We start from the raw sequence: 72,089 nt of genomic DNA, 5'->3' as shown, positions 1-72,089 counted from the left end.
TTCTGGGTATTCCCCACATGTCTGTTTTCATCGTGAAATCTGCTTTTCCTGACGATAGAGAATGAGGTGCTTGTGAGAAACAAAAATTCAAACGTATATACATTTTGTTCATAGGGATAAAACTGAGTTTGGACCCAGAGCTTATAATATAGATACACAGCTGGACTGATATCAAAATTTTGTCATGTACAACAGAAACTCAGTAATGTATTCAGTTTTGTTTTGTATCAAAATCTATTAGATATTTCATTACTGTGTCCCTAACACATTTTAGGAGATCCTTAACATTGTTAGACATAGATATAAAACTTGAGAACAGCCAATTTCAGATGTGAGATTGAGGCGACTCTGGGACCATATAGATAATTCCTGGGCTAAAATGAGTTCCTCCTTGAAAACAAAACAAAATAAAAACCCAAAGATGTGAAGGTATGCACATGCATAATCATCTTTGTGGCTGAATAGAAGAGAGACACACAAAGAAACATGACGACATCCACTCTGAAAATTCATGTGACACATGGTACCTTCAAGGGCATGTTCTCAGCATCAACCATGGTGCAGAGCTGCAGCCAGCAGCAGAATCTTCATCTTCCTGCTTCTCATCTTGCCTCCTCTGCAGTAGTTCAGGGTAGCTCTCTTTCTGCAGAGAATCTGGGAGAAAGACACAGTTGAATCCCATCTCTGAGATGTGGAAGGATCCCATTGGTCATGGTGAGTGTTTGATTTTCTCTGGCTGAGAGATACTGTTAGGTATATTTCAGTTGCATTTATTTCCCTAATTGAATTAGTAATAAATCAAGAACAAAATGAGCTGAACCCCTACCTTGATCGGCACGGTAAGTCCACATAAAATGTCAATGACAGCAACAATTCCTCACTCTTTTGTCCTGAGTTACATAATGGAGAATGTATTACAAGCTGCTCGCTTCAATTACTGAATACTTGTAAATATTTTATATTGATTTTTTTTTCTGAGAGAAACAGAGAACATTTAGCAGATAGAAAGAAAGACAGGGCACACCAGGGCCTCCAACCACTGCAAACGAACTCCAGAAGCATGTGCCACACTGCATCTCACTTGCATGGGTGTTGGAGAACTGAAATGGGTACATAGGCTTCACAGGCAGGGGCCCTAAGTGCTAAGCCATCTCTCCAGCCCTGCTTCCTCCAATTACTACATAACTTCTTTAACTGAGAGTTCCAAAACTCAGTTTGAACATTCATGCCCTTGCTCAAAGAGTGATCTGATATCCTTTCCACAGATCAACAACATGGACATGCACCACAAAAGACGTCAAACTCTGCCACCTTAATGATCTGCACTAAAGGGAGCAGGTGACTGCAAAGGGTGCCTGCAGGGACACCAATGTCTATGTCAGTACATGGACGTAGGAGCAGAGGCTCCAGTGTCCTGTTGTCCTCTTCACAGTGTCCATCGTACTGGGACTATAGGCTTGAGTCGGATGATGGTGGTTACAAGTGTCGTGGAGGGATGGCAAAAAGTCCAAGTATGGGACATGCAGGCACACTGGCGCCTAATGGATGTATCAAGCTCTATGCTGGAGCTGTGTTTGGAGGAAATGTACTGATTTTATGGAGTGGTTACAGATATGGAGGGGCTTTAGGGGTTATGGGGGGTCTGTGGTTCTGCGAGGAATAATATTGGATGCTGGAGAAGGAAATTATTAATTTTCCAAGGTAAATGGGCCTATAATGAATTATGAGCTCTTCTAGCTCTGGGATTTTTAGGGATGCTGGGGATGTCCTAAACTCAATTTCCAAGATCCTGGAGATATATGAAGCTGGAGGAGATACTGCTACTACCAGTGTTTGTGTTGGGCAACATACTGAGTGGAATGGGATATAGGGTCATATTGAAGATCCTACAGGGTAAGGGCACTGATCCCAACCTGGTGTCACTCCAGCTGAAAAAGACAACCATTACTGTGGCCCAGGACAAGAACCTCCTTATAACACACCACTACAACCACAGAAATACATGCTCCTCTAGAATGACAGACTGCAACACCAGCCACTATGTTCTCATCCAATACCAACCTCTGACCCCTGACCCAAAGGACCAACACAGAGCCACGTTTCACTCTGTTCTACACCACATTTATGGTGTTTTATAAAAGCTTGTGGAGCTAGTTTGAACTCAAAATGAATACTGTTAGGCCAGGGAGAGAGTAATTGTTTTTCCCCACATCCTCCTGAGTTTGAGCCATATCCCACTGCTGGCTTCAGACAATTGATGTAAAAGGAAATCTTTATGTTAGTGTCATAAATCATACCCAGAATCTCACCACAGAGATTTCCATTTTCATACTTTGTAGAAGATGAAACAGGAAATTCTCCCCCCCCACACACTCTTTTTTTGTTGTTATTCAGAGCAACTTTGAAGTGGATATATTTCAGGGTATAAGTATTTCTTTTCCTAACACCTGATTCTTTGGTCCATTTTTCTGTCATATCCAAAATCATAATATAGAGTCCCAAAAATTCTCTGTTTGTGTGATATGGAATGAGCTCATTCTTCCTGTCCAAGGTTTACACAAGTTTTCTCTGACCTGTGAGTCAGACACTGCTGAGCTGTTTGGCATGGCTGCATTCCACTAACGAGATGATGTTAAGTGAGGCATGAGATAAGTTGGAAACTTGACTTTGTTCACATGAGTGAGCACAATCCAGGTTCAATGGAAAAAAAAAATAGCCATCCTTCCCCTGGCTCCCACTGTGTAGTACCAGATGGTGAAGCACAAGGCATGTGCCCCAGTGGATATTTTACTCCATTCACTGATTCTTTCTAAAGTTGCCCTGCAAGTTTAAGGCTGTTCTTCCTATGCAAGCCAAGCATAATTTCATTATTAACAGCAGAAAGTTCAATTATCTATGTCCATTACAAATGAGCTGATATTTGTATCTGACAAACATCAAAGTAAGAACAGGACCACCTACATTACTATAATTATAGATATTTCACTAGGCAGGAACTCTGTTGACAAGTCACCATGTGTATAGAGTGAGTCAGGGTGAGTGTTCAGTGTAATCTTTGCCCCATGTGTAATTTGGTCTTGTGTGTTGTTGCTTGTGTTAACTTGCAAATTAACAACTCCAGTCAATTTTGTCTGGAATAGCTTTATGCAAACATTCTCCAAGTCATTCTCACAATCCTGACTATACCAAGGATAACTGTCCATGTGTAGGACAGTACTGGGACAAGTGTAGAAAATAAGAGAAAAACTTAGAAGAAAATAGCAGTGAATATATGCAGACAGCATATATAAAATGATGAACTGTATCTACTTCTAGGAATTAATACTGTGCCATAAGGGCAGGTGCAGAGAGGGTTAAATATTCAACTTTGAATCTCATCATGTAGGTTTTGTTATTAGTTAATGAAGTAGATTCATGATGAGTGACAATTTCCATCTAGAAACATAAAGCAAATAATTAAGACCGTGTGTGTGTGTGTGTGTGTGTGTGTGTGTGTGTGTGTGTGTGTGTGTGTGTTTTATTAATGGGCATGCCAGGGCCTCCAGCCAATGCAAAGACTCCAGATGCATGTGTCACATGTGCAACTGGCTTACATGGGTCCTGGAAAGTTGAGCCTCAAACTGGGTCTTTAGGCTTCACAAGCAAGCGCTTAGCCACTAAGTCATCTCTCTAGACCAAAGTAAACTTTTTAAGGTGAAAAATTTGTACACTTGCTCAATAGAGTCTATGTACTAAGTATATTTCTCAATGATGATGATTCCTACATAAAATTTTTTTTAATGCTGTACTATGTCAATTTCAGGGTGCCTGGCAAAACATATTAAAAGCCTTATTATTTGTATATTTATGTGCAGACAGAGAGACAAAGACAGAAAGTGGGCAGAACAAAACCCTCCTGCTGCAATATACAAACTCCAAATATGCTTAGCACTCTGCATCTTTCTGGCTTTAGTGGGGTACAAGGGAGTCTAAAGTGAGCCTTTAGGCTTTTCAACAAAGTGTCTTATTCCCTGAGAGTCATTAAGATTTGATTTCTTTGAAAAAATATTTTATTTATTTATTAGAGAAGGAAAGAGGTAGGGAGAATGACCCTCCCACACACAGATTTATATATGTAGATAGACAGATATAGACTAGATATAGATAAAGATTTCCAGAGAAAGAGAGAATAGCTGTTCCATGGCCTCTAGTCACTGCAATCAAAATCCAGATGCATGAACGATCCTGTGCATGTGGCTTACATGAGTACTGTGGATTTGAACCTTTGTGTTAGGATTCACAGAAAAGCACCTTAACTGCTGAACCATCTTTCCATCCATATCCAGGCTTTTCTTAATGATGTAATTCTGACACTTGAAGTTCAGATTACAGCAAACCAGACAGGCTTCTCTTCAGATGGCGATGTTTTAGTGCTCTACATTCCATTGTTCTGCCGCTTCTTCTCAGCACTATGTTGCCTTTGGGGTCATCCCGGTGGTCATCACCATCTGAAAAGAGAAGCTTCTCTAACCATAAGTAAGAGTAGCATTGATATATCAGTATGAACAATAAATGTAGTGCTTTCAGGGCAATTTGGTTAGAGTAATATATTCATTTATCCAGAGAAGAGCAGGCTTTATACCCCTAAGACTCATGACCTCCATGCCATAGGCTTTTGATCAGGTTTTCATCACCAGGCATGTATTCCCTCCCAAAGAGTGGGCCTTCAGTCCAATTAGAGAGCAGTTGGTTTCCCCCAGAACAGACAAGCCTCTATTGCACTCATTCAGTCATTTGGTCTGTATGGCCAAACTTGAGCAGTTATTCTGATGGGCTTCTCTTTGTAGGTGACTTGCTTCTCTCTAAGTGTTTTCAATATATTTTCTTTGGTTTCTGTGCTTAGTAGCTTAATTATAACATGGCATGGAGAGATTTTTTTCCAGATTTTGTCTGTTTGGTGTTCTAAAAACTTCTCGTATCTGTGTTGGCATCTCTTTCCCAATTTGAGGAAAATTTCAGTCTATGCTTTTGTTGAAAACACCTACTAAGCCTCTGGATTGGAATTCTTCTCCTTCTGTTCTACAATGAATTCTTATGTTTGATCTTTTCATAGTGTCCCAGATATCTTGAAATTCCCATTTATTCTTTGCTATTAGTTTATATTTCTCTTTGTTGGACTGTATTAGATCTGCCACCTGGTCTTCTATTTTAGATATTCTGTTCTCGCCTTCATCCATTCTAACAGAGAGACTTTCCACTGAGATGTTTATCTGATTGACTGTATTCTTCAGAGTCAGGATTTCGGCCTGGTTTTTCTTCAGTATTTCTACTACCTTATTCATGTCTCATAATAACCTCTTTATTTAATTAAACTGATTTCCTGTGTTCTCTTTCAGAAGTTTGTTTTCTTTAATTCTTTTGTTTTCTACTTTGCTTCCCTTCATTTCTTCTCTGATTTCTTTGAGCATACATACCATCATCTTCTTGAAATCTTTTTCAGGCATTTCATCTAAAACAGTCTCATTGGTGATCATTTCTGATGGATTGATTGTTTTGGGTGGGATTGTATTGTCTTGATTCTTTGAGTTTCTTCTACCATATTGTGGCAACTTTTGCATCCTGAATTGATTTTGTGTTTGTGTTCTACTTATTTGATTATGTGGGATGGGAGAGTTCAGAGTTCTGGAGTTTCTTGAACTTTCAGTAGCACTTTAGTTGATCTCAGATCTCTTTCCTTCAGATTCCTTAACTTTGCAAGAAAGCTGATGGAGTTGAAAAATCTGTTGCTTGGTCTCTGCAGTTGCTAATGCTGCATGACACACCAGGAATGTACCACGATTGCCTCAGGGTGTCTCTGGCCATTTTCCTCCTTTATTGTGGGTCATGGTGTCTCTGGCTTCTCCGCTGTGTCTGAGAATAACTTATACTCCTTCTCTGTTCAGAGGAAGGTTGTATTTTGGTGGGGTTTTGCTTAAATCCATCCTTAGGCTGATTTGGTGTGGTTCCTCAGCTGCCATCTTACCTAGAAGCAGTCCTAAATTCTTATTTTTGATGGTCATTGTTTAATAAGTCTGTGACTCTATGAGGGTCATTCATACACTTTTTATTTTTATTTTTAGTCTACTATGGATATTCCTGAGTGCAAGTGATTCATACACCTGCTGGTCATTGAATACAGAGATTAACTACTTTGGCAATTGCTACAATTGCCTTTACAGTCAAATAACACCATTTCTGAATGATGACAATATCAAAACTTTCTCACCACTCGATGAAATGGATTTCTCCTGCTGTGTACTTGTTCTTGTTAGTCATGGATAACTAAGTTTACACCTAAATGATGGACATTCTTTTGATTTCTGCTCAAAGTCTATTAAGGCTATTTTTCAATGAAAATTATGTACTTGCTCTTAATATACACTGGATATTTGCTCAATTAGGGCCATTTATACACATGCTGGTAGAATCTAAATAATTAATTATCAGGCTGAAGAGATAGCTTAGCACTTTAAATACTTCACTGCAAAGCATAAGGGTACATTTGACTCTTCAGATTCCAACTAACCAGCCACACGAGGTGATGCATGAGCACAAGATCTCACCTGCCACCAAGGTGGCATATTTATCTGGAATAAAATGCCTGAATCCTTGGTATGCCAATTATGTCTCATGCTTTCTCTCACTCTCTCACATAAAAAGTGTGCAGAGATTATCTCAAAATAAAAACAAGAAAGAAAAAAATTTAACTGTTTTTTAATTTTTTTCTCAATTTTTATTAACATTTTCCATGATTATAAAAAATATTATATGGTAATACCCTTCCCCCCTCCCCCGGCTTTCCCCTTTAAAATTCCATTCTCCATTATATCCCCACACCATCTCAAACATTCTACTTACATATATTCAATACCAACGTATCAAGTATCCTCCTCCCTTCCTTTCTCTTCCCTTTATGTCTCCTTTTTACACATACTGGCCTCTGCTACTGAGTTTTTTCCTTCTCACACAGAAGCCCAATCATCTGTAGCTAGGATCCACATATGAGGGAGAACAGGTGGCGCTCTTGGCTTTCTGGGCCTGGGTTACCTCACTTAGTATAATACTTTCCAGGTCCTTCCATTTTTCTGCAAATTTCATAACTTCATTTTTCTTTACCACTGAGTAGAACTCCATTGTATAAATGTGCCACATCTTCATTATCCACTCATCTGTTGAGGGACATCTAGGCTGGTTCCATTTCCCAGCTATTACGAATTGAGCAGCAATAAACATGGTTGAGCACGTACTTGTAAGGAAATGAGATGAGTCCTTTGGATGTATGCCTAGGAGTGCTATAGCTGGGTCATATGGTAGATCAATCTCTAGCTGCTTTAGGAACCTCCACACTGTTTTCCACAATGGCTGGACCAGATTGCATTCCCACCAGCAGTGCAGAAGGGTTCCTTTTTTTCCACATCCCCGCCAACATTTATGATCATTTGTTTTCATGATGGTGGCCAATCTGACAGGAGTGAGATGGAATCTCAATGTAGTTTTAATCTGCATTTCCCTGATGACTAGTGACGTAGAACATTTTTTTAGATGCTTATATGCCATTCGTATTTCTTCCTTTGAGAATGCTCTATTTAGCTCCATAGTCCATTTTTGATTGGCTTGTTTGATTTCTTATTATTTAGCTTTTTGAGTTCTTTGTATATCCTAGATATTAATCCTCTATCAGATATATAGCTGGCGAAGATTTTTTCCCATTCTGTAGGTTGCCTCTTTGCTTTTTTCAGTGTGTCCTTTGCAGTGCAAAATCTTTGTAATTTCATGAGGTCCCAGTGGTTAATCTGTGGTTTTAGTGCCTGAGCAATTGGGGTTGTATTCAGGAAGTCTTTGCCAAGACCAGTATGTTGAAGGGTTTCCCCTACTTTTTCCTCTAGCAGTCTTAGAGTTTCCAGTCTGATGTTAAGGTCTTTAATCCATTTGGACGTAATTCTTGTTCATGGAGAGATAGAAGGATGTATTTTCATCTTTCTACAGAAACATATCCAGTTTTCCCAACACCATTTGCTAAAGAGGCTGTCTTTTCTCCAATTTGTATTTTTGTCATTTTTATCAAATATCAGGTGGCTATAGCTACCTGGGCTTACATACGGGTCCTCTATTCTGTTCCATTGATCTAAATGTCTGCTTTTGTGCCAGTACCACGCTGTTTTTGTTACTATGGCTCTGTAGTATAGGTTAAAATAAGGTATGGTGATACCACCAGCCTTATTTTTGTTGCTCAGTATGATTTTAGATATTCAAGGTTTTTTGTGATTCCAAATGAAATTTTGGATTGTTTTTTCTATTTCCATGAAGAATGCCATTGGGATTTTGATGGGGATTGCATTAAATGTGTAGATTGCTTTTGGTAAGATTGTCATTTTCACAATATTGATGCTTCCAATCCAGGAACAAAGGATGTTTTTCCACTTCCTAGTGTCTTCTGCAATTTATTGCTTCACTGTTTTAAAGTTCTCATTGTAGAGATACTTTATTTCCTTGGCTAGGTTCATTCCAAGGTGCTTTATTTTTTGGGGGGGTGCAATTGTGAATGGGAGTGATTCTCTGATTTCCTGCTCTCTGTGTTTGTTGTTAGCATATATGAAGGCTACTGATTTCTGTGTATTTATTTTGTATCCTGCTACATGGCTGTACGTTTTTATCAGCTCTAACAGTTTGCTAGTAGAGTTTTTAGGGTCCTTTATGTATAGAATGATGTCATCTGCAAATAATGATAACTTGATCTCTTCCTTTCCAATTTGTATCCCTTATATGTGTGTCTCTTGTCTTATTGCTATGGCTAAGACTTCCATAACGATATTAAATAAAAGTCAGGACAGTGGACACCCTTGTCTTCTTCCTGATTTTAGTTGAAAAGCTTCCAGTTTTTCCTCATTAAGTAATATGTTGGCTGTAGGCTTGTCATAAATAGCCTTCATTATATTGAGATGTGTTCCTTCTATTCCCAGTCTCTGTAGGACTTTTATCATGAAGGGATGTTGGATTTTGTCAAACTCTTTCTCTGCCTCTAATGAGATGATCATGTGATTTTTGTCCTTCAACCCGTTTATGTAATGTATTACATTTATAGATTTGTGTATATTGAACCATCCCTGCAACTCTGGGATAAAGCCTACTAGGTCAGAGTGAATGATCTTTCTGATGTATTCTTGTATTCTGTTTCCCAATATTTTGTTGAGAATTTTTCCATCTATGTTTATGAGGGATATTTGTCTGTAATTTTCTTTTTTTTTCTGTCTTTGCCTGGTTTTGGTATCAGGGTGATGCTAGCTTCATAGAAGGAGTTTGGTAGAATTCCTTCTTTTTCTATTTCCTGGAAAAGCTTAAGAAGCAATGGTGTTAGCTCTTCCTTGAAGGTCTGGTAAAATTCAGCAGTGAATCCATCTGGGCCTGGGCATTTTTTAGTTGGGAGACTTTTGATAACTGTTCGTATCCCCATACATCTTATAGGTCTATTTAGGTGATTAATCTCATCTTGATTTAATTTGGCAGGTCATATAAATCAAGGAACTCATCCATTACTTTCTGGTTTTCATACTTTGTGGAGTATAGGCTTTTATAGTATGTACCTCTGATTTTTTTTTTTTTAATTTGTCTGGCGTCTGTTGTGATGTTACCTTTTTCATCTCTAATTTTATTAATTTGTGTCTCTCTTTCTTTTGGTCAGCTTTGCTAAGGGTTTATCAATCTTGTTTATCCTTTCAAATCACCACCACTTTGTTTCATTAATTCTTTGGATTGTTTTTGTTGTTGTTGTTTCTATTTCATTAATTTCTGCCCTAATCTTTATTATTTCTTCCTGTCTACTGATTTTTGGTTTGCCTTGTTCTTCTTTTTCCAAGGCTTTAAGGTGAAGCATTAGGTCGTTTACTTGTGACCTTTCTAATTTCTAAATATAGGCACTTAAAGCTATAATATTACCTCTTAGGACTGCCTTCATTGTGTCCCAGAGATTTTTGTATGTTGTGTTCTCATTATCTTTTGACCCTGTAAATTTTTTTGATTTCTTCATTGAACCATTCATCATTTTGTAGTGTATTGTTTAGTTTCCATGATTTTGTGTAAGCTCTATAGCCTTTCTTGCTATTGATTTGTAGTTTCAATCCACTGTGGTCAGATAGAGTGTAAAGAATTATTTCGGGCTGGAGAGATGGCTTAGCGGTTAAGCACTTGCCTGTGAAGCCTAAGGACCCCGGTTCGAGGCTCGGCTCCCCAGGTCCCACGTTAGCCAGATGCACAAGGGGGCGCACGCGTCTGGAGTTCGTTTGCAGAGGCTGGAAGCCCTGGCGCGCCCATTCTCTCTCTCCCTCTATCTGTCTTTCTCTCTGTGTCTGTTGCTCTCAAATAAATAAATAAATAAATAAATAAATAAATAAATAAATAAATAAAAGAATTATTTCAATTTTCCTATATTTGTTAATATTTGCTTTGTGTCCTAATATATGGTCTATTTTTCTTTTTTCTTTTTCTTTTTTGGTTTTTTGAGGTAGGGTCTCACTCTAGCTCAGGCTGACTTGGAATTCACTCTGTAGTCTCAATGTGGCCTCAAACTCTCTGAGATCCTACCTCTGCCTCCCGAGTGCTGCAATTAAAGTCGTGCACCACCACACCTGGCAATATGGTCTATTTTAGAGAATGTTCCATGTGCTGCTGTAAAGAATGTATATTCTGCAGCATTTCATGAAATGTCCTGTATATATGTTAGGTCCTTTCCTACTATGACCTCGTTTAGTCCAGATGCCTCTCTGTTTATTTTCTCCTTGGATGACCTGTCAATTAATGAGAATGGGTTGTTGAAGTCACCCACTACCACTGTGTTTGGTGTTATCTGTGACCTTAGTTCTAATAATGTTTGTTTGATGAATTTGGGTGCCGGCGTGTTAGGTGCATATATGTTTAGGATTGTAATATCCTCCGGTTGGAGTGTGCCCTTAATCAGTATAAAGTGATCGTCCTTATCTTTCTTGACTAACGTTGGACTGAAGTCTGACTTGTCAGATATTAGGATAGCAACCCCTGCTTGTTTCCTAGGCCCATTTGCTTGAAACACTGTTTTCCAACTTTTCACCCTAAGATAATGTCTATCCTTTCTAGAAAGGTGAGTTTCTTGGAGACAACAAATTGTAGGATCCTCCTTTTTACCCAGTCTGCAAACCTATGTCTTTTGGTTGGGGCCTTGAGGCAATTGATATTAAGTGATATTGTTGAAAGGTATGTATTTATGTTTGCCATTTTTTTTGTGGTTCCGGTTCGACCTTTGTTCTCTTGTGTTAATTAGTATTTGAGTATTGCTTGTTTTTCCTAGGTTGCTTATATATGTGCTTTTCCTTCTCTTCGGCATGGTGGATTCTTTCAAGTATTTTCTGTAGAGCTGGTTTTGTCTTCAAATACTCCTTTAACCTGCTTTTGTCATGGAATGTCCTTATTTCTCCATCTATTTGAATGGATAACTTTGCAGGATAAAGTAACCGTGGTTGACAGTTGTTATCTTTCAGAACTTGGAATACATCACTCCAAGCCCTTCTGTCTTTTAAAGTTTGTGTTGAATAATCTGCTGTAGTCATGATGGGCTTGCCTTTGTAGGTAACTTGATTTTTCTCTCTATCTGCTTTCAATATTTTTCTTTGGATTGTGTGTTTGGTAGTTTGATTATAATATGTCAAGTAAAGCTTCTTTCCAAGTTTTCTCTGGTGTTCTAATAGCTTCCTATATCTGCACTGACACCTGTTTCCCAATTTGGGGGAAGTTTTCTTCTATGATTTTGTTGAGGATGCCTACTATGCCTTTGGAGTGAGATTCTTCTCCTTCTACTATGCCCTGAATTCTTATGTTTGATCTTTTCATAGTGTCCTGAATATCTTGAAATTCCCACTCATACTTTTCTATTAGTTTGTCTTTCTTTTTGTTGGACTGCATCAGATCTGCCACCTGGTCTTCTAGCTTAGATATTCTATCCTGTCCTTCATCCATTCTACTGGTGACATATTCTACAGAGATTTTTATTTCATTAACTCTGTTCTTCATTGCTAGTAATTCTGACTGGTTTTTCTTTGTTATTACTATTTCCTTAATTATGTCTTGTATTGCCTTCTTTATTTCATTAACTTGGTGTCCTGAATCTTCTTTGATTCCTCTGATTTCCTCTTTCATTCCTTTGATTTGTTCTTTGACTTCTTTGAACATATTTTCAATACTTTTTTTGAAATCTTTCTTTTCTGCTGCTGATGCCAAGGAGCCACTGCCAGAGCTGCTTCGGCCTGCTTGCGTGGGTTCTGGATGCTCTGGGACACTCCTACTTCTCTGCTGCCATTTTAATTTCTCATACACCTCACTTTTTAGTAAATGTGTGTATTTTGCTCGGTTTTCTTTGGCCTTTTCTTCCCTAGGCTGCTTTTGTGTGGCTGCTATGCTGCCAACTTAACTGGAAGCTAAAAATCTAATTCTTAATGGTAGCATTTCTATTGTTGCATTTTTGAGTTACAAAGTCTGTCTCTCAATGAGGGTAATCTGTACACGTCTTTATCAAGATTTTTGTTAAGGCTATTAATTACAGAGGGTACTTCCAGGAGTTACTGTTCATAGACTACTATACTAGTTTCTAAATGAAAAGCATACATTCCCTTTCTCTTCAGAGTCTACTAAGGATATTTCCCACTGAATCAAATACTCCACTTGCTACTGAAATTAAGCTAAAAAGTGTTCATTGAGTTCTCATTATTCATTTATGTTCATCAATGTTATTGACATACAGATTTCTTTTTTTACATTTTCTTCTTCCTGATATTTGCGTCATAAAAATGATAACTAGTTTAAAAGACATTACACAGTTTGTATCTTTTTTATGTCATTTAGAGTAAATGACAAAAATAACCACTTTTTAAATGATTTTTTTTGAAAGAGAGCCAGAGAAAGGCAAAAAGAGAGTAATAGAGGGTTGGAATGGACACACCAGGGCCCTCACCTCCTGCTAACGACCTCAAGACATGTGTGGTGTGTTGTGGTGCATGATCAAGATTGCATGCTTGCATCACTGTGCATCTGGGTACATGGGACCTGGAGATTCAAGTAGTGGTTCTTAGGCTTCACAGAGAGCGCCTTAAATACAAAGCCATCTCTTCAGCCTGAAAATAATTTTTTGATAGAATTTTCTATATTTCAGCACTGAAGGAAACTCTTTCTTACCTTTGCTTTAAAAAAGATTTTCTTTAGCCAATTCAGTCTTGGTAACATTTAAAAATCTACAGTTTTCTAATACTTCCTTATCCCTGATAAGCTTTAAGTGCTCATAAGTTTGTGTTTATTGGTTGTGTACACTGAATTATTTTTCTTATACAGACTAACAGTTTGTTAAATAGCTCTTTTTATTAATAAAGATCTCATGTTTACATGTTGTTTATCACAAGGAAGTTCTAATTACATCATTTATTTTTGTCTCCTCATTTTCAGAGCTAGTCATTTTTTGTTTTGAATATGTTATATGAGAATAATGCATGCTTCATATTTAGGACCATTTGTTAATTTCTACAATGATCTCTATCTCTGTCTAAGTACTGTATTTGTGTTCATTGTTCACTTTTTCAGAATCAATGGAATTGAGAGCTAGGGAAGCTTGTTAGAGAAGAACTTGTATTTGTGTGTACTATTGGCGTACATGCATTGTTTTTTCATGTATGTGATTGTAATAGAGCAAACTAGGACTATTTTAAGAAGCAATCTAGTGTTTTGCTTGGTTTTAGACAAAGGGTCTGTCCCTGTGGTAGTGAAATATACAGTTAGGTAGCTGGCCTCTCTGAGTTCCAGAATTCCTCTTACATCCGTACCACCAGCAGTGGGAAAACCAAGATATGTGGACCCACATGGTTTTTACACATATGCAGATGATTAAGTTTTTATTCTTTTAATCTCATGAATTACACACTATCTAATGGATTTCTACACTTTTAAGAATGTTTATTTCTTTCATAAGTACTTCACTACAAATTTTCCTGGACCTAATTCTTATTGGTTGGCTTTAAAAAAAATTTTTTTTGGTACAAAATAGCATGGTTTTCATAAATTAAACTTTTGTAAATTTCTGCTTCCATTTTTCTTTGTGTCTTAATATTGCTAGTAAATCTGATGTCAATGCTTAAAAAAAATCCTGTGTAATCATGATATGTAAAGAAACCAATGTAGATATGTACATCCTCAAGTTTATGATGAGTGGTAAGACATTGGCAACTTTTCGTTTGTCTCTCAGGAATATTTTACATTTTGCTGTAGAGAATGAAGTGAATATATGTGAAATCTGAGGTAGAAGTTCAATCCTCCTTGGTGAGTTGTCTCTAGTTGGTTGCTGTAGTTGGTGGTGGTGGTTTTTGAGGTAGTGACTCACTGTATTGTAGACTGACATGGAATTCACTATGTACTCTCAGCCTGGCCTTGCACTCATGGCACTCCTCCGCCCTCTGCAACCCAAGTGCTGGGACTAGAGGCATGGACAACAATTACCAGATCTCAGCTCACTTTTCAGGATTCAGTAACATGCTAACTATTAACCTCTTTGTCATATAATCCATATACTTCCTGATTTTTCAATAATAAATGTGACAAAACACAGGCAATACTATTTATTCAAAATTTTGCACATTTTTTCTACTTCAAATTGACTTGATTTTACCTCTTATTTCTCCACCACCAAATGTGGCTTTTCTAAAATGAAAAAGACAAAAGAAATGTATCCAGAGTGTTAAGGACTATGAGGTGGGGCCAGATCATCTAAGTTCCAGTAATAAACTTTTTATTCAGCGTGCATTGACAGTTATAAGAAATCAATTCATTTAATCTCAGAGGGAGCTACTAATACTAAAATCAGCAATGGGAGATACATGGACAGGGCAGACTGGGTGAAGGATCAGAAATACTCAAACATGAGTACAATCTGGAATGAAAGATGATTACAAGTCTGTAGTTTTTTTTATTATTTATTTATTTGAGAGCGACAGACACAGAGAGAAAGACAGATAGAGGGAGAGAGAGAGAATGGGCGCGCCAGGGCTTCCAGCCTCTGCAAACGAACTCCAGACGCGTGCGCCCCTTGTGCATCTGGCTAACGTGGGACCTGGGGAACCGAGCCTCGAACTGGGGTCCTTAGGCTTCACAGGCAAGCGCTTAACCACTAAGCCATCTCTCCAGCCCAAGTCTGTAGTTTTTGATTCTGCTTCCATAGAGACCTACTTGCTGCAAGCAATATGAATCTTCTTATAACCTGGGGAATTATAAGTGATGGTTATTTACATGGATGTGAGGGGATATTGAGAACATCATCAGTGTCAGGGTATAAAGAAAATCATATGGGTGTTGTTTGAACATGGGCAATATGAATGAATGTATTCTCATGAATAAAAACTAACACCAAAGGGCACTGTCTTTGGGTTATCAAGTACGTTTATGCTGGCACATTTTCCAGGGTCTACTACTTCACATGACTTTTCTTGTCATGATAGAAGTGTGAGATTCTGTGTATATAGTGATGTCCAAGTCACACCTCTAGGCCATGCATGGCGATGATGAGCCTCATTGAATTATTGTAAATATGCTGTCAATGTGATGTCTACATTCAAAGGAGTATTAAAATGCCTAATAATCATTTCAGATTTCATTTTTATTAAATTAATTAATTTTTTCTTCATTTGATGAAAATCACTATTTAAACAGGACTAATTTCACATTACATTAATTATAAATATTTCACTAATGCACCATTTATTTCATGTTTTTGTATTAATAATTTTTTAAATTATTTTTATTTATTTATTTGAGAGCGACAGACAGAGAAAGAGTAAGATAGAGAGAATGGGCGTGTCAGGGCCTCCAGCCATTGCAAACGAATTCCAGATCTTTTTCGCCCCCTTGTGCATCTGGTTAACATGGGTCCTGGGGAATCGAGCCTCAAACCTGGGTTCTTAGACTTCACAGGGAAGTGCTTAACTGCTAAGCCATCTCTCCAGCCCTGTATTAATAGGTTTTGTTTTTAGGATTGAATTGACTTCAAATGCTATTTAGCTTGAACATTTGAATAGTTGTGAGAGCCATGTTTCTACTTACACAGTCAATATCTCCATTTTGGACATGTGTCTGTAAAATACAAAAAAGAGGATAAAGTGGTATTACATTCACTTCATAAATGAGAAATCTTTAATCATAAGTATTCTGAATGAGAAATGGCCATCAGAGGATGACAGAGATTCTTTAATCTTTATTTTCCCATGATAGCCCAAGAGTGATTCACCTGTCTTGGTGACATCCAGGATATTTTGAGTTGCAATTTGCTTGTCACTAATAATCTTGTTATACTCTTTCTGTGTCTCTTCACTGATAATGTGGCATTTTGCTGAATTTTATGGAATAGAAGTCAGAAAATATGGCTATTAGATTCCTTTCTAAACACAAAACCCATCCTACTTTATAAACCATAGGTTGATCAAGCTTTATTTTCCCAATGGCACATCATGCTTTCTGTTCATTATCCCCTTTATGTTGGTAATGTAACCCAGCAAGGACAACTTAATTGGAGATCAATTCATACATTCAGGTTTATGTCATTTTTCTAGATTTTGGAAAAATGGCATGAAAGTAATTTTGTCTCTCATATTTTTACTTCAAAAGGTAAGGAACGCTGTAAAGCACATTTGGAAATTTGTGATGATTGGATCTGAGTGTGTCAATGACACTGTTTCTGTTGTGTCCCAGTCTATGTTATGGAATCTACTCTCTACTCTTTATGTAACAAAATAAATGAAAGGGGAAATCACTAAAGAGCTCACATAGTCCATGGGTTATAATATAGAGTTTCTAAAAGTTTTATAGTCAATTTCCACACATACACATAATATTCCCTGGCATTATCCCCCTTGCTCTCCCTCCTCTTAAATCTCCCTATTTTCTGAATCTCTTCTTGTGAACAACAACAAGCAAAAGAAAATACAAAGTGAAAAACTTAACATCAAGTTTGACAGAATAAAATTTAGTTCCATTATAGAAGAGATGTGATGTTCACATCAGAAAACATAAAATGATGCCACTATTTTTTTCTTGTAGAGATAGCCCCAGTCCAACATCCTTTCCTATGTTAGGTGATAATATTGAAGGCCTCCATCATACAGTGCTCAATCATGACCTCACACATCGTCCTGATCTTCAGTGTGAGAATGAGTTTTGGACATTGTTATATTCATGGTGTGTGTGTGTGTGTGTGTGTAAATATGTATGTGGAGTATTCTGAGTCTTACTTGGGGGTGAGATCCTTCAATCTTTATGTGGATGTCTGTACAAGAAGAGTGGCTATAATTTTGTTTCAGCATGATTCACATAATTATGAGTTACAGAGAGGCACTGATGCAAAAATACACAGAAAGTAACCAATGAAACAGAGAATTACCTATGCTTTATAAAGTTGTGGTAAGGTTTTCTCTTCTTTTTGTTTTGTTTGTTTTTGAACTTAAGAACCCTTTCTAATCCAGGCACACCTGAAATTCAATATGTAGTCTCAGGGTGCCTAGAACTCAGTACCTCTGCCTCCAGAGTGCTGGGATTAAAGGTGTGTGCCACAATGCCCACCTCAAGTTATGGTAAGGTTTTAAGACACATGTGAACACATTCCTATACCAGGTTAGATCATGAAAAAATGCATACACATCTCATAACTCATCTCCAAAGTACCAAAACATCCCCAAAACATAATCAAACTGAATACTTACACAAAACTACAAACACATCTTGATGGTTATATTGATCATAAAAATAGTGAAAATGTAATATCATTGAATTGGTTGAGACAAAATCCACTGAGAAGCAATTCACCTTTGGGACTGAGAAGAAATATGTTTTCAAGATTAGCCAACAGTACCATATCTTCTACTAATTTGGTATGTCTATTTTTTTATTTAAAATGTGAGACACATGAGTAGAAAAGATGGCTTAGTGGTAAAGACATTCATCTGCAAAGCCAAAGAACAGTGGTTTGATTTCCTAGGATACACTTAGGCCAAATGAAAAAGCTGGCACATGTATTTGGACTTTGCAGTAGTTGGAGTCCCTGGGATGCTAATTCTCTCTCTCTCTCGCTCTCTCTTTCTCCTCTTTCTCTCTCAAATGAATAAAAAAATTAAGTAAAATATGGACCGCTTCAAGAGTTTGTTTGCCACTCTTAAACAGGGGCCATGGTGATCTAATCTGTATCATTCCAATTTTAGTAAATTTACCACTTCAACCACCTCATCGTAAATAAAAACTGTCTCTAATTCAACATACACCAAATATCCTACTTACAAAAGTTATGAAGATTAATAATTGTAGGATGTATTGAGGTAATTTTAAGTCCAGGTGGTTAATTCCAGACACATGAGCAATTATTTGGTTGCATCACATTCAAATTAAGGTCATTTAAAATCTAACTAATGGGCAGAAGAGATGGCTTAGTGGTTAACACACTTGCCTTTGAGACCTGAGTACTCAGGTTCTATTCCCCAGTACCCTCATCAGAGAGGTGTAGAAATTGGTGCATACATCTGGAGTTTCTTTGGAGTGACTAGAGATGGTGGAGTTGCCATATTATCTTTCCCTCTTTAGTAAATAAATTAAAAAATAATAAAAGTCTTAATTGCTGAGTGCCTAAGAACAGCAGTGATATGAATGAAAGTTGGGATGACCTTACTGGAATAGATTAACTACATTAGTCATTTAATAAGGGTCTGGGTAGAACATAGTCTTCATATAATAATATTTTTTAAAAAATTATATGCAGATTAAGCTTTGATAAAAACATAGTAGATATATCCAGAAAAGGAAATATGTGGCCATTTTGTTTGTTTGCCTTAAAAATCCTATACTGGAACTGCATTAACTAATGACCCAAACTTGAAAAACTATGGCTAGATAGTGTATACTTAAAAATATATTTGTTTATATATTTTAGCAGAGTGGGTGAAAGAGATAGAGAGAGGGATGAAAGGAGAGAGAGTGAGAGAGAGAGTGATTGAGAATGGTCAAGCTAGGTCTTCCAACCATTGCAAATGAGATCCAGATGTACCCTCTGAATACACTCTGAATCTGGCTTTGAGTGGGCACTGAGTAATTAAACTTTGGTCCTTGGGCTTTGAAGTTCCTTAACCTCTGATCCATCTCACCAGCTCTCTTTTAAAATATTTATTTACTTATTTAAAAATATTTATTTATTTGGCTGGGCATGGTAGTGCATGCCTTTAATTCCAACACTCAGGAGGAAGAAATAGGAGGACTGTTGTGAGTTAAAGGCTGTACTGAGAGTACATAGTGAATTCAAGATCAGCCCCTATTTCAAAACACTTCTCCAAAAAAAAATGATTGATTCATTCATTCATTCATTTCAGAATGAAATATTGAGAAGGAAACAGTTAGAGAGAATTTTGTTGGACAATATTAACTCTAAATACTGACATTTTATATGAATGATCAAAGTACCTATGGGTACATTGTCAATACTGAATAAAATTGCAGTCATTTCATCAGTCCATGGATTTCCCACAAATTGTAATCAAGAACATGCAACAGCTTGAAATCATGGAGGACATAAACTGTCATGTATTGATCACATCAAATCCCATAGGACAACCTTACAATGTGATGTAAATCATAAATCCTGGGGTCTCTGTATGAGTTTGCATTAGGAGGACTTTGCCTTGCTTTTACAACTGTGAGTGAAAACAGTGTTAGTTTTTATGTCATTTGTGTTTTTATCCACTATAGTAGAGTGGAAACACACCAATGTCACTATTTAAATTCTATATTACTTAAAGAATAATTGCCAATATTCATTGTAAACTAAAATTTGTAAGGTCATAGTTGATGTCAACGGGCTCTAATATGTTTCCTACATCTGAAAGTAAATGTCTATGCCTTTTGGCCATGCAATAATTGGGTAATCCCACAATGAGAACCATGTGAGAAAAGGGTTTTCCCAAACTCCATAGGCAAAATATAATCCACTTTTTCGGAGCATTTTACAAGTAGAATTCGTAACAAGTAGCAGAATTTTTTGTTGACCTCAGAAATCCATTCATGTGAAATTGAGAGCTAAACACCATTTTATATTTTGAATGTGTTATGTTCCTCATTTCTTTGCACAGAACGTTTTAAGAATGTCAAGTGGTGTAATGGTCTGTGTAAGAATATAGGTGAGCATCTTGGCTCATATGAAAAGACAATACCAACAGATCTTTGAAACCCATTATACCTACTTCTGTAATCCCCACCAAGATGACGGAACCAGACTCTTGGGGAGGTATGATATGGGTCATGGAAGGTCCACAAGTCAGTGGCATTAAAAACAATAACCTCTTCTGATTTCGGCCATATTTGAAGTGGATGACCTGGAAGTGTGAGAAACAATAAAATTCTCATGTGGTAAGATGCTTCTGTTCAACACTGGCTCAGATCAAGAGACAGTAAACAACATGGCCATGAGGCTGAAGGCACTCTAGAGTTGGTTTTACATAGTCACCCACGAAGATCTGATACTCACTAAAATTGCTAAATAGATATATTAAATTCAGTGCTTTGAGTCTGTATCGATGGCACTCTCCATCTTGCCTATAGGGAAATTATAAGAAATACATTAGGCATCCAAAATATACAACATACTACTGAATGAGTAAAAAAGGATTATACACAGTTCATATGCTGAGAGCAAAACTCGCTCTGATTGCCCTGTGCATTGTCTTCATTTACTTGACAGAGTTCTTATGCAATTATTCTGTACATTTGAATTTGTGTCAGCATGGTTAACTTTGGGGGAGCAGATTGTGTGTGAAACACATCTAGCAGAGAGGAGTGTCTGTATCCCATGATGGCCTGAAGCCTTGCCCTTTAATGGAGACAGCCAAACCTTGCCTCATACATTGGATTCTAGGTGCAGGTGCATTGGGGAATGACAGCCACACTCCTCATGCTGAGGATCAGACTGGAATTTTTTTGATGTATTATTTATTTGTTTCTTCAGGAGACAAGAAGAGGCAGATAGAGAGAAAGAGAGAATAGGCATGCCAGGGCCTCCAACCACTGCAAGGGAACTCTAGACGCAAATGCCCCCTTGTGCATCTGACTTAGAGGGGTCCTGGGGAAATGTACTGCGGTCCTTAGGTTTCACACGCAAATGACTTCACTGGTAAGCCATTTCTCCAGCCCAAGACTGCAATATTGACATCTGTAAATTCACACTTTAGTTTTCTGTCTGCCAGTACTGTTTCTATGTCTTTATGGATTTATTCAGAAATTGTATGATAAGTATGTCTCTGGTGAAATGTTTTTTGTTTGCAATTCTAACTGTATCTTGAATGTATATACTTAGAACACAGTGTTAAGATCTGTAATGTATGAAATGTACAGGCCAGGAAAGTGAAAATAGCATGTTACCAACCCTGATTCCATATGTAACATTCTATTGCTGTGTTCTGTCTCTCTCTTTCTCTATCTATCTATCTATCTATCTATCTATCTATCTATCTATCTATCTATAATCTAACTATCCTTCACATTTCCTAACATACTAATTTGTGAGAAAAAAAAAACAAAGTGAAACATTTTTTTTCTTTCTGGGTTCCAATCATATTACTTTATTATAACAGACAGAAAAAAATTAAAAATGAACATTCTCAACCAATATTTTTTATAAGAAATAGAAGCATACCTCATATTCGCTTGTAAGCAAACTCATAGAAAATAGTACCATCCATTCATATTAAGAACAATGTTTTATTTTTCTCATTTCCTAATTATACTTATCCACTGCATACTGCAAGTACCCGTACATTTATGCCATCCTTCATCTTTGGTTCATCTTGTTCTCATACTTTCTCACCTGATAACGACACCTTCCAAAAATTTACATATCAGTGTTAATGCATTGGATTTCACTTGAATATTGAGCAACTATCTTGGTTTACGTTAAACCCTAATACAAGAGAGGAGAGTAGTCTTTGAATTTTTTTCTTTTCCCCTTCTATTTTTTTTATTAGTTTTCTATTCAGCAAATGCAGGCAGTTTAGTACCATTATTAGGCTCATCCATGACCTACCCCCTCCCCATTGGCCCCTCCTTGTTGAGGTATATGGGTCATGCCTTGTGGAGTTAGCCCACAGTTATTGCGATAAATGTCTCTGCATATCACGACCCAACATGTGGCTCTGACATTCTTTCCCCCCTCTCTTCTGCAAAATATCCCTGAGCCAATTTCAAACAATTGAAATTCTGCTCACAAGGGTTCTTTCCAGTGTGGTCCTGATATTGTCAATTTCTTTCTTCAGGTGTATGTATCATGCACATGCATACTTTTAAGAATATCGATTTAATTATGGGTCGTGCAATGGTGAGCCTGCTGTCAATATTGTTTGTGTTTTTCATTGACCTATTTCTCATGCTGAGTTTTTTCTTGCTGAACCTGGATCTCACTGAATCTTTCAGGGAAATAATAGGCACGTCTTTGTGGTCAACATTTCTCTGCTTCCCTAACACTGGACTTTCAGAACTATGGATTTTTATATTCTAACAAGCTAAACTAAGCTCCTCAGGCTTGAAAGTTAAACAAATTTATCCACAGAACCATCTCCACAACTTATAGACTTTTTGAATTGGGAAGCAAAGAGGTCAGATTCCTGGTATCTTTCAAATTTCTATGTAATCAAAAATAGTTGGGGAAATTTTCTTATTTCTAGAGTTAATGATTTTGCAGTAAGACACTGTCCCTACTGTCATGAACATATTAACAATTTCAATCACTTTATGGAAGGTCATTATTAGGTAAGTGTGTGCCATGCAATGGTGAGGTGTAGTTTCCTTGCTTCTAATGTCCTTCAAATTTAAGCACGTGATTATTTTGAGTGTTGGAGGAAGTTCTTGGAGATGGAGTGTTTCCTTTTCACACTGGATTTGCTTAAAGTCAATGTATAAATAATTCTGCTAACAAAAATTGTGAATAAATTCACGTATATGTACCTGATTGTAAGGTCTATGAAAGTAACCCAGAATTTATGACACTAAAGAATTTTAGCAGATAATTAATTCATGACTTATCCAATCCAATTGCATGTGGTGGCATATGCCTATTATCACACTACCTGAGAGTGTTAGGCAAGAGTTTCAAGAATGCGAAGTCATTTTCAAAGTCATGGATTAATTTTGGAGAAGAAAATAGTATGCTTTCTCTGCTAAGTATTGAAAAACTCCCAAGCAAAGCCACTGGATCTTCTAGAGTTTATCATGTTATGGGCATGACAGGTAGCATATTTTTTCTTAGCACGTTCAAAAAGTTAATATAAATCATTAACATCAGCTAGAGCTGTGCATCTCTGGTCATTTAAGATTTATCCATTGGAATTTTAACTGGCTCCTGGCAGGGACTGAAATGTAGCATGAGCAAACACCTCATGGTTCTCTCAAGAATGGACAGCAACTCAATTTTTCATAGCAGTTCTCTGTGTCCCACCGGAAATTTGTCACCTTTGTAGCAGCCAGAATGCCACATTTGGTTTCTTGCACACAAGAAAAATCTTTCTTACCTCAAATCAAAAGTGAGGAACATTTCCTTATAAGCATCATAAAATTCCACCTCACGTATGTAAATCCTTAACAGGCCATTCTCTACTATTGCGATTAACCTGTGTGAAGCTATGGACACCGTGCGATATTTCCCTGAAAACTAAAAGGGAATGTTCAATTAGAAGCATCAGCCATTCCTCTAACTTTTCTCATCAATATCTATTGTGACCATGGCACCTGATTTTACTCTTAAAAATATAAGCATCAAATCCTTGTGGGTGGAGATGTAGTTTCAAATTCATGCACATTGTCATAATTTCCCTTGAAAATATGGTTAAGTCCAAGGGATATACTGCAGTATTTGCACCTTATGAAAATGTATGTAATTTTTTGGCCAATCATAATGATTAACCTTAGCTATTTATTTATTTAAGTTGTGCTTGAAATTTTTCCTTAATATTTTATTTTATTGTCTATTCGCAGTCTTCTTGAAATACTAAAAATGCGTTAGGACATGAAAAAGGAATTTAAGGAAAGTCAACTCTATTTATGAGTGCTCATCCATTCTATGGTATCATTTTAAAAGTGGTGCTAACTTGCTCTCCCTTGGAGAATCTGCTTCTCTTTTTCAGATATATGTAGATCCTAAGGAGAGAGCCACCCCATCACACCTCAAAATGCCCCTGGCTGAATGTAAGAAAAATTGGCGAAACAAACAAGGGTGCTGTTTTCCTGATGAACCTGATAACAGCAAAAGGGGAAAGGAGACCAACATAGAGAAAGATCAACTCCTACCAAATCAGAGAGCCAGAGCCTCAGAGGCCCCCAACACCTCAGCACTGAAGCAGACCAAAAATTAACCCAACATGGTTTCAGGGAAATTCAACAAGGAGGGTCCAATGGGGAGGCGGTAGGTCATGGATGAGCCTAATAATGGTACCAAACTGACTGTATTTGCTGAATACAAAACTAATTAATAAAAATAAATAAATAAAAGTGAAAAGAGCAAGGTATTCCATGGCAAGTTATAGAAAACCTTACCAAAATAAAATATGGAAGGAATCACATTTATAGCATAAATTTTAAATGATTTCTAAGATATAATCTCTGACAATTCTTTTTTTTTAGTAGGGTTTCAGTCTCTTCCAGGCTGACCTGGAATCTACTACATAGAACACAGTATTTTATTCTTCACACCTTCATATCAAGTAAAACCTAATTTAATAATATTAAGAGAATCATTACTGGGCTATGAAAACACAGGCAGAAGGGTGAGCTCTATTGAATCAGATTCATGCCCTTGTAGAAGGGACATTCACCTGAGATCATGATCACCTGCCCTCTGTCAGTTCATGGTAGCCACAGTACCTTCAGAGGTTTCTTCTCAGCACACACCAAGCAGCAGAGAGCCACAGCTAGCAATGGAATCCTCATGGTCTTAATATCTGTCTCCTCTCTTCCTGAGAAGCTCAGGGCAGCTTTCTCACTCTGCAGACATATGGTAGGATGCTGTAGATAAAGTACATATCTGCAGGATGTGGAAGGATCCAATTGGTAATCACAAGAGTCTGAAAGTTTTTTTTTTCTTTCTTCTTCCTTTCTATTGCTTTCTTTCTTTCTTTTCTTTTTTCTTTTTTTTTTTTTTTGGCACATCCTGATTCAAGGTGGTTTGTGTCTGCGTTTGGCATTGCTTTATTTTGATAATGAGATTAGTAATAAGTGATTGCAGAACTGAACTGGAAAATTGACATTATACACCTGAAAGTGCACCATCTATAAGAAATGTTTTAAGAACAAAAAGTCCTTTTATACTCTGTTATATAATGGAGGAGAATGGAAGACAGGGAATCAGGAGTTCTGAGAACATGGGCAGAATCTGGGTTGGGTCTTGAGCTTCCCTTTGGCACTAGATGATTGCTGGTGTGGTTACTCAGTTTCATGAGGGCAGCAAGGGATTTGGTATGGCCTTGGAATAGTATGAGGCTATGAGATACTGGAGGGACATGATGGCAGCCATCATTAGAATGGAGAGAAGAATGTTGAGAACCTCAGTCCATTGTGGTATTTGAGCACAGAATTTACTGTGACTGCTACGGAGCTTCAATTGTTGTGTAGGGATAGGCTGTGGGCTGGCATGCTTTTGAGAGATTTAAAAACTAGGTCTCAAAATGCTTCTTTGAGTTATTGAACTAGGATATAACTTAAACACTGCAGATTTCTGGAAATTAAATGAGCTATGAGAGAGGCATAGCTTCTTGGAATACATTGACACATGACACTGGGGTTCTGCTTTGTTCTTGAAAGAGAAGTGGGATACGTGTGGTGATGCACACCTTTAATCACAGCAAAGAGGTAGGAGGATCACTGACATTGAGGCCATTCTGAGATTACCTAGTGAATTCTACATCAAAATGTACTAGAGTGAGACCATAGTTCGAAAGGGGAGAGAGGGAGAGAGAAAACCGGTGTGACAGAACCATAACTCCCTGTGTGCCATGTTCAGTAAGGCAAGATGTTCACTCTATGGGAAGGGTAGATATTACGCTTATGGGGAATCTGCTTGGGGAAAGTAGACACTATACTAAATGCTGATGCAGTGTGAGACAGGTTACTGGGAGAACAGTGACAAAACTGAGGGAATCAAAGTTCATATGAGGACGTGGTGGGGAATCAGAATAAAATATAGGCACTCCCAGGGGCATCAGGCTCTGTGCACATGGAAGTAGTGGGCCCCAAGGAGCTATCAAGAACCTTTCCAGGTATTGTAACTGGCCAAACCTGCTATCATCTGAGTCCTCCAGTATAATCAAGGGCTAAGACTATAACACAGCACACTAACCTAGATTCCAGGGTTTCCATAGTTCTCCAGGCACCATCATAAAAAATGCATATTCCCCACCTCTGAGGTCTAATGGAAGGCTATCACATGGTGAAATTGAAAACCACCTTCCTAAAGTACCCCAGGTGGAGGGACAGTTCCGCCTCCAGGAGCTTCCCACAGTGTGATTCCACTCCCAAATACAGTTGGAGAAAAATTTATACAAATGAATGTCTTTATGGTAACAGTGTAATCATGATTCAGAAACAAGACAGAGAGTTATTGTTTCACCAGTTTTGACAGGGTAGTATTATGCTTTTATGTCTGAGAAGTATTGCATTGTCTATGTGTTAATTGTTTTCACCAATTTCTTAGTTCTTTCATAAATAGGTTGTTTCCAGGTACCAATTTTGGGATGGATATGGTTAAGGTCAGAAGAGTTGAACTCTGCCAATAACTAAATCCCCACAATACATTTTTCCTCCCATGAAAAACCTCAATTTATACTTGACATTTCTTTGTTTAAATCATGTGTGATGAACTCATTGGTCATCCTGAAATTTGACATTTTCTCAGTCCATCCTGATACACCAAACAGTGTGGAGCTATGTTTGATATTTATATTTCTAACAGGATTGCTCCAAAGGGAAGTTTAGGGTGAGCAGGAAATTCGGCTTCTTGCACATGAGTGAATAAGCACAATCCCTATGTGATTGTATAAGAACAGCAACACAAGCTGTGATGAGCTCCGTTATGTAATGAAGTATCAGGTCTGCACCCAAATACAATGCTTCTATAGTACATGATCTTTTATAACTTTTCATTACAAATTCAAGACTGTTCATACACGTGTTCAATTTTATTCCCATATAACACCCTAACTATCCTTTTAACCTTTTATCCCACAAAAGTCTATATTCAATTTTAGCAACGCATTAAAACAATGAAATTTTTGTCTCTTATACTCAGTTGTCTTTCACGTATTATGTGCTTTATACAAGACTGTATATCTTCCATAGGCAATGGAGAAGTTTTATACCTACATTACAAATCCAGTCATCCATAGAGCCCATAACGGATTCTACGTTCAACTGTGCTAAAAAGGAAGTTTAATGTATGTAAAACAAATTAAAAAGCTATCCCTAGGCAGACACTCTGGTACAATTCACCATCCCTTGCTGTAAAGACCCAAACAAAAACATTGCTCTATGGGTACAATTCTTACACTTACTCTTGGGGTCAGCTAATGCTATTTTTAAATGCAGGCAATTCCTAAACGTTCCTGTCACAGTCTACTGAGGCAATTTCTCAATAATAAAATTCCTACATTTACTGGTAAGTGTATATGAAAAGTCTTTCTCAACAAACACAGCGTATACCCTGGGTAGCGAGAATCTACTAAGGCTGCTTCTCAATGACGACAATTAATCCAGTGGATGTTCAGAGAGTATTAAATCTCTTTCACAATGAGGTTTGTTGATACACTTGAATGTCTGATTATATCAAGGCTAGTTCAAATGAGTGAAATTTCCACACTCGCTAGCCAGAGTATATGAAGTAATTTTTTAATGATGGCCATTCCTACCCTTGCATGTACCATGTATTTAGATTGATTCATAATGAGAGAATTCCTACACTTGCTAGTTAGGTAATACCAAGCATGTTTCTCATTTAGGCAATTCCTGGTCTTAGTTTTCAGAATATAAAGGCTATTTTTCAAAGATGTTATATTATCCATTTTCAGATCAAAGTCTAGTAAGGCTTTTTGACAGTTAGGTCCATTGCTACACATGGTGATCAGAGGTTATAAAGCTATTTCTCAGTGTGGGCAATTCTTGCACGTGCTGGTCAGAGTCTTGTCAAGCCATGCCTTAAGGAGTGCCATTTTCTTCAGTTGTGGATAGGTGCACTAAGCCTATTTATCAAGGAGTTCCTTTACAACAATTGATAGTCAGAGTAAATTAAGAGTATTTGAAAACAACAGCAATTTCTAATTTTGCTTATCTAAGTCTACAATGCCTATTTCTCAACAACAGTATATGCTACCCGTGCTTTCCATAGCAATATGCAAATAATTTGAAAAAAATATTTTCTTATTTATGTATGAAGAGAGGAAGAGAGAGAATAAGAGATAGGGAGAAAGAAAGAAGGATATGCCAGGGCTTCTTTCTCCTGCAAATGTCCTCTAGATGCATGGACCACTTTGTTCTTCTGTCTTATATGTGTGCAGAGGAATTAGATTAAGGCCATTAAGCTTTCTAGGAAGCACCTGGCCCTGTAACACAAAACCATTACTTTAGCCCAGCTGTATTTCTTATTGTTTTCAATCGATATTTTAAAAAACCTGTAATGAATGAATCTCTGTCTGCATGTGATGCAGTTACTATTCCCTCAGTTCTGGCTGTACCAGTGACTAAGTGCCACAATTTTAAATGAATTCTACAAGACACAAAAGGACCTGGATATCCTTGACCTAGCAGTGCCTGGCACTACCTATGCAAGACAATCATCATGGGAGGTAATGATGATGACATCAAAATAAAAGACTATTTGAGCAGGTGAGTGAATATGATGGAGAGTGGAATTGTAAAGGGGAATGTGACAGGGGAAGGAATTATCATTCTTTATTTTTCATAATTATGTGAATAACAGAAAATGTTGTCTCCATTTCTGGTGAAATAAATTGGCTATCAGGTCATGTTTGTTTCTGCTCTGGTGTAAAGCCTTAACCTCACATGGGGAATGAGAGCCTTGGCTGAACTTAGAATACAAAGCAAGTACAGATTTAATAGCACCTTACGTTTCTGCTCCAATGTGCTTATATACAGAGGTGATCAGGTAACACAAGCAAAGGAGATAAAATGCCAGATTCCGTACTGTCTATGTGCCTTACAATTTCTATGTACATATGATAAGAGGCCCTAAGTGGCCCAAATGATAGGTCAATACTTTTCACAAAAACAGTGTGTATGTATTTGTTATTGTAGGACTTAAATCATACTCAAATTGGGTGATTTAATTTTGTTATTAACAATTAATGAACGTTTCTCCATAACAGTTAGCATATTTTGCCTGCATATATAAATTTATATATTTAATACATAATACCCACACTCTCTGTGTTTCAGATACAGCTTGGTTTTCCCACAGGAATACAACAATCTTAATTTTTAATGTTTATTATTATTATTATTATTAACAACACTAACATAGTTCATATGGATACATCCTATGTTGGTACCCTGTTTTCCTTTGTCCCTTCCCACTTTCCATTGGGGACACTCCTGAGTGGGGTTGCAGGTATGCCTCATGGGGTTGTGGTTTATGCATTTGGAAGCAGCTGTCAGTTTTTCTCTGGGGAGGGAGTTTCTCTGGGCATGATGTCTCAATCTGTGTATCTTCAAATCTTTTTGGCGCTCTTCTGAAAAATTTTTGACCCATGGTGGGTGAATTTTAAGTCTACTTCAGTGGTGAGTACTTAGGAGCCTCTGGATATTTGCTTTGGTAGATGTTGAGTATCCTCAGAGTCTGTCTTCTAAACCCTGGTGGTGATTATCCGGTTCAGCATGGAAGCAGTACTCTTGCTCATCACCACAGTTACTCTGTGATTTCAGCTGCTTCTAGGCTGAAGTGTGAAGGGTCCTTTATCTCCTGAGGTCTATCTACTCTATGTGCACACTATCTGGCAGTGGTATCCTGAAATTGAGGACACCGGGGCCCGTCAATCAGGAGGGTGGAGCAAGGAATATTCTTCAGCGGCATGTGTGCAGGATCCAAGCAGGCCCCAGCCAGCCACCAAGGGACCTATTCTTACCAGAGAAGTGGGAGGATCTGGGAAACAGGGATATTTGCCCTGCTCACTCTGTGTGTGCACCCTGTAGGGTCCTAAGTCTATTTCTTAGTGAGGCAATTTTACAGTTGCTGGCAAGGGACAAGTAAGGCTATTTATCAATGAAGACTTGTCTCATCCTTGCCATTCAAACAGTATTAATGCTACTTAAGGCTGTTTTATGGAGGGCATTCATACATGTGGCAGACAGAGATAATTAAGGCTATATTTCAGGGCAATTCTTACACTTTTGGACAGGATGAGTCTACTAGGAATATTTCTCAATGGGGGTAATTCCTGTATTTGCTCATCAGAATATCTGGAGTATATTTTCAAAGACCATGGTCAAATACACTTGTTTCTAAATAATTGTCATTCCTTCACATTCTGGTCAAAGTTTACTCAACTATTTCTAGGTTAGTTCTATTGTCACAACTGCTCATCACAGACTATGAATGGTATTTCTCAATGAGGGCAGTCCCTACACCTGTTAGTCAGAGCTAAGTAAGAGGACTTATCAATGAAGATTGGTCGTACACTTTCAGGTCCTTGTCTTCTAAGGCTGATTCACAATGAGGTCAATCCATACACATGCTTACCAAAGCCAACTTTGGCTATTTCTCAACGAGTTCAATTCTTATGTCTCCTGTTCACAGATTATGAATGTGATTTGTTAATGATAGCCATTGCTACCCTTGCTTTGAACAGTCTGTTGAGGCTGTTTCATAATTAAGCAATAGATACAATTAATGGTTTGGTCCTAGTATAAATATCATTTAAAGAGGACCATCCCTAAACTTCATGGTCAGATTCTCCTAAGGTAATTTCTAGAGGGAGGAATTTCAAACCCCTTTTGTCATTGTGCACTGCAGCTATCTTACATTGAGAGCCATTCCTTTCCTTACCAGTAAGAGACTACTAATACTATTTCAAAATGATGATTCTTACAGTTGTTATTCAGATCCTCTGGATGCTAGTTCTCAGAAGGGTGATTTATACACCTGCAGCGCAACTTATTCAACAGCTGTTGCTACATGAGGTCTATCTCTATACTTGTTTATCAGAGAGCACAAAGGGTATTTTTCTTTTAATTTTTTTTATTAATTAGTTTTGTATTCAGCAAATACAGTCAGTTTGGTACTATTATTAGGCTCATCCGTGACCTACCCCTTCCCATTGGCCCCCTCCTTGTTGAGGTATATGAGTCGTGTGTTGTAGAGTCAGACCACAGTTATTGGTAAGATAAATGTCTCTGCATATCATGACCCAACATGTGGCTCTGACATTCCTTCTTCCCCCTCTTCTGCAAAACTTCCCTTAGCCATGTTGTGTTCAATTTTGGTATGCTTCAGTGCTGAGTTGTTGGGGGTTTCTGGGGTTCTGGCTCTCTGATTTGGTAGGCATTGATTTTTCTCTGTGTTGGTCTCCTTCCCCTTTGTGCTGGTATCCAGTTCCTCAAGAAAACATCACCCTTGCTTGTTTCACCAATTTTTCTTACTTTAAGCCTGGGGCCTTCTGAGGTATGATGGGGTGGCTCTCTCCTTACATCTGCATCTATCTGAAAAAGAGAAGCAGATTCTCCAATGGAGAGTAACTTAGCTCCAGGACAAATGAGATAACAGAGAATTTAATAGGTGTAGGCCCTCCTGTAGCCCATGATTGATAGTAGCTTGATATTGGAGAGTGGGGTAATGTTTGAATATGGTTCTGACGTGTTTCCCAGCTCCAGCTATGGGTCCCAAACCACTGAGGGGATCAGTTAGCCAAATCAAGAGCAGTTGGTTCCCCACCTTGGCTGTGTGCCACTATCGCACTTGTGTGGGCATCACAACGGGTTATTTGCTTCTATGTAGGTTAGACCATGAGTTGATTGGACAGATATTGGTCATTTTCCCCCAGACGCCCATGTGGCCCCTTCTGGCACTAGACGTGCTAATTATCTGGGGACTGACTCTCTTCTAGATTCCAGCCATGCCGTTCCATTTTACATGTCAACTGCATATGGTATGTTCAGCAGTAGGGTCTTGCCACTAACCTTTGGTGGGTCATCAAGTACTCTGATAGAAATCTGTCTTTTAGGAAACCTTGAAGTTCTCTCTGATCAAACGCTCATTGTGGATGATAGCCGCAGGCTGGTACTGGGATTTACAGGTCAGTGCCCACTAAGAAAATGAAGAAAATATAACTAATATACAAGAGTTAGAGGGAAGACAGAGAGAAAGAGGAGGGAGGGAAGATGTAGAAGATTAAGGTTATCATTGATCCTACCCTCTCTTGTGGTTTAGGTGTTCCCTGTAAGGTGTTGGTGAAAGTTCAGCCATTTGGTCTGCTTTTAGGAAGTAGCATTTTATGGTACATTGCAGTTTGGGTCTAGATTTGTGTTTCCCACCCTTTCATTGCCGTCTCCTCCTCCCCATCCATCCTAGGGTTTAGTCCACGAGATGCTTGCTAGGTATGCAAGGTATCTTGGGTAGATTCAGGTTAGGTGCTGTAGATGAGTGAGACTATGTGGTGATTTTCTTTCTGTGATTGGGTAAGTTCACTGGAATGATGTGTTCCAGGTTCAACCATTTTTTCCCCAAATTTCATTGTGTCATCTTTTCTTACTGGTGTATAGAATTCCATTGTGTAGATATACCACATCTTAGTTATCCATTCTTCTAGTGATGGACAACTGGATTGATTCCAGCTCTTAGCTATTATGAATTGAGCTGCTACAAACATGGTTGAGCAAATCTCTCTGGCCTGTGGTTTGAAGGTTTTAGGGTACATGCCCAGTAAGGGTATAACTGCGTCTGTTGGTATCTCTATAGTCAGCTTTTCCAGGAGTCTCCATATTGCTTTCCAAAGTGGTTGTGCCATCCTACCTTCCCACCAACAGTGGATGAATGTTCCTGTTTCTCAACATCCTCACCAGCATTTATTTTCCTTTTATTTTTTGATGTTTGCTATCCTTATTGGGGTAAGGTGGAATCTCATAGTTGTTTAATTTGCATTTATCTGATGATTAGGGATGATGAACATTTTCTTAAGTGTGTGTTTGCCATTTCTATTTCTTCCTCTATGAACTGCCTGTTCAGCTATTTGCCCCATTTTATGAGTGGGGTGTTTGACTTCTTACTGTTTAGATTTTTGAGTTCTTTGTAGATTCTAGAGATTAGGCCTCTGTCAGTTGGGTAACCCGCAAATATTTTCTCCCATTCTGTGGGTAATGTTGTTGGCTTTGCTTATTGTATGCTTGTCTGTAAAGAAACTCTTCAATATGTAAGTAGAACGATTGAGATGTCAAGGTAATATGATGGAGAATGGAATTTCAAAGGGGAAAGTGTAGGGGGTGGAGAGGGAGGGAATTACCATGGGATTTTTTTTTAATAATCATGGAAAATGCTAATAAAAATTTTAAAAAGAAAAAATAATAATAAAGCCAGCCGTGGTGGCACACGCCTTTAATCCCAGCATTCGGGAGGCAGAGGGAGGAGGATCGCCATGAGTTCAAGGCCACCCTGAAACTACATAGTTAATTTCAGGTCAGCATGGACCAGAGTGAGATCCTACCTTGAAAAACAAAAAATAAAATAAAATAATAATAATAATAAAAAGATTTAAAAAAAAAAAGAAACTCTTCAGCTTCATGTGATCCCATTGGTTGAGTGACTATTTAAGAACTTGAGCCACTGGGGCTTTGTTCAGGAAGATTTTTTTCCATTCCTATATCATGGAAAGTACTTGCTAAATTTTCTTCCAGTAGTATTCGAGTTTCTGGTCTTATTTGAGGTCTTTGATCCATTTGGATTTGAGTGTAGTGCATGGTGAAATGTGTGGATTAAGTTTCAGTGCCCTGCATACAATTCTCCAGTTTGTCCAGCACCATTTGTTGAGGATGCTGTCTTTTTTCCAGCCTATATTGTTCGGGCCTTTGTTGAATATCAAGTAGCTATAGTTCCTTGGCCCAAAGTCTGGGTCCTTCCCTCCAGGCTGTGATCACCTTCTCTCTGGGCTGTGCTCACAATTGATTTTAAATAGTCTGAAAGGGGGCCCTCTTTCCAGAATTTTTTCTTGAAAAACTCTTCATTAATCACAATAGAAGTTCCCTACTCCTCCCACCAAAGATAATTAAATATTTCACTCACTACTATATGATAACACACAGTGGACATCTGAATAAGGCTTCTGAACCAGCTAAACATCTTGAATTTCTGAAGATACTTGTGCCATATCAAATAAATTCTTTTTTAGCTTCAACCACTATTGTGAATGTGTGAACTCTGCAGCTTCTGTCACTTTTCAAGCTGCTGGCCCCCTGTTCCAGTGGGATTAAAGTGGGAATATTTGGCTCTGACCAGCATGCCCTGATGACAAACATTTTTTTTTTCATTGACTGTCAAAGATCAGTCCCCACCCAATAATACTTTTCTCTTAATGGTTTTAGTGACCTGTAGCCAAAGTGGGCTATAAAATTACAAATATTATATTGCACAAATGAAAAAGTTATATTATCATTACAGCATATTGTTACATTTGCTTATTACCAAAGTTATTATGGTTACAAGTTTCATACACTGCAATTAATTTATACCTTGAGATTTATAAAAGGTTATAAATATTTACATATATATGCCCTCCCATATTCTTTATCATAGCTCAGCATGAAAATGTACTACCCAAGAGACCCAGTGACTTATTAAAATAAGTTTAAACATAAACTCAGGCTGACAAGATAGCTCAGTGGTTAAGGCAATTGCATGCAGAGCCTAACAACCCACATTTGATTTGGCATTACCCACATAAAGCCATATGTTCAAAGTGACACATGCTTCTGGAGTCTGTTTTCAGCAACTTTAGCCCTGACACATCCATTCTCTCTGCATGTCTCTCTTCTATCTCTGCTCTGCTTGCAAATAAGTAGTTTTTTTGGGGAAAAAAAATGACAAACTCATTCACTTAAGATAAGGGTTGTCTCAGAAAACAGTCTATGCCGAGAATCTTCAAAATTTGCAAGGGAGTCTGGTTTGATGATGTACTCCTTCAATGCCAGCACTGACTTGATGGTGCACCCCTTCAATGATAGCACTCACTTGGCAGGCTAAGGTTTGAGGACATAGTTGTGAGTTTCAGGCCTTCCTGGGTGACAGAATAAGTTCTGGGTCAGCCTGGACTACAATGAGACACAGCCTTAAGAAGACAAAAAATAAATTAACTAAAATTTGTGAAGGTCCTTCATGGAAGCACTCGCTTAGAAAGATGAAAGCCTGTGATGTTGGTTTCTTCACACTGGATGTTTGCTATGTTTCTTTGCCTGAGCTCTCAGAATATTATCTTTTCTTTGTTTCTATGCTTTTGCAGGTAGGATTTCACTCTAGCCCAGGCTGACCTAGAATTCACTCTGTAGTCTCAGGCCATCCTCAAACTCATGACAATCCTTCTATCTCAGCCTCTAAAGTGCTGGGATCAAAAGTGTGCACCACCATGCCTGGATAACAGTACTATCTTGAAGAAAGTGTGCCAATTCACCTATAGATGGACACTTTAGAATTGGGCCTCATGCTAAGAAAACAAACAAACAAAAATGTCTGGTGAGAAGTTGAAATATTCTATTGTGTTTTGTTAATAGTGAAGGTTTCTAGATCGAGTTTACTTCACAATGGGTAGGGGAAGGATGCCTGAGACAGACACTCCTGCATCCCCGGAAAGCTGAAGATCACTGCAAGAGGTGAGTCTGGCCCATCAGTGATGTAGTCACTGGTAAGTTCACCATTGCACAGTTTGTCACCTTCCACCCATGATCATGAGCCAAAAATAGTTAAAAGCCAGATATGGTGATACACACCTTTTAGACCCAGCACTTTCAAAGCAGAGTGGGAGGTTGGCCGTGAGTTCGAGGCCAGCCTAAGACTATCAAGTCAGCCTGGACTAGAGTGAGACCCTACCTAAACAAAACCAAAATAAATAAATAATGAAATAAAATAAATTAATTAATTAAAATAAAAAGTGGTTAATTTGGGGGAATAAGACAAAATGAATTTCATGCAAGTATGAAAATATCAAATATGAAAAAATAAACTGGGCGTGGTGGAGTACTCCTTTAATCTCAGTACTCAGGTGCAGAGGTAGGAGGATCCCTGGGAGTATGAGGCCACCCTGAGACTACAGAGTTAATTCCAGGTTAACCTGAGCTACAGTGAGACCTTGCCTCAAAAACCCAAACCAAACAAATAAATTTTTAAAAATTGTATAATAAAAAGACAAATATAATTGTCTCCCCCACAGAGTGCTAAGCTCTCCTTGCTTCTCAACTTCTTTCAAAATATTGCACTCAAGATGATATTTATGATTGAATTGCATGGATTCCTGAAGGCCAACGGACTTTAGGATAGACTGCCCAAGGACCAGATTTCTCAGTATGCCATGGGAACAGACACAGTGGAATCAGATTTGACAGGCAAAGGTGGATGTGTTTGCTAAATAATCTCCCACCCCCAGGATGCTTGGATCCATCTAGCCCTCCACGCTGGAGACTATGGAGGGAGTCACTTTGCAACCAAGATGTCATAGTGAGTAAGAGTAAGAACTGTCATGAGGGGCTGGAGAGATGGCTTAGCTGTTAAGGCACTTGCCTTTGAAGCCTCAAGCCCCAGGTTTGATTTCCCCAGGACTCACGTAAGCCAGATACACAAGGCATTACATATCTCTGGAGTTTGCTTGCAGTGGCTGGAGGCCCTGATGTGCCCAGTCTCTCTCTTACTCTGCTTATTCCTCTCACTCTCCCAAATAAATAAAGTCAAAATACATAAAAGAGTAAGAACTGTCATGAGGAGCTGGAAAGATACTGTAGTGTTTAAGGCACTAATCTGCAAACCCTAAGAACCCAGGTTTGATTCCCCTGTACACACATAAAGCCAGATGCACAAGATGGCACATGTCCAGAGTTCATTTGCACTAGTTGGAGGCCCTGGTGCACCCATTCTCTCTCTCACAAATAAGCAAACAAACAAACAAATATTCAAGACAGCAGTTGATCTATTTGCTGCTGAGCTGGCCTGGAAGGCAGATATCTCCACAACAAAACCCTCCCCTTCTGAAGATAAATCTACATCATAGCACAACTCAGATTTACCTCTCATTTTTTCCCCACATATGGTTGATGAAGATTGCACATTGTGTTCTGAAAATACCAAAACACATATTTCTGATTGCTGAAAAGAAAACATTAAAATTTTTCAGCTGTGCTTCATGTTGTGATGGCAATACTTCTGCTTTTACAGGAAACTGTTACTTTTTAAGGCTGTCAAAATATTGGGACACCCATGATCATTTGGAAGGACTTTGGCTGAAGGTATTGGTACACAATTTTCTTTTCGTAATTTTGAGACAGAGAGATAGAGAATTGTCACTCCAGGGCCTCCAGCCTCTGCAATTGAATTGCAGGTGCGTGTGCCACCTTGTGTGCATGTGCAACCTTGTACACTTGCATCACACTGTATCTGGCTTACCTGGGACCAGGAGAGTCTAACATGAGTTAAGTCTTCACAGGCAAGCACCTTAACTGCTAAGGGACTTCTCCAAGCCGTCAATTTCAAATCTTAATATCTTTTTTGGCATGCCAAACTCAGGCCTGCTGTGATGTACAAATGATTTGATGTCAATCAGATTTGCAGATTCCTGTATATAAATTCTGAATCAAAAATAAAATTAAAAATTTACAAGAAGAGAAATTACATTGACTCAGGCAATGTAATCTACTATGTTCTATGTTCATGAAAATGAGGATATTTTATTGTTGAATTTTCGTGACACACTTTTTAGGGCTGGAGTGATGGCTTGGCAGCTAAGGCACTTGCCTTCAAACCTCAGGACCCAGGTTTGATTCCTCAATACCCACTTATGGACAAGGTGGGTTTTATATCTGGAGTTTGTTTGCAGTGGCTAGAGATCCTCTCTCTCTCTCTCTCTCCCAGAAATAAGTAAATAAAATAGTTTTGAGAAGCAGTTTGGAGAGAGAGAGAGAGGAGCGAGACAGAGAGAATGGGTGTTCTAGGCCCTCGAGTCACTGTGAATGAACTCCAGATGTATGTACCACCTTGTGCATCTGGCTTTTATGTGCACACTGGAAATTCCAACCCAGGTTCTCACGATTTGCAGGCAAACATTTTAACCTCTGAGCAATCTCTACAGAGATTTAATGAATTGTGAGACAGAAAGAGGCAGAGAGAGAGGCAGACAGAGAGAGAGAGAAAGAGAAATGGGCATGATGCCAGGGCCTGCAGATGCATATGCCACCTTGTGCATTTGGCTTACATGGATTCCAGGGAATGTCCTTGGTCCTTAGGTTCATAGGTAAACGTCTTAACCGCTAAGCCATCTCTCCAGTCCTATATAATATATTTTGATCATAATCCCCTCTCATTATCTTTTCTTGGCCTTTCTCTCTGTCCATTTTCCACTGAACCTCTTTGTCTTTCTAACTAGCCTACCTTCAATTTTCATAGCACTTATTTTTCCTGGTGTGTGTATGTGACACACACTGAACTTAATTAGTGTTTGCATGAACAGGGGCGGCCTATTATTTTCCAGAGTGTGTGTACCAATGGCTGCAACTATTCCCTCCCCCACTGTCAATCACCCTTCAGAGGGATGAGGGACCCCATGCTCTCCTCCATCACCCTTGGTGCAATGTAAATGGGCTCAAGGTTGTGAAGAGTTTGTGCACATCATGTTAGTCAGTGAGGTCATGAGTATGGCGACCATATCATGAGCAGAGACAGTGTTACACAGCTCTCTTACTCACCCTCTGACTCTTATGGTCTTTCTGTCTCTCTGAGGCTCATGGAAGATGGCAGAAAAATCATGAGAGTGGGCCACAGACTCTCTCTGTTTCTTTCTGCATGATAGAAATGCCACAGTAGTCCTGCACCATGTCATCTTAGTGGAGTCTAAATTCATTAGTATTTGTAAGACCATTGGAACACAGCCTAGCACGTTGATGGGCATACCATGTATCATTGTATAAGTGTTTCAGTGGAATAATGTGGAGGGACTATCTGAGATTTCAGGGACCATTACCTTTCTCAACCCCTGGTTGTAATGGTTTTATCCAATTATGATGGGGTCTTTCAAAGCATTATATCATATCAGAATTTGGTAAAATGGGTCATCCTGTCAGCATTGGAATTAAGTCATGAATCATATTTTTAATCCAGGTTGTAGTGATATTTGCCACAAAATACAAACAGAATAATTATCAGTCTTTCAGCTACTTGCTAACAAGAGGGTTTATTTCTTTATTTATTCAAGTAAAAGTATAATCAAGGAAAGAAAATGCTAGCTGATCAGGGGTTTCATACCTATAATCCTAGCACTAAGGAGGTTGAGGCAGGAGGATGCCCTTGAGTTTCAGGCCAGCCTGGACTACAGAGTATGTTCCAGTTCAGCCTGGGCTAGAGTGAGACCTTATCAAATTTAAAAGCAGAAAAATGTTAAATGGTCTGGTGACACAATTAGGTTAGTGACCTAAATATTGTGTAGAATCATCAAGCCCAATTTCATCAGCTTCTTCCCTTTGAAATTGAGCTGGTGGTGGTAGTTCATGCCATTAATGCCAGTACTTGGAAGCCAGAGGTAAGAAGACTGGTGAGAGTTCAAGGCCAGCCTGAGACTACATAGTAAATTCCAGGTCAGCCTGGGCCAGAGTGAGACCTTATCTCAAAAAAACAAAACAAAATAAATGGCATCTTTCATACATTTCTTGAGTTGTATGTCAAAGTGTGCATGTGGGTATATACATGTGTTTATATATACGTGTATATAAAGGCATGGATGTCATAAGCTAATCCAATAAATTCCTTTACACTTTTAAAAAAATTTTATTTATTTTTTGAAGGTGAGAGAACAAGGAAGAGAGAGAGAGAGAAAGAGAGAGAGAGAGAGAGAGAGAGAGAGAGAGAGAATAAACTCTGCCAGATGCATTCACCACTTTGTGCACCTGGCTTTAGTTGGGCACTGGGGAATTGAACCCAGATCCTTAGGCTTCTTAGGCAAGCACCATAACTGCTAAGCCATCTCTCTAGCCTGATTCCTCTTTTAATAATTCATTGTATTCTGTATAGAACTGTGATGAATACAAAATACATATGTCATATAAAATATATGCCATATATGTACATATATACATACATTTGTGCAGTTAACAGAATTAGTTAGCTATGTTAGCAAGGCCCACTCTTTCTCTGGATTCCACATGAGCAGACCATGGAGAATTATCTACAGTAACCCAGAACAAAATGCACTCTTCCCTTATAAAAGTATTGTGAAGAAAATCGCCATTCCAGCTCTAATATAAATGCACTTCGTGGTGACTGGATATGAGGTGAGAAGAAAAGATTTCTCATTATTGATTAACAAACCTCCTGGGAGAGTACATCTCATAGAATAGACTAACGTGAATAATAAATATTTTAAGGCATGGCATGGACCTCAATGGGGAAACTGCTTGCTCATCATGCAAGAAGCCCTGGATTTGCTTTCTAAAACCACAGGAGGTGTCACACTCTAGTAGGTTTAGTCCCTGGGAGGCTTGACAAAATTCAAAAAGCAATTACTTAGACATTAATGAAATTCGACAATGTTTATGAGATAATAGAGAATAGTACTCTATTAGAAATAAGCTATGTTGCTTTATTTGTGTTATGTGTTATAATGTGTTCTCCATTTGTTATTTCTAAGTTTTGCCATAACCCAAGGCACTGAGCATGGTCAGAAATGGCCCATTAGGCTGTGTCACATTGATTCCCTGTAGGAAACACACATGGGAGCTTCATCACTTCATGAAACCATTCCAGGTGCAGTCTGGGAATTTCAGTCAGATGCAGAGTCGTCATACCCAACATATAAAGGGGTCCATTGTCAGGAATGTATATAAATTTCTGAAGTGTATTGTGTAAACAAGCCCTAAGGTAGAATAGCTGCTGGGAGGGGAACCTTTACAGCCAACTTGACATTTTATAGTATTTCCTCCTATGTAAACTACTGGAATAACTAAAGAGCAATTATAAACACCAGCTCTTAAGAGTTGCCTTTGTTGCAGATTGAATTAACAGGATATCTCACCTGTTAAGAAGCAACCAGCCAAACAAAAAGCACACACTTGTGCAATCGTGGCACACAGCTGATGTAGGCAACCAACTACTCATGGCTTGACAGAAGACACATTCAGATGGAGGGAACTCATCCTTGGCTCTGGGAATTAAGCCACATTCCCTAGGACAGGAATCCAACAAGCTCCAAAGTGAACTCTCACCGTTCCTTAACTAAGAAGAGTGGATATACACATCAATATATCTCACTAATAACTAGGTTTATCTCCTTTTATCCAAACTAGCCTCACCTTTGTTTGAAGAATCTTTTCTATGTTACAGATGAAAGAGAACAGAACAAGGATACACCAATACATCAGGAAGAGAGTGGGAACTCTCTACCAGGAGATGAGGTCACCTCCACCTCATCTCCCCCAGTCCAGAAGTAATTACAGGGTAAGTGGTCACTACTCTCATGACTAGCCTGAAAACCAGTTCCAGGGAAAGGGCGACCGACACTGGGGTCCCTCAAACCTCATCATAAAAGAGATCTACAAAGAACTCAACACTAAATCAGCTCGCTGTCTTGCATGCCTAGGCTCAGGGAGCATTTCAAAAGAGGACCTGGAAAGCTTGTGAGAACCTCGAGAGGGGTGGCTATAGCCTGGGTATCATGCCCCCCCCCCCACCATGTAGAGACTGACTGAGGCCTCTGGGACCCCACAATGAATACCAATAGCCCCACTGAAGAAGAACCTCAGCAGAATTGGAGCAGGGGTGAGAGGGCCTGAGAGTAAAAATTTTTATTAAAAAAATCAATAAATAATAACAAATTTAAAAATGAAAAAAATACCTTGTTCAGTTAACTTTCAGTTTAACCCCTACTTATTTCTCTCTAGATTAGTTTTATGATTGTTTTGCTGCCAATGGTGTGTGTTGCAATGAGCTTCCTAAAGAGGGAAGGTTTGGGGAACAGACATCAACATGGTCATCAAACATCAAATATTGTGAATCTGCTTTGATTTTCAAATTGTCTTCTTCTTCTTATGAAGACAAGAACAGCTTCAAACTCCGTGGGGCTTTTTGCACATAACTTCTTTATTATTTTCTTTAGTTTTATTTCATATTGAGTTTGCTTAAGAAAGACATTTAAAGTTGTCAGTATTTCAAAGTGTGGTGTATGATTTGAGGAAAGTTAGAGAATCTTCAAAGAGGCATTGATTATGGTTGCACAGACAGGCATATGAAAAACCACAAGCTAACAAAGCACTTAAAATAAAAGCAGGACTGGAACGATGGCATAGCTGTTAAGACACTTGCTTGCAAAGCCAAAGGACCCAAGCTCACATCTCCAGAACCCACATACATGATCTCTCTCTCTCTCTCTCTCTCTGCCTCTTTCTCACTCTTTCTCTCTCTTTCAATTAAAGAAATAAAAGCAAAACAAAACCAAGTGAGAACAAACCAGAGGGTCTGAGTGCTAGGTTGTATAAATGCACAAACTAAAAATATAAAACATATGGACATGTTGTGTCTATCAAAATTTCCCCTAAATACTTATGTTGCTGCCCATAGATTAATGCTGTTCTCTATCACCCCATCTAAGTGTCAGCAAACATCACAAAAGAGGGGTGAAAAGAATTTAACAGCCAAAGGACAAGTAAGAGTGATATGCTGCCTTGCAGACAGGAAGTAAGCATCACATTCAAGGCCTTGCCCTGGCTGTCATTACCTGCACAGCATTTAGCCATCATCATTTACTCATGAATGACTTAGGGTGAAGAAAAAGAAAAAAGTGAACATCAGGCTGGAGAGATGGCTTATCAGTTAAGGTGCTTCCTTTGAAGCCTGAAGACTCAGGTTAGATTCCCCAGTACCCATGTAAGCCAGATGCACAAGGGGGCACATATGTCTGGAGCTCATTTGCAGTGGCTAGATGTCTGGGTGTGCCCATTCTCTCTCCCTCACTCTCTCTTTATCTGCCTCTTTCCCTCTCTCTGAAATAAATAAATAAATAATTTAAAAATGTCAAGAACCTGCAACCCCAATGAGGAGGGCCCCCTTCAAAATGGCAGCTGGGATGAGCGAAAGTATTGTACCAGCACACGATGTTTCCATATTAAGTATGTCCATAATTAATAATAAAAAAATATAAAGGCCAAAGGAAGGGGTGGAGGGCTTTTAACACTATCCCCCAGACACAAAGGGGCATGGCATTGATGACTTCACAGCGGTTGATGTGACTTACACAGACCTGCATAATAGGAGGGAAAAAAATGATGGCATTAAAGTGGAAGGGAAACAGTTGGAAAGAAAAGTGGATTCAGTGGAAGGGGGATGTGGAAGGTGGAAAAAGGAGGTCAGTGGGAGAAATTATGATCATTGCATATCATGTACGGTATGGTATACTGTATGGAAGTGTTCAATACAAAGTTTAAAAAGGGAAGGAAAAAATAGAATTGAAAACCAGACTAGTTTGAAAGAAGAGGTTCAGAGAGAAAGGGATGGTAGTGAGACACAAAAAGTAATGAAAGGCGATTATGATCAAAATATATTATGTGGGCTGAGTAGATGGCTTAGTGGTTAAGTGCTTGCCTGTGAAGCCTGAGAACCCTGGTTCTAGGCTCGATTCCCCAGGACCCACATTAGCCAGATGCACAAGGGGCTCACGTGTCTGGGGTTCGTTTACAGTGGCTGGAGGCCCTGGCACGCCCATTCTCTCTATCTGCCTCTTTCTCTCCCAGTCTGCCACTTTCAAATAAATAAATAAACAAAAAATTTAAATATATATACATATTCTGTGCCTATGTGAATATTGTTAACAAAAACTTTTCTATTAAAAAAAGTATGAAAGCTGGGTGTGGTGGTGAATGCCTTTCATCCCAGCACTCAGTAGGCAGAAGTAGGAGGATTGCCATGAGTTCTAGGCCAACCTGAGACTACATATTGAGATCAAAGCCAGTCTGGGTTCGAGTGAGACCCTACCTTGAAAAAGCAACAACAAAAAAGTATGAGCCAAGTGATACCTTTTCTCTTCTGTTCTCTTTATGAGTCAATTATCAATTAGCTTAGGTATTTTGTTTTTGTCACAGGAAGACAGCTAATACAGAGTGTTTAGCTTACATGCTAATGGAAGGGAATCCAGACTAGTTATATGGAAGTAGATGAAGGTACTGTGATTTTCTCTTATGTGGTCACACAAGGATGATTGGGTGTCCACAGGTATTCTGCCTCTTGACAGTCCTTACTGTGTGTGTGGCCTGGATTTGTAGAAGATGACCACATTGTTGGATTAGCATATGGACAATTAACTTATACAGGACTGTAACCTCTCCACCATCTTCTGAAGACATTTTTTTTTCCCACAAGGTAGGGTTTCACTGTAGCCCAGTCTGACCTGGAATTCACTATGTAATGTGAGGGTGGCCTTGAACTCATGGTGATCCTCCTACCTCTACCTCCCAAATTCTGGGATTAAAAGTGTGTGCCACCACCCCTGGCCTTGCAGACATTCTTACTCTCTTAATGTACACATGCAGGGGAAGCAAATTCTGATTTTCCAGATAATACAGAACTGTGAGCACCTTTCAAAAAGCCAACAAAGAAGTTGTTCTGACCCATAACCAAATCAGCAGAGAGACAACTCCTTTCCCAAACTGTTAGATAAACTGTTAGATAAAAGCACAGCCCAGGATGCTACTTGGTAAGAGCTGTGGGAGACAGCCTGATGCTAAGAATCCAATGACAACCATGCCTGGACTCCTTAAACAGCATTGGTGACCTTTCTGTGCTTGTCAATTTAAGCCCATGCTTCTGTAAGGAACTCTCACCCTTGTTTACAAGTAACATCAATAAATTCTTTGGCTTAACAAAACTGGTTTTGGAGCAATTATTCTTTGATCTGTTGTTTCTGTTCTGTCTGGGGTAAATTGACATGTGTGTAATCTCTTCAGGGAAAAAGTTTCCCAATGAAAACACACACACACACGCACACATCATGAAAGTGTGTACTTAAAGAAGGCTCTAAGGAATTGACAGTCACCACCAAGAAAGAGCATAGCTTGTTTTTCCAACATGCTGTCAACTCTTCAAGATGTAAGAGAATGTCTCCTCTAGAGAGGACCTTTGGTTCCTGGATTTCATCATTGTGAGATGCAGTGCAGAGAAACAAGCCACAGCCACCCAAAGTAACTGAAAAATAAGCTGTGATTCTTTCAGATTAATATAATTTACTAGGCTAGCCATACAAAACTACTTCAGACTTCATAAGAAAAAGAGGAGAAAAGTCATTTCAGAGATCAAAACCCATGAGCCTGAACCAAGATAAATGGTTCACCACAGAGATGAAATGATGTGTTATGTGATGAGGCTAGACCATGATCAATATGGAAATCATGGCAAAAGAGGGAAAAATATGTTGCTTGGGATAATGTAGGGATTGTTTGTATAATAGTGTACAGTGTGAAGGAAGCCAGAGGAAGGAACATCAATCAGACATAATCTAGATCAGAGAAGATAAGACCCTTGACCAAGAGCCTGCCATTTGGAATTAATGAAAGATCACATGTTCAGATATTTCTAAAATAGAAGCAACAGAACTCCACAAAGATCAAATGAGAAGTTGAGGAAGAAATAGAGGGTGACTTCAATATTTTGAGATTGAGTGAGTTGGAAGATGGCAATGTAACTAAGCAAGAATCATAAAGTCTGTATCTCTTTTCACCACTCAGAGAAAAGGGAGGTTAACTAACTCTATTTTGGATGCTTTCAGTGTTCATGTGTAGCAAGAGGTTTATAACTTGGGAGGCAACTACAGAGATGGTAAAAGTTATTGCTATTGTTTGAACAAGACATATCCTCTCCAAAACATATGTTGGAGTTTAGTCCCCAAGAGTGGCATTAAGAAGTTAGAAACCTGACTGTAGTCATTATATGGTTTTGGAGCTTGACTGAAATGTTCCCCAATAATCTCATGTGATTGAACATTTGATCCCAGCAGGTGGTGCAGCTTGGGAAAATTACATACTTTTAAGAAGTGAAGTCTTGTAGAAAGTGGGTCACTGGTCTTGAGGTGTGATAGCCACACCTCCACTTCCTGTAACATCTCTGCTTTCTGTCAGTTCTAGGAGAGAGGGGAAGGCTCCAGTGCCCCATTAGACAGCGGTCCAGGAGTGAGGAGAAGCCACGCAGTGTGAGGCCATCTGGGAGAGGGGTAAGGCACATGGTCTTCAGGGGTGTAGAAAGAGGGGAAGGTGTGTGGACTGCTGGGCCTGGAGAGAGGGGAAGTCACGTTTACTGCGGGTGTGTGTGGGGGAGGGGTTCCAGTAGAGAGGGGAAGGCGCACTGCATCCCTGAGCGAGAGGAAGTCTCATGTACTACTGGGCTCTGGGAGAGACAGGGAGGTGTGCATATTGGGGGTCAGTGACAGAGGGGAAGGCTAGTGTACTATGGGGTTCCCAGAGAAAAAGGAAGGCGCGTGTACTGCGGGGGTACAGGAGAGAGGGGAAAGCGCCCGCATACTACTGGGGTCCTGGAGAGAGGAGAAGACGCATGGACTGTGGGGGTCCTGGAGAGAGGGGAAATCGCTCATAGTGAGGGGGTCAGGGAGAGAAAGGTAGGGGCATGCACCGCTGGTGTCAGGGAGAGAAAGGAAGGCCAGCATTTCGGCGGGGCCCAGGAGAGAGGGGGAGGCACGTGCACTGCGGGGATCGGGGAGAGAAAGGAAAGAGGGGTGTCCAGGAGAGAGGGGAAGGTGCGTGGACTATGGGGGGGGGGAAGCACGCAGTAGGCAGGGCTCCCTGAGAAAGGGGAAGGCCCTCGGGCCCCAAACTCCCTGGTCTTGCCTGCCTGTCCCTCTCTCCAGGTCCTCCACCATCCCTGTGCCTTCCTCTCTCTGGGACACACCCCAACCAGAGTCCTTGCACCTTCAGCCACCTCCTGGATCCCCACAGGCTTGCCTGCTTATCTTCTACTCTCCTTCTGACCCTGCCCATAGGGACCTTGTGCTTCCTCTATCTCTGAAGCACACCCCAACCAAGACCCGCGGGTCTTCCCCTCTCTCCTGGACCCCCACAGACTGTGTGTCTTCCTCTCTCTCCAGGAACCCAGTAGTCCCTGTGCCTTCCCTTCCATCCATTACACTCTCCATCTACCACAGCCTTCCATCTGCAATCTCCTCCTCCTCCATTCACTGAAGCACTCCTCTCCATGGTCTACTGCTCTCTCCTTCCTAACTTGCTAGTATTACAACCGGATTATTACTACCGTTGGTCCACCAAGGCCTCCATCTGTTACTTTCTCTACATATATTACAGCCTTCAGTCTATGGGACCCTCCTGTTACATTCACTTCTGTGACCTACAACATACCACATAGTTTACAGCACTCTCCTCCTCCAGTAACTCCTGGTCTCTTAACTCCACAGGGCCCTCTTCCCATCCTTAACTGCTGACACACTGGACTCATCCTCTAAGTCTTTGTCCTACAAAACTCCCAAATTTTGTTTCCACACACATGCTATAGCATCGCGTCCCCATTCTTGCTGCTGTTCACCCCACTGCACAGATACAGCAAACTCTTCCTGCATTCACAGCTGCTCCCATCACCCGCAGACCACAACACTTTTCTCCCACATTCACTGCACTTATCTCTACCTGAGAGACTGCAGCACCACCCTGTGTTATTCACTGATGGACACTAGCCACAAAGATTACAGAATGTTCCTCCTACATTCACTGATCTACATTCTACTGCAATGACTTCTGATATTCATTGCTGGTATCCTCATCCAACAGTCTACAGGGTCCTGCTCCCACACTCCCTGCTTTTTATTAACTCCCACAGGCTACATGGTCATTATTTTATATTCCCTACACAGTGTACAGAATTCTGCAATACTCACTGTTAGTCACCATACCACACAGTCTCCTGTGCCTACCTTCTTTGCACATTCACTGTTTTTAATTATTCACCGCAGCCTACAGAACCATCCTCACATAATGGCTGATAATTAGCCCACCCAACAGTCAGCAACATAGTTCCTCAAAATTCTGTGATTTAATTACTCAATATTATCTACAAGGCTTTACTTTTGCATCCATTACTGGTCACCCCATCCCATGATGTGCAGCGCACACTCTAAAATAACTATTTTCATTACCCTACAAGACATATCACCATGCTCCTACTTTCAATGTAAGTCACCCCAACCCACAGTCTCCATTGTACTTCTCCCACACTCACAAAAGTTCACTTTTTACCATGGCCTCAAATACCTTACAATCTACAGCAAACTCACTTATATTCTACAGTTTGCATTTAAAAAATATATTTTGTTTATTTATTTAAGACATAGAAAGAAGAGGATAGAGAGAGAGAATGGGGGCAGTAGGGGCTCCAGCCACTGTAGTCGAACTTCAGAAGCATGTACCACTTTTGCATCTGGATTATGTGGGTCCTGAGTATCGAACCTGGGTCCTTGGGTTTTGCGGGCAAATTCATTAACCGCTAAGCCATCACTCCAGCCCAGTTTTAATTTTTTAGCATCATCCACTCCCATATGCACTTCTGCTTACCACACACCACAACCATTCAACATCCTCCTTCCATATTCACTGCTTTTCATTGATGTCTACTGACTACAACATCCTCAGGTGACATTCAGGACAAGTTCCCACACACCACACTTTTCCCACAGTGAGACACGTAACATAACCTCATATTCTACAGTACCCTTATACTTCAATCACTGCTTGTCATGCCACCTCACAGTATGTGGGAGCCTCCTCCCGCACACATCAGTATTTATTACTCCTCACATTGTACATTTATCTCATGGTACATTCACTGTTGCTCACTCCACCATCCGGGGTGCAGCACACTCCTTCCAATTTCACTGTTACCCCTTATTCTCTACAACCTATTCTGCCCTTTTCCACATATTCTGTAGGTCACCCTACCCCAGAGGCTATAGCAAACCTTTCAATCACTCACTGCTTTTTAGTCCTCGCAATCTACAAGGTCATCTTCCTACACTGCTCACCAACTCACCTCACACCACGCTCCCTCCTTTGCACTGCTACCACATTCCACAGTAATCATGCTCTCGCCCCCACAGCCAGTCAATACACACTACAAACCACAGCAGCCTCCTGCACTCACGGCAGGGCACCCTATCCCACAGGCAGCATTGCCCACTTCCCACACTCCCTGCTTTTCATTATTCCCCACAGATCACATTGCTTTGGTCCTACAGTCACTGCTGGTCACCCCACCACTCAGCATAGAGGATTTTCCTGTAATAAGTGCTGATCACCACAGCACACAGTCTATAGCACTCTTCTACAATATGCATTGCTTTGCATAAATTTAGGGAATATTTCTTTAGAGAAATATAAATTATGAGGTTTATTGTAGGGAGAATGATGATCTGCAGAGGACATTAGCTAAAAATTGCCAGCATTATTCTGTCCCACTCCAAAGGCCCTCCTGCCACTGCAGCTCTAGGAGCAAGCTCCAACCATTTCTATACAGGTCATCACTTTCCTGCCTTACAGCTCGCCGCAGCCCGGCATGCCTGCATCATGCTGTGCTGGGATTCATTCTGGATGGAGCTTGGCAGCATCTTTGCCATAACTCTTCCCACTTTGTGCCTGGGGACCTCCTGGCTTTAGCATTGCAAGTGGTACAATCAATTCATAGGGTAAGATAGTCTAAGAGAGATGTGTGAGCACAAGTTCTAGCATGGAGAAAGAGAAAGAAAGAAAGAAAGAAAGAAAGAAAGAGAGAGAGAGAGAGAGAGAGAGAAACACTTTTGTAAGGTGTTTCTCCACCTCATGATTAGGGAAAAGTACAATTAGGCTTAACAAAAACACAGCTCAAAGTTATCAGTTCCTGAGAGCACTGAACAAGTTAGTATGAGCTGGTGTGCCCCATGATAGGGTATGATCTTTTTAAAAGAAACATAAACAACTTTATTGTTTATTTGAGAGAGAGAGGCAGAGAGAGGGAGAGAATGGACATGCTAGGGCCTCCAGACACTGCAAACGAACTCAAAACACACGTGCCCCTTGTGCATCTGGCTTACGTTGGTCCTGGGGAATAAAACGGAGGTCCTTTGGCTTTGATGGCAAATGCCTTAACCGCTAAGCCATCTCTCCAGCCCTCATAAGTGTATGGTGTTAATAATGCCTTACTCAAGGCAGCTATTTTGTTGGGGAAAGGCTCTCCTCAGGGCATGACATGACCTTTGTCCTTTGAAATGTCAGCCACTTCGTTTAACCAGAAGGAGACCTGCAAAGGAAGGAAAAATCTGGCCTAAGGGTGACAGCTGTTCTGTCAGGCTGTATCACATGTGGTGAAGAAAACTTAGAGAGGAGCCACTGGGCGGGAGAGATGGCTTAGCGGTTAAGCACTTGTCTGTGAAGCCTAAGGACCCCGGTTCGAGGCTCGACTCCCCAGGACCCACGTTAGCCAGATGCACAAGGGGACGCACGCATCTGGGGTTCGTTTGCAGTGTCTGGAAGCCCTGGTGCGCCCAGTCTCTCGCCCTCTCTCTATCTGCGTCTTTTTGTCCCTCTCTGTCTCTCTCAAATTAATAAACAAAAATAACAACAAAAAAAAATTTAGAGAGAAGCCACCAGAATATTGTTCCTCTGGCTAGTGATGGCTCTATTTTCCTGTGAGCTAATGGTCGGTGTGTGTTACAGTTTTTCAAAGCATTTTTAGATGGGCGGCCAGAAGTCCTGTGTAGGGTTGCTAAGTTGTACTCCAAAGCCTGGGGTAGTTAGCTTCTCCGTTCTGGACCTCATTTTCTGAAGATAATCTGAGAGCTTGTGGCAGTGCTGTCTCTGCCCAGGGCATGGACCTGTGTGTGTGCTTGGGTGTGTGGAAATGGAAGAGCCTAAGAGAAGCACATGGACTCTGGGCACATAGACTACTGTCCTCTTGAGTTGGTCACCCAACCTGGATTTCCTGGCCTGCCCCATGCACTATCATTATAAGAAAAGTCACCAGCCTGTCTGAAGGGTCAATAGCCTCTGAAAACTAAAGGGAACTAAAGAGTTAGTAATTATCCTTAGAGCTTCTGCACAATCAAGAAGGCAAGAGAGGCACTTGCCCTCATTACATTTGGCATCTTTCGCTGACTCATGTACTCCCTTAGCCTAGAGGGCCTTGAAGGACCAGTGACCATCTGAGTATCCCCCTTAGACATTCCTGGCTGAAGAAGCCTATTCTGAACTAGGACACAAACAGCGACAATTTTCTAATCAACTGCACCTGTTATAGTCAGTTTTTCTCAGGATCCTCCTTATAAACTTGCGCCCTAGCCTGGCTCAGTGCTCCATCCTCCATCCCAAGGGAATGCTGCTGTCCCTCACTGTTTTCTCTAATAACAAACAATCTGTAGAGATCAACTCCAGGTTTTTTTGGCTTTTCTCTTACACTTTCCTAACATGGTTATGTTCTGATAATTTAGACATGCTGTTGTCTGTTGCTGCCTGGCTGCAGCTGCTGCACATCTGATATGTACCTATGACCATTAGTAGCATTGCTGGGTCTGACCACTGCTTTCGTGGCTTCCCTAAGGACATGGACTAGACTTTGTGCATGGAGACCTATATTGCCAAAACCAAGATTCTCCCAATATTGTTTGGTAGGTCCCCAGTGTTCTCTGAGAAGATCTAATGTGTGAAAATCCATCCAGTGCTCTCTTGGTTTGCAGTAGTTAACAAATAAATGTCTCTGTTGTTACACAGGGTGTCTTAGTTTATGCCAGAGAAAACCATCTGGATGATTCTGATTTACTGTCAGTGAGGAGATGGCATTTCCCCAAAACCCAAGCTGCTGAAAAAGGCATGAAACTAAAGGGTCAAGATGTACTGAGCAGCCTAAATCAAAAGTTGAGATTCTTTATTTAATACCATGGGGTTTGTGTTTCTTTATAGGAATACACTAGGTTGTATTTAGTGAACAAGGACTTTTTGCAGTGTTACATGGCCGGTGAGCTCATGAACGAGAAGTGTCCTTGTATAGCACACAGATTACACACTTATTTTGATGGAAGCCCTCCTGCTCTTCCTCAGCAGAGGACTCACTGGTGGAGCCCTGCTCTCTCTCCCCATCAGACAGCTCACTTAAGGAAATGGCTGCCAAGGCAGCCTTCAGCATGGAGGAACACTTGTTGTAGAAAGATATCACTGAACCCCAATCAGGGTACCATGAGGGTCTGATGCTCACCTGCCCAGACCCTTCCATTCTGTCACCAGCCGGAGACACCTTGTGGCCATCCTCAGGGGGGCATTCTCCACATGGGACGCTGTGCTCCTCAGGAGGGCATAGTGCTAGGGGGCATCCAGTGACACCAGCTGGAAGGAAGGTGCCCTGGCCTTGGGGTGCCTGTTTCTTGGGGGCTTCCTTCAGGGAAATGGTCTTTTCCTGCTTCTTCTTCTGAAGGTGTGGAGAGCGTTGGGGGCAGACGAGCTTCCTTCTCTTGCAGCATGGCTCTTCCTGAGCAGGGCTGCGTTGACATCCTCTCCTCCAGATGTTCTCGAGCAGCCTTGGGTTATCCCTCTGAAAGTTTGCATTTTGATAGATCTGAAAGGAAAAGAAAGCTTTTAGTCATTCTGAGGTAAAGAATGCATGACTGTCACACTGTCCCATCGTACTCAGCTGATTATGTGATGGAGAAAATCATTTCCATTGCTTTCAATGGTCCTGGTGCCCTTCAGCATGGCCTCACTAGAAACAAAATGCTCACAGCTGAAGGTTGTGAACCATATGTAGGCCATGACCTGGCCTCCAAGAGTCCTCCTAGCCTGCACCTATCTAAGGGGATTGCACACATTTTAATATCAAACATTCTACTTTGTACTCTATACAGTTACCAGTCAGTGAATAGTTTCAGTTATCCTTGAAAATGAAAAGATTTATCAAACTGCCCAGTAAGGACTTATCTTAATATTCATACCCTTATATTAATGCTACTCTCAGTTTTGGTAGAGAATCTTCTCTTTTCAGATGGCAGTGACCTTGGGACGACTCAGAAGGTATGATAGTGCTGGGGAAAAAAAGTGACTGGAGTACTGGATAACATCTCGATCACACCTTCCAAGGCTCAGGGTGTAATGTGGAAGAGGAGGCGGAAAGAATGTAAGAGCCAAAGGAAGGGTAGGACTCCTTACAACGTGCTCCTCCAGACACAAAATGGCCTGGATACCCATGACCTCACAGTGCCTGACACTACCTACACAAGACCATCATAAGAGGAGGAAAAGATCATGACACCAAAATAAAAGAGAGACTGATTGAGATGGGGAGGGGATATGATGGAGAATGGAATTTCAAAGGGGTAAGGGGGGGGGAGGGTGGGTATTACCATGGGATATTCTTTTATAATCATGGAAAATGTTAATAAAAATTGAGAAAAAAAAACGAAAGACTAATGGATAGAGTGAGGTGATATGATGGAGACCAGAATTGTGAAGGGGAAAGTGGGGGAGGGGAGGGAAATATGGTTTATTGTCTGTAAGTACAGAAGTTGTCAATAAATAAATTAATTAACACAGAAAATGGAAAGCTTACAGCCCATTGTTCATGGCATTGGTAGTGGGAATCTAAAAAAAAGAATTTTTTCTAGGCAAAGAATAATCTTTCATAGAAAATTTGACACAAATATACTCTACCATCATTTTCTTCTTTCCAGAGTGCACTGGTGAATTCTTTGTGCGTATCTTCCTGAACCCATGAAGATTAAGTTCACAGATGAAACGCTTTAAGCTGTCCATTTCAAAAATTTTATCTGCACCACTGCGGTGAAGGACCTCTGCTTCAAAAAGTTCTCCCTCAATCTTCACGGTGTCTCCTTTCTCACTCCAGCCCACAGACTTGAAGGCCTCATTCTCCACTACTGCCCAGAGTTTTCTGGGAAAGGGAAGCCCCAGGAGGCTGCAGGTGCCTTCCTCACTGGCTGCATGGTGGTCTGGTTCTGTTTGGAGGTTCTCTCTGAGGCTTGGATCTCGACTCCTGCCTTGGCCACTCTGAGCTTCTGAACCTCCTCTGGTGTCCCCGTTTGGATCACATGAAGCCTCAGATGGGGCTGCTCTAGCTGGCTGTTCACCAACCACTGGTTTCCCAATGGATTTGTCATTCTTTTTGATGCTCTTAGTGTTCATAGTCCTACACTAAATCTGCGCTACTTGTTCTGAGGATCACTAATCATGTCCTGCCTGGTCCAAAGCACGTCTGTTCTAGAACCTTTGTAGGGAAGCAACAATCTGCTGATGTCACCATGGGCTCTGACATGTCATGTCACCATGGTGACTCATAGTCAGTTAGAGGAGAAACAAGTGCTCAAATGTGGAGGAGTGCTTGACCTGCACTCAGCTACAATTTTTTTCCTCAGGAATGTGGATAAAAGTGTAGTTTACATTTTCAGAATTCTCCCCTGATTTCTGACAGGTAAATTTTGACACGGTCCAGTCCTGCAAGTGTTGAGAAACAGATCCCATTTCCTGTCACACCCCTGGAGAAGGATGGGAACTGGAAAAGCAGTTTTCATTCTCTCTGCTTAGCTCAGGGCTCAGCACCTACTTGGTCAAAGTGTGGGTGTGAGGCAGCGTGGAGCCTTGGGGGGTGGCTCATATGTCAAAGACGTTTGCTAGCCGAGCCTCCAAATCTGGGCTCTGTTCATACCATTACAGCAGCAGGAGACCTTGGTGCACCCATTTGTGTGTGTGCACATTGCACACATGCACACACACAAATACACAAATTACATATATGTCAGTTTTCCAAAATATTATTCAGGTCAGATATACAATGAGGCCACAGTACCACCATAGCACAGAGGCCTTCCCATGATCATTACTGAAAAGCACCCCAATCCCAGGTCTGTCATTGTGATCTTCCAACTGTGCCCGCAGGCTATTTGTATCAAAGCATTTATATATATATATGAAAATATGTCATTATAAAACCAGCTATTTTTAAAAATTCATTTTATTTATTTGTTTGTACTTATTTGCAAAGATTTACATGCATACTAGGGAATCAAACTTGGGTCATTAGGCTTTGCATGCAAGCGTCTCAAACAGTGACTGATCTCTCCAGCCCAAACCCGCCATTTTGTACAGTTAATATATACTAATAGCAAACTGAGCTAAGTTATAATCAACATTAGCAGCTGTGCTACATCTCTCATTATTTGTAGCAATATTTTCTCAGTACTTAGAATTTTATAAACAGACTCCTAAGTTATCACACAGCAGGGTTATTTTAACTTTAAAGAAAAGGCTCATTTGTGTAGAATAATTATGATTTCAAAAACAAGATTGCATCATATGGTCATTTATGCTTGACTTCACTAGAGGACAATTTCATCTATCTTTTTAAAATACTTTTTTTTTTTTTTAAGGAGAGAGTGAGAGAGACAGAGAGAGAGAGAGAGCTGGAGCTCATAAATGAGGTGGGTGTGCCAGGGCCTGATGCCACTGCAAAGGAATGCCAGGCCCATGTTCCACCTTTATGTATCTGGCTTTACATGGGTACTGGGAAAATCAAACCCAGGCCACCAAGCTTTGCATCCAAGTGCCCTTAAGCACTGAGACATCTCTCCATCCCCTCATCTTTCTTTATGTTACACAGTATCTCAATATTCCAGGCTGGACCTGAACTCACTCACGCTAGGATTACAGGTGTACATCCACAGGAGAGGTTTTGTCCAATGCTGGGTGTGGAAACCAGAGCTTTGTACATACTAGGCAAGCACTCTACCAAGTGAACTATGTCTACAGCCCCATCTTCAACATCTTAATCACTGTCCATTACCATAACCATCTCATTATGGCACCCCACATCCTAAAATCAATTAAACCAGTCTCAATAGAGGAAATGTACCCCCAAATGAAGGCAAGTAACAGAAGAACTGAGTAAATGAAGCAGTCCATTTCAGCCCTACCTTTGTGTGTCCTAATCAGTTTCTCTTCGTGGAATCTTGCTCAGAAATAGCTCTGTGCTGGGTGTTTCGGTTTCTGTGATGTTTCCTGCACAGACAAGTAAATGAGATTGTGTGTGAGACAGAATGTCCTAAGAAATAAAGCCTCACTTGGCTCCTCCACCCATGAACTTCTCACAGGCATTACAACATGAAGGATGTATTGATTTATTGGAGATATATCATGTTTCTGTGGCCCCTATCTAGTCCCAAACAGTCATGGAATCCTCTTAAGGTCTAGTGAACAAAGAGCATATTTTTCAGTTAACAAACTGCTCTTTTATGTGTCTCACACAGAGGTGTCCTCATCATAATCACTGGTACTGGGAAGGTTCGTTCAGAATGTTGAAGTTGAGTGTGGCAGTGCATGCTTTTAATCCCAGCAACTGGGAGTCAGAAGCAGGAGGATCACTGTGTGAGTTTGAGGCCAGCCTGAAACTACATAGTAAATTCCCAGCCAGACTGGGCTACAGAGGCCCTGCCTCAGAAAACAAAACAAACAAAACAACCAACCAAACAACGACAAAACCCAGAATGTTGACTGGAAGTCCCAGTATGGAACCACACTCTCCCTGAAAAAGCAACATTTTCCTGATTCTGCGAAATACAAGGTTCTAACATTGATCAACTTTTGACTCAGCCACATTTTATTCGTTTTAAATTTAAAGGGAATGTTTTAACTACCTACAGGCATAATACTCACAGCATCACCAGGACAATTTGGATGTGAAATAATTCATGCCTGGTGCCTTCAGAAACTGACAATCTTACTCCTAAACCACTTCCTTTCATAGGAAGTGGCATATATAATATATAATATATATAGTTTGTTCATTTGTTTGTTTGTGTGGTTTGGTTTGGTTTGGCTTTTTGAGATGGGGTCTCACTGTAGGCCAGGATGACCTGGAAATCACTATGTCGTCTCAGTGTGGCCTTGAACTCATGAGGATCCTCCTACCTCTGCCTACCAGTGTTGGGATTAAAGGTATGTGCCACCGTGCCTGGGTGTTTTGTTCAACATAGGGTCTCACTCTTGCCCAGGCTGACCTGGAACAAGCTTAAATTATTCCCCTTTTCTACTGCTGCATCTGAAATGTGTTGGACCTTTTGTTGAGTGGGCAAGGTCTCCAGTTGCCATCACAGAGAAGAGTGCAAAACTGGCAGTCTCCACTTTCACTTTGTGTGGGCCATGGATTTTGTTGGTTATTTGTTCATGATATTTGGTTGCAGTGGGCTGGAAATCCTTGCCAAATATACTTGCAACATTTTAGCTGAAAAAGCAATATTGATTTTATATTTTAATTAGCATACAGAGCTCTAGGTATAATCATGACATTTAAAAATATTCCTAAACCTCTTTTGGCTCTGTGCATGTTCAATACTCTATATGTCAGGTGAACAATGTCTAGTATACATAGTTTTTATAAAGCAGGAACAAAGACAAAAAAACAAAAATAACAGAAATGATCACTGTGTCATCCTGAAGACCTGAGGTTTGCTCCAGTGTGCTTGTCTCTTTCCACTTTTCAGTCCTCTTATGAAAACCGTTCTCTCTGGCCCATGATCTTTGGTTGTACTCGACAGTGAGAATTCAAAGCCAGGATACAGACTGGGAAGATGTCTTAGTGTTTAAAGATATTTGTGTCCAAACACAAGGACATGACCTCTCGTTGTCGGCTTTTGTTTTACTTATCCTAATGCTTTTGATTTTTATTCATTCTATAGTATGTGCCCAAAATCTTGTCATAAAATGACTTAACTTACAGTTATTTCTTCAAATTCAAAAGTTATTGAAATGCTTCTGGCATATATCATTCTTTTTATGTGCTAATATTGCAAATTTGGTTTATTTTAGGGTGGTTTTTTGTTTATGTTGAGGTTGACGTGCAATCACAATACATTTAGTTCAAATATAGTTTAGGTAAAATGTATATGTGCTTGCAAAGGAAAGTTTTGGAGGCTGATGAAGACTGCTACCTTTGCAACATGTGCCAACATGTCAGAAGTGAAACAATACACACATGACTTTAAGAGAACACTGTATTCACTTATTTGTGAGGAGAGAGTGAGAGAGAACTGCCATGTCAGGGCCTCTTACCCCTACAAATGCATTCCAGACATATGTGCCACCTTCTGGTTCTGGCTTGGCATGTGTATTGGGGAATTGAACCCAGGGTGCCTTTGTAGGCAAGTCCCTTTAACCACTGAGCCGTTGCCCCAACCCCATAGACACAGACTTTGTTTGTTTGTTTGTTTTGTTTTTTGAGGTAGGGTCTCACTCTAGCTCAGGCTGACCTAGAATTCACTATGGAGTCTCAAGGTGGCCTCAAACTCATGGCGATCCTCCTACCTCTGCCCCCAGATTGCTGAGATTGAAGGCATGCGCCACCACACCCGGCTCCTCAGACATTTTTAAATTAAACATCCTGCTTGAGCCCCTAGCAGGCAGATCCTTGCTGAGAGGTGAGGGGGACATGTCACTGGAGATGGACCTTAATGTCAAGCCCTAAGGTGTGTTTAGGGGTGGATCTGAATTCCAGCCCAAAAGTGTGTGGAGAACACTTTGTGCTATGGCAGTTCTTGCTTGCTTCCTTGCTGTTGCTGTTTCTTTTTGCTTGGTGCCATGAAAGGGAGCAAGCTTCTTCTGTCACTGATGGTGTCCCCTTGGATTTTTTGTAAACATGAAATAAACCCTTCCTCCCATAAATTCTATCTGGATGGGTGTTCACCTTAGCAAGGAAAAGCTGACTAAACAGATGTGGTCACAGCAGAGTAAATTTATTGTCAATTTTAACACAAATCAGAAAGCGAGGATACTTGAAAAAAGTTTTACTAAAAACTTAAGAATGGAAATATCTGTAATCTTTATTAAAATACTGTAAAAGATAAATATTATTACATTTTACTTTGTAATTTGGCTAATTAAAATTTCATTAACACTGCTATAAAGTCAGTTTATGTGAAAGCTATTTTATAAGGATGCATATTTATTTCACTATAATTTTTCCTTTATCTTTCAAGGCTTTTGTTTTATTTTTTTAATTATTATTTATTTATTTAATTAGTTTTGAACTCAGTGAATACAATCAAGTTGGTAGCATTATTAGGCTCATCCGTGACCTACCCACTCCTGATTGGCCCCTCCTTGTTGATGTAAATGGGTCGTGCATTGTGGAGTTAGCCCACAGTTATTGGTATGATAAATGTCTCTGCATATCATGACCCAACATGTGGCTCTGACATTCTTTCCGCCCCCTCTTCTGCAAAATTTCCCTGAGCCATGTTGGGTTCATTTTTGGTCTGCTTCAGTGCTGAGGTGTTGGGGGCCTCTGAGGCTCTGGCTCTCTGATTTGTTAGGAGTTGATTTTTCTCTGTGTTGGTCCCCTTCCCCTTTGTGCTGGTATCCGGTTCACATGAAAACATCACCCTTGCTTATTTCACCAACTTTTCTTAGTTTCAGCCAGGGCCCTTTTGAGATATGATGGGCTGGTTCTCTCCTTAGGAACTACATATATCTGAAATAGAGAAGCAGATTCTCCACCAGAGAGTAAAGTTAGCACCAGACAAATGGGATTACTTTTTTTTGTTGTTGTTGTTCATTTTTTATTTATTTATTTGAGAGCGACAGACATAGAGAGAAAGACAGATAGAGGGAGAGAGAGAGAGAATGGGCGCGCCAGGGCTTCCAGCCTCTGCAAACGAACTCCAGACGCGTGCGCCCCCTTGTGCATCTGGCTAACGTGGGACCTGGGGAACCAAGCCTCGAACCGGGGTCCTTAGGCTTCACAGGCAAGCGCTTAACTGCTAAGCCATCTCTCCAGCCCTACTTTTTTTTTTTAATAGAGAATTTAATATGTGTAGGCCCTCTTGTAGCCCATGATTGATGGTAGCTTGATATTGGAGAGTGGGCTTATGTTTGGATATGGTTCTGACTTGTTTCCCAGCTCCAGCTATGGGTCTCATACCACTGAGGGGATCAGTTAGCCAAATCAAGAGCAGTTGGTTTCCCACCATGGCTGTGTGCCACTCTGCACTTGTGTGAGCATCATGACAGGTTATTTGCTGCTAAGTAGGTTAGACCACTAGTTGCTTCGGCAGATATTGTTCATTTTCCCCCAGTCGCCCATGTAGCACCTTCCGGCACTAGATGCGCTGTCTGGGGACTGACTCTCTTCCAGCTTCCAGTCATGTCATTCCATTTTAGGTGTCAACCGCATACAGTGTCTTCAGCAATAGGGTCTTACCACTAACCTTTGGTGGGTCATCAAGTACTCTGACAGAAATCTGTCTTTTAGGAAACCTTGTAGGTCTCTCTGATCAAAAGCTCATTGTGGATGATAGCCACATGCTGGTACTGGGAGTCACAGGTCAGTGCCCACTAAGGCAAGGAAGAAAAAGACAACTATTATAAAAAAGTTAGAGAAGAGAGAGAGAGAGAGAGAGAGAGGTGTTAGAAGATTAAGGTAAGTCTTCATCATACCCTCTACAGTGCCTTGTGGTTGAGGTGTTCCCTCTAAGGGCCTGGTGAATGTCCAAGCATTTGGTCTGCCTTTAGGATGTAGAACTTTATGGTACCATTGCCGTTTGGGTCTAGATTTGTGTCCCCCATGCCCTCCGTTGCCCTTCCCTCCCTCCCTACCCCTCCTATTGACTAGTCCTCAAGATGCTTGCTGGGTATGTAAGGCATCTTGGGTAGACTCAGGTTAGGTGCTGTAGATGAGTGAGACTATGTGGCAATTTTCTATGTGTGATTGGGCAAGTTGTCTGAGAATGATCTGTTTCAGGTTCAACCATTTTTCATCAAATTTCATTGTGGCATTTTTTCTTACTGATGTATAGAATTCCATTGTGTATATATACCACATCTTAGTTATCCATTCTTCTAGTGATGGACACCTGGGTGGATTTCCTATCTCACTCCTCCCATCCCTTTCCTTCCATTTTTCATTTTATTTCCATTTCCTCATTCCCTCTTACCTCCTCTTTTTATCTCACTTTATCTTGGTAGTATGAATTGAATCTAGTGCATGCTAGGCCAATGCCCTCTTGCTGAGTTATATCGCCCCCCCCCCTTATTATGTACTTCTTAAATTTTGAGATAGGGTACTGTAGTAACCATCTCATTGCTAGGACAAAGCACCTTACTAAAAGCAGAAGAGGGGTGGAAAAGATTTCTTTTGGCTTAAGGTCTCAAGGTGAAGCTCCGTGATAGCAGAGGAAAGTGTGGCATGAGCAGAACCTGGATGGATATCATCTTTGCCACAAGAGTTAGAAACCAGCAGCAACCAAGTGAGTCAAACTCTAGCAAGGATGAGCTGGCTATAATACCCCTAAGCCCACCTCCAGCAACACACCTCCTGCAACAAGGCTCCACTTCCCAAATTTGCATCACCTGGGGATCAAGCATTAAAAATCACGTGAGTTAGCTGGGTGTGGAGGTGCATGTCTTTGATACTAGTAAGTGGGATGCAGAGGTAGGAGGATCGCTCTGAGTTTGAGGCCAACCTCAGACTACACAGTGAATTCCAAGTTGGCCTGGGATAGAGTGAGACCCTACCTGAAAAAAAAAAATTTAAAAAAATCACATGAGCTCATGAGGGACAACTGATTCAACAACACCACGAGGTTTCACTAAATGACCCAGGCTGTCCTTAAATTTGTAAACCTCCTGCCTCAACATCTGAAGAATTTGGGATTTCAGACCTGTGACATCAGGCTGGGAAACAGGTGAATTTTTTCAATGTTGCTTATTGCAGTCAGGATCACATTGCTTGTAGAAATCACCCAACCAAGAGAGGCTTGTGGAAAAAAAAGAGGTTTATTTTGGCTTAAAGGCTCAAGGGATAGGTCCACAATGGCAGGGGAAAAGATGGCATGAGCAGAAGGTGGACATCACCCCCCTGGCCCACATAAGGTGGACTATAGCAACAGGAGAGTGTGCCAAACACAGCCAAGGGGGACGCTGGCTATAAAGCCCATAAGCCCGCCCCCAACAATACACTCCCTCCTGGAGGCATTAATTCCCAAATCTCTATCATCTGGTAACATAGCATTCAGAACACATAAGTTTATAGGGGACGCCTGAATCAAACCACCACATTTCCGCCCCCAGCCCCCATAAACTGATAACCATACATGATTTAAAATTCAATGCATTCATTCCAACTTTAAAAGTCCCTGTCGGTTTTAATCAATCCCAATGATGTTCAAACATCTCCATGATCCAAGGTCTTTTAACTGAGTCATAATACCAAAAAGAAATCTCCCCCAAACCCATAATGGCACAGAATAAACATTTACACTGCAAAAGATGTCACTGGGCATAGCAAAGAAACATTCAGCCGATACAAGATTTAAAACAACCAGGGCAAACATCAAATTCTGTAGTTTCAAGTCCAACAACTTGAGCCAGTGACAAATCTCCAAGTCTGTTGGGTCGTGAAAGGCCCAGGCTTGGGGCCTAGTGGAAGTTGCTGAGCCTAGCTAAAGTTTGGCGAGCTGTCTCTGGCCAGCTAGGACTCAGCAAGATGTGTAATGGCTTCTGGCCTGGCACCTCCACATGAGGCTCTGGGAACCCAGCAGACTAGTGCCCCTTGGGAGGCATTCACTGAGGAGGTAATGACTGTACATGTGCAGGTGAGCGTACCCTTAGAGTTATAAGGCAATCTTCATATTTAATGTGCTAAACTTTGCTTCTATAACCTGTGCTTGCTTGTCAACATTTCTTCGTTCCCTTTCTCTTTCCTTTCACTTTCAGTTTGCCAGCGGCTTTTGTATTTCTGAAGGCTTGTGCTTCTCTCTCTCTCTCTTCTTGGGCCTGTGAAGGCCGGCCAGCTTTTTCTGCCATTATGGAACTTCCTCTGGATCTGTGAGCTTCAATAAATATCCATTCCTCCATAACTGTGCCTGGTGTGGAAGTATATCTCAGTGAACCTGAAGCTACCTGATAAGTGGACTGAGATGAACCTGACTGTGTGGATGTTGATCTTTTGGAACCTTTACTTTGGAGGAATAGGCATGGACTTTTTGCTTGCAACTGAAGGTGTCTTCTGGAGTGGTAAGCCACATTTTATGGACTATTCTGATAAGAATCTGGGAATGCTAAGTGCAGACAGCATTAAACTTTGAGGCTTGGCTTATAGCTTTCTAAGGGGAAGGAAAGACTGCAGGGGACTTTGTTGGAACTGGGCTACTGGCATAAGGGCTGGCTGTGTCCTGCTACCCAGGCCCAGAGAGTTTAATCAAGGTTAAGTCTGTAATGGACTGATGTGCATGGCTAGAGATATTGGACTGAGAGATTTAAGATTTGGTTTTTGTTTGTTTGTTTTGGTTTTTCGAGGTAGGCTTTCACTCTAGCCCAGGCTGACCTGGAATTCACTATGGAGTCTCAGGGTGGCCTAAAACCCATGATAATCCTCCTACCCCCGCCTCCCAAGTGCTGGGATTAAAGGCATACACCACCAAACCCGGCTGAGATTTAAGATTTTAAGCTTAAAAAAAAAAACCTCAAACAAGTTAAAATTACAGGCACTGAGACTAATTTTACGTTATGATGGTTCAATTTACATTGTTTTAGTCTCTCCTTGCTATGCCTTATACCAGTTAAAAATGTTTACTCTGTGCCTTTATATGTTAGAAGTGTTTAACTTGGTTGATTTTACAGGTCTTAATATCTTAAACTGGTCAAGACTGTGGGGATCTTTAAAATCAAACTGGATGCAATTTATATATAATGTGTGACAGTTATAAATCTATTGGGAGCCAAGGACAAAATATGGTAATTTAAATAGATGACCCCCCTGCTGGCAGCTTGTGCCTGCTGGGAGTTGGCAGGCAGTCCACCTCCTGGGAGACTGCCATGTGGCTCCCTTGGAATGACCCAGGTGGGGACAAGTCCGCCCTCTAGTGGTGACTGGGCTCACTGATATTTTTCTTTCAGTCAGTACCTTTTCCCACACCTACTGGGCATCAGCACATGCTGGGGAAAAAATCTAAACATGCAGTTAGTCATATGCTTCAATGTTTTGCCACTCTCGGGCTGTCTGATCAAATTAAAACAGATAATGACCCCTGCTTTGCAAGCAAGGCCTTTATAGATTTTCTCCAGACCTGGAAAATCTCACATTCCACAGGCATCCCATACAAACCCCGGGACCAAGCTATTGTTAAAAGATATAATCAAACTCTCAAGTCGCAATTACAAAAACAAAAGGGGGAATCCTTACTCCCACACGAGCAACTAAAAAAGGCATTATTTGCCCTAAATATTTTAATTTTTTCTAAAAAAGATAAACAATTATCCCCTTTTCAAAAACATTGGTCCTCATCTGTTACCTACAGTTCTATCTGGGTAAGATGGAGAGACATATTGACTGGGGCCTGGAGAGAACCAGACCCGCTCCTCACAGGAGGGAGAGGGTTTAAGTGAGTCCTCCCTCAAGATAAAAAATAAAAATAAATAAAAACATTTGGCTTTAGGCTTGTACTTTTAATGTCTAACCTTCATACTCAGCTTTAAAGTAGCTCCTGAGAAAGTTCAAACTGTGCCTCTCTTTGAGATCTTGGGCTCAATCCTTACCCTAGATACAGTTTCACCTGTTAGATGCTCTATACACTAGGGTTAAAAGTTAGAACTCATTTGGAGTGTCATGTAGATTTTCAATGGGTTTGTGTTACTTCTAAAAAAGTATAATGACAGTCAACAGCATTGGGAAAATATATTTAAGAGACATATGACATAATAATAATATTTCCTTGGATCTGATTCAGTTACATTCAGAGATTTTGTCTTTGCAAAATAATCATCTTATTTTTGATGCAGCTAAAGGTGCTGATGACTTAATATCTGCTTTTAACTCTGCCTTGCCTGGATGGAATTCTCTCACTTCTTGGATAGGTGTTTCTCTTTTGCTCATTCTGTGTAATTCTCTGGAGCCATTTGGCTGGCCTTGTATCCATAGCTCTGGGCCATTTCACAAGACTTTAGCATCTACATGTAAGCAAGATTATACACATTCGGTGTTTAATAAGAGCTGGCCATTCCTTAAGATTTATATGTGTATTGCTACGATCAAAGGGTTTATTTGCTTCCCAACCTTGAGATAATCTTTTGTACTGAGAAGTGATTAAAGTACAAAAGCTCTGTAACAGAAAGGAGTTTTTTGATAAAAACTTAATGTAAAGCTCATGAAATTTTTGTCCATGGGAAAGCTTTATAAAAAGAAAAAGACCCATTTGGGTACCAGCGAGAGACCTAAAATATCTGAGCTTCCCTGGCTGCTTGCAGTACAGTTGCCCATATGTCCTTAAAAACACTGCTCAGCCACCTTCCCCATCCCCATCCAGCTTTTCCCAATGTTTCCTCTGGGCATTTGGGCCCCGCCTTCCCCTAATAATTCCAGTATAGATGTGGGGTATATTCATCCTTCCTTCTGTACTTTTAACACACTGAGCCCAGTGCTCAACGCTGCCTGCCTTCTGGAACGGTTTATGTTTGCGGAGGCGGAATGGCCTATGACTTTCTGCCCAACTGGATGGGCCTTTGTGCCCCAGCCACCTTAATCCCAGATGTAGATATCATTTCTGGAAGCTAGATTCCCTGGCTGAGGTAGTCCTACAAAACAGGAGGGGACTAGACCCATTAACGGCTGAAAAGGGAGGCATATGCTTGTTTTTACAGGAAAAATGCTGCTTTTACACCAGTAAATCAAGAATCGTCCAGGACAAGATTAAGAGGCTCCAGGAAGACTTGGAGAGGAGGCGTCGGGACCCTCAGGACAGCCCACTGTGGACGGGCTTACATGGCTTCTTACCCTACCTACTCCCTTATCTTAGGCCCCTCCATCCCCTCCTTCTTCTCCTCACTGTTGGGCGTTGTGTAATTAACAAAATTACACAATTTATTCACCAGCAGCTGGAGGAAATAAAACTTCATCAGGTGGATACATTATCACAGGCTGGCAACTCAGGAATTAAGTTCCTCAGATGACCCACTGCCACCTCCCCTGCCCTCCATGTGACCGATGATGGGTAAGATCCCCAGAGGGGGACAACCTAAAACTGGCCATGGAGTGGCTTCTCAGCAAGCTAAACACCTGGTTCCCAATGACAGATAAGATCTCCAGAGGGGGACAACCTAAGACAGGGGCCATGGTGACTAATGCTCTGAGCTAAACACCTGGTTCCCAATGACAGGTAAGATCTCCAGAGGGGGACAACCTAAGACAGGGGCCATGGTGACTAATGCTCTTACAAAAACAAAAGGGGGAGATGTTGGGCCCTGAAAGGCTCAGGCGTGAGGAGAACTTCCTGAGCCTAGCTAAAGTTTGGTGAGCTGTCTCTGGCCAGCTACGACTCAGCAAGATGCCTAATGGCTTCTTGCCTCCCACCTCCACATAGAAGTTTGAATTATCATTTCAATAGTCACAGTTTACTATTGGCCCTTACCTCTCTGCCCTCCCCCCATCCTAAAATCCCCACCTTCATCCCCAACATTATGTAGGCAACTGCTTACAACAACAAAGCGAGTTCCTGTGAGCTCCTGCTTCCACAAGACTCCCGACTCAGTGTGGTTTTTCTCCAGTGACTAGCAGAGATTCTGGGTCATGTGATGTCCACCCTCTTCCTCAACCCCTTGGGAGGAACCATCAGGCCGGGTCCCTCCTCAGCACTACCTGCCCACCAGCAGAGCCCGGCACAAATACAATAATTCCCACCAGCAACAAGTCTCTGGCATTCAAATCCCACCCCTCCAGCTAGGCTACTTACAGTCCTGGGAAACCTCATTGTGGTGGGAAGCTTCCATTAGCAGCCATCTCGTGGTCCCGGCATCTCCACTGGGTCTCCACTGCAATCCATGGCTCATCCTCATGGCCCCATGGGGTCTCCATGCAGGCAACACTGCCCATGGATATTTCTAAAACACAAGATCATGTTGAAATCTCAATGGCCCTCTCTTTGCTGCCTTTGTTATACTCCACAATACCAGGTAGGGTGCCAGTTTGTTAATCCAGGGGGGAATAAAGCAGACTTTGAAGAACAGGACACTCTTTGAGCACTCAGGCCCCTTCTAAAGAGTCTACATTCTTCTTGTTGCCCCAGTGCAGGTCAGCTAGCCCAATCTCAAAGGCTGTAATCTCTCAATGGCAGCTGAATGGGCAACAGTTCACCCAAAGATTTTTCTTTCTGTGCCATATCCCTCTGCTCACACCAGTTTATTTCTATGCAAAGCAACCCTGCACAACTTCTCAGGACATGGGGATAACAGCAAGCTTCTCACACAAACTGTTTGTAGCACAGTTCAGGCAAAGCTCTTTCTCACCCTCATAATATGCTAAACCTCACGGTCCACAGTCTTACTGTGTTCAGGTTTTCAGTTCTGGCCAGAGTAGGCCATCAAGCTGTACTTACAGCACTGCAAGGCGTCTCTTAGGCCAAGGTTTCAAATCCTTCCACATTCCTCTTGAAATTCAGCTCCAAAAGGCCAAAGACACACAGTCAGGTGTCTAGCAGCAATCCCACTCCTCGGTACCACTTTACTGCTGCAGTCCGGTTCGCAATGGATGGAAAAAAGAGTTTTATTTTGGCTTACAGGCTCAAGGGGGAAGGTCCATGATGGCAGGAAGAAACGAAGGCATGAGCAGAGGGTAGATATCACTGCTTGGTCAACATAAGCATAGGAGCACGCCCATAGCATCAGGAGACTGTACGAAATACTGACAAGGGGAAACTAGCTATAACACACATAAGCCCACCCCCAAAACTATACACTGCCTCCAGGAGACTTTAATTCCCAAGTCCCCATCAGCTGGCAACCTAGCATTCAGAACACCTAAGTTTATGGGGGAACACCTGAATCAAACCACCACACTTATCATTTATCTTTCTACAATAAAATTCTTTCTCAGATATAGTTCTATGAATTCCTACTGAGGTGGCAAACAGTCAATGATTCTTAAAGAAATAGCTTGGGAAGTTCACACAAGACAAACACATTGAATAGTGATTTGACTGCAATGTCCTTTTATTCAAGGACAAATTTCATCATTTTTAAAAAGTTCTAATCTCCATTATCCATTAAATGTATGAAGGCCTTAAACATTATTGTCTTTCTATCAAATGACATATTGCAGGAAAAGACATTACATTTAGTTTTTCTATTCAAGGAATTCAAATTACTATTCAAGAAGTAGTTAATTTCTTATGAATAAAGTATTAAAAGAGAAATATATATATATCTTGCTATTTAAGGAAAGGGCTATAGACTTTTATGACATCTATAAATTTGCTCTAAACTCTGCAGCTAACTTCATTTTTATGGCCATTAGCTATCCAGGAAGATTCTGCAATTTGGTGGAAGGGTTTGTCTTAGCAAGAGCACTGTATAGATGACTTAGCTCAAGGTCCTCATAAGCATGAACTTACTGTGGATGACAGCTTAACAAGAAGATCTACAACACAACCCCAAGACCTCTAATGCAAAATATGAGGCTTTTTCGCACAACATGATTCATTCAATTAACTGACAAGAAATTTCTCGGGTGAAAAATACATGAGGCCAAGTGATCTCTGTCACTGTGTGTATGGTGTCATTATTTCCAAGTTTGTAAAATAGTTCCTGCTATGAGCTATACAGAACAGTGGATAGGTGACTTGCATTTTAATGGTAAAACTACGAAGATTTGATGCTTATTTATTTGAGACAGAGAAAGAGAGAGACAGAGAGACAGAATGGGCATGCCTGAGCATCCAGCTACTGTACACAAACTCCAGGTGCATGTGCCATGTGAATCTGGCTTATATGGGTCCTGGGGAATTGAACCTGGGTCCACTGGCTTTGCCAGCAAGTATCGTAGCCATCAGGCAAGTTCTCCAGCCCATTTTTTAAGGATTGAATTTAATTTTATAAAGTTTTCATTTCTATAAAGCCAGATGCACAATGTGAAGCATGGGTCTGGAGTTCATTTGCAGTGGTTAGGAGCCCTAGTGGCCCATTCTCTCCCCCCCCCCCATCTATCTACATATATGCCTATCTATTTATCTATCTTTCCCATTCTCAAAAGAAGTAAATAAAATATTTTTGAAATTTAATTTAATTACAACATGCTCCCTCCAGAAATAAAATGGCCTGGGTATCTACAGCCTCACAGTGCTTGACACTACCTGCATAAGACCATCATAAGAGGAGGAAAAGATCAAGGCATCAAAAGTAAAAGAGAGACTGATTGAGATGAGGAGAGGGTATGATGGAGAGTGGAGTTTCAAAGGGGTAAGTGGGGGAGGGAGGGTATTACCATGGGGTATTTTTTTTTTTACAAACATGAAAGTTGTTAATAAAAAAATTAATTTTTTTTAAAAAGCAAACACAAAAATCAAGTTAATTATTTTGTACTTTATTATGTCTGCAATCTGCTATATAGTAAGTTACTCATTCCCCACCCTTACCATGTACCATATATTTAGGAAATTAGGGTGCTTCAACATTCTTTCCTCCCTACATACTACAGTGTCCAAGTGGGATGGAAGCATGCATAGACTGCTCAGCTGTAAGAGTTTCTTTGAGGCTTACAGGTTTCATATCCCTGCCCCACTTCCTGTTTGCTCTCTACTTGCTTGGAAACAAGTTGGCTTCCCTCTCCTGTCTCCATGCCTTCTCTGACACTAGCTCCTCTACCCCTGGAACTGTAAGTGAAGACACTCCCTTTCCTTCCTTAAGCTGCTTCTTGTCAGGTACGTGGTCACAGCACTGAGTACACTTTACTTTTTTTTTAATTTAATTTATTAGTTTTCTTTTCAGTAAATACAGGCAGTTTGGTACCATTATTTAGGCTCATCTGTGATCTACCCCCTCCCATTACACCCTCCTTGTTAATGAAAGTGCGTCGTGCATTGTGGAGTTAGCCCCCAGTTATTGGTATGATAAATGTCTCTGCAAATCATGACCCAACATGTGACTCTGAAATATTTTCTGCCCCCTCTTCCACAAAATTTCCCTGAGCCATGTTGGGTTCATTTTTGGTCTGCTTCACTGCTGAGGTGTTGGGGGCCTCTGAGTCTGTGCCTCTCTGATTTGGTAGGAGTTGATTTTTCTCTGTGTTGAGTCTCCTTCCCTTTTGTGCTGGTATCCGGTTCACAGGAAAACATCACCCTTGCTTATTTTGCCAGTTGTCCTTAGTTTCAGTTGGGCCCCTTTTGAGGTATGTTGGGGCAGCTCTCTTCTTAGGATCTGCATCTATCTGGAAAAGAGAAGCAGATTCTCCAACAGTGAGTAAGTTAGCACCCGGAAAATTGAGATAACCCTTACTTTTATGATAGACAGTATGATAGGTGTAGGCCCTCTTATACCCCATGATTGATGGTAGCTTGATATTGTAGAGTGGGCTTGTGTTTGGATATAGTTCTGACTTGTTTCCCAGCTCCAGCTATGGGTCTAGTACCACTGAGTGGATCAGTTAGCCAAATCAAGAGCAATTGATTCCTCACCATGGCTGTGTACCCCTATTGCATTTCTGTGGGCATCACATCCGGTTATTTGTTGCTAATTAGGTTAAACAATGTTTTGCTTGGACAGATCTTGGTCATTTCCCCCAGTGGCCTACGTAGCATCTTCTGGCACTAGACACGCTGACTGTCTGTGGACTGACTTTCTCCTAGCTTCCAGCCATGTCCTTCCATTTTACGGGTCAGCTGCGTATGGTGTCTTCAGCAATAGGATCTTACCACTGGCCTTTGGTGGGTCATCAAGTACTCTGACAGAAGTCTGTCATTGTTTTGGGAAACCTTGTAGGTTTCTCTGATCAAAAGCTCATTGTGGATGGTAGGCCCAAGCTGGAAGTGGGGGTTTCAGGTCAGTGTCCACTAAGAAATTGAGGAAGAACATAACTAATATACAAGAGTTAGATGGGAGAGAGATAGAGGGGAGAGGGGGAAAGGGAGGGAGGGGAGATGTAGGAGATTTAGGTCAGTTTTGATCCAACCCTCTCCAGTGTCTTGTGGTTCAGGTGTTTCTTGTAAGGGTCTAGTGAAGCTTCAGCCATTTAGTCTGTCTTTAAGAAGTAGAATTTTATGGTACCATTACCATTTGGGTCCAGATTACTGTTTTCCACCATTTGATTCCCTCCCCGCCCTCCCATCCATCCTATTGTCTAGTCCATGAGGTGCTTGCTGGGTATGTAATGTACTTGGGGTCGATTCAGGGTAGGTGTTGTAGATGAGTGAGACTATGTGTCAATTTTTTTTCTGAGATTGGGTAAGTTCGCTGAGAATGATCTGTTCCAGGTTCAACCATTTTTCCTCAAATTTCTTTATGCCATTTTTTCTTACTGCTGTATAGAATTCCATTGTGTAGATATACCACATCTTTGTTATCCATTCTTCTAATGATGGACATCTGGGTTGATTCCAGCTTTTAGCTATTATGAATTGAGCTGCTATAAACATGGTTGAGCAAATCTCTCTGGCTTTTGGTTTGAAGGTTTTAGGGTAGATGCCCAGTAATGGTATAACTGGATCTGTTGGTATTTCTATAGTCAGCTTTTTCAGGAGTCTCCATATTGCTTTCCAAAGTGGTTGCACCATCCTGCATTCCCACCAACAGTGAATGAGTGTCCCTGCTTCTCCACATCCTCGCCAGCATTTAATTTCATTTGACCTTTTGATGTTGGCTATCCTTATTGGGGTAAGGTGGGATCTCATAGTTGTTTTAATTTGCGTTTCTCTGATGATTAGGGATGATGAACATTTTTCAATTGTGTGTTTGCCATTTGTATCTCTTCCTCTGTGAATTGCCTGTTTAACACTGTG

General features: G+C 40.5%; 1 long non-coding RNA gene and 1 pseudogene across 2 annotated transcripts; both read right to left on the bottom strand.

The window, feature by feature from the left end:
* Positions 1-18,180: 18,180 nt before the first annotated feature.
* LOC123457222 lies at positions 18,181-18,280 on the bottom strand (annotated as a pseudogene).
* Positions 18,281-52,599: 34,319 nt separating this feature from the next.
* Positions 52,600-67,139, bottom strand: LOC123457215. Of its 2 annotated transcripts, XR_006634944.1 has the most exons (4): positions 67,056-67,127; positions 61,992-62,086; positions 56,253-56,337; positions 52,600-52,891 (listed from the first exon to the last, which is right to left on the bottom strand). It is a non-coding gene; the product is annotated as an uncharacterized LOC123457215 (long non-coding RNA). The 2 variants fall into 2 exon arrangements; XR_006634945.1 differs by lacking the exon at positions 61,992-62,086 and having other exon boundaries at positions 67,056-67,139.
* Between the last annotated feature and the right edge of the window lie 4,950 nt (positions 67,140-72,089).

This window comes from Jaculus jaculus, assembly GCF_020740685.1.
Source record: "Jaculus jaculus isolate mJacJac1 chromosome Y unlocalized genomic scaffold, mJacJac1.mat.Y.cur SUPER_Y_unloc_3, whole genome shotgun sequence".
In the NCBI taxonomy this organism is placed as follows: Eukaryota; Metazoa; Chordata; class Mammalia; order Rodentia; family Dipodidae; genus Jaculus; species Jaculus jaculus.
This window is presented reverse-complemented; position numbering and strand designations above follow the sequence as displayed.